Consider the following 72089-nt stretch of genomic DNA (forward strand, 5'->3'; position numbering starts at 1 on the left):
GAGCGAAGGTGGCATCTCTTCATCAAACAACAGCGTTGGAATCCAAGTAGGTGTTCTTGCCTACCTTTTAATTGCAATTAGGAACTTGCATAGTAGCATTGACTGATTGTTGCTAGACCCACTCTGGGCTAGTAGGGATCGCCTCTATCCGTAGCGGGGATTTGCCTCTCCAACGCTACTGTTACAAATAAAAGGCCCCACCTGTGTTTTTATCCTAAATTGTGATTTTTTCTTAGTTGCTACAAAATGGATTTCATCAGAATTAATCATTTCTCTGATGTACTCCAAGGAAAAAATCATGGGAAGGTATCTGGGTATCTTACAGGGTGGAAATTCACACCCATATACTCTTATTTCAGTGTAATTATGGTACAATTTCTTTTGGTATAATTCATTCATGGCTTCAATTGAAAAAGGGGTGGAGGCACTATTTTGAGGAATGTGCACCATCTGTTTAATGGACTGAGGGGTAATTGTAGATAAAATTTCACCTATGGGGACTATAATGGCTCTCTGATTTGATATATAGTTAGCTTTGCATTTGAGGATGAATTCTGGGAAATAGTGTGCTTGGGGAAACATGTAGAGGGGAAGATTTGATTCCCATAGGCTGATTTGATCACTCTGATTAAGATGACAATCTTTGAGTCAATTATGCAACTCAAAAAAATTGAATTCACACTTTGGTTTGAGATCTTATAGTCTCAGTCGACCAACGGAAGGTGATCCAGGTCAATGGGTGGAGTGATCATGGGATTCTTAGCACTGGTGGTAGTCTGACTTTTTGGGAGCCATATCCAGAAATGTGAGGAAGAAAAAGATAGTAGAATTTAGAGAATTGACTGGAAAAACCTGAAAACCAAAGGTTTCTTGTAATGAAGATGATGATTTGGCCATTGGTAGTTCTCTTCTCATATCCAGTCTCACAAATGGGTAAATTGGGAAGTTTAACACCTGCAGAGTTCAGAGACAGCGAAAGGGAAAAAAATGTGGGAAAATTTGGTGTTTTTATGGTTAGACTGTGTCCATTGAAGGCACGGGGACGGTTGGAGAGATTAACTGTAATTTAAGCAGGAGAATAAATGCTCAACGGTTAGAGGATAGGGCATAGATGTCATGGAGGGAGTGGTAGAATAGGTGCGGGCAAAGTTGGCGAGAATAAATGGTGGTGAGGTGGTTTTTCGGAGGGGGGAGGGGCTGTGAGAGGTTTTTGGTATGGTGGGGGGGTGCGAAAGAATGAGTGAGTGACACGGAGGCTTGAGGCCGGATGGGAAAATCGCCTTTTCAGACACTTCCCCCCCCCTTTCACCGATAAAGATAGACGGGGCAGGGGGGAAGGCCCTGGGAGCTGTTGATTTAGTTGTTAGGGACAATCCATGGTTGGATGGGGCGTGGGGTTTAACCAAATATGAAAAAAATACCTTTTTCGTTTGCGACTTTATAATATAAACTCCAGACATTGGATAAACTTATATTTCGGGCTAAGCATAGGATGACCCAAAATATCAATTTTGTTTAATGTTCACCTCTTTGATCTCCATTTTCCTCTAGACTAAGGTAATTTCACTAACCAAGGGTACATTTAGAGGGGCCAACCCTTGTTTTATTTTCTTTCTTTTGAAAATGGAAACTCATATAGTCTAACTGCAATCTACCCTTAGTAATTGATTGATCAAAATTAAAATGTTGGATCAATTTATTCACATAATCTACCTAACTATTTTTAGCTAAGATTACACAATTTGACTAATTTATTCTCTAACTTAATTAGCATAAATTGAAACTTTTTTATCATGATTACACTGTATGACCTAAACAATGACTCATGATTGTGGAATTTTAAACACGTTGCACACAACAATCAACTTATTCTAGAAAATAAAAACATTCATCTTGTAGTGGCATTTGAATTTGCATCACTTCCAATTCTATTTTTTATGGGGTTCTGTTCATCCTTTTTTTTTTTCTTTTCCTATTCTATTTTTTTGTATATACCCTCCTTTCATTCTAGATATATATATATATATATATATATATATATATATATATATATATATATATATATATATATATATATATATATATATATATATATATATATATATATATATATATATATATATATATATATATATATATATTTGGAAATCATTTGCAATATACAATATTATTTACAATTTGATATACTGAAAGAAAACATTCAATCATCATTTGATCCTATGAATCATAGGACCCTAACAGTGGCTCCAGCTGGGGATGGCACTCTCCTTGTGAGGTGTCAAGAACGGTAGACTAGTAGCCTTGAATCCTCCTCTTCAGTGTTTTACTGCATCTGATTTTTTTGTTGTTGTTGTAGTTATGGTGGCAAACATGACTAAAATCTCACGGCCTTCTCCACGGGCTTCAACTTTCTGACATGAGCTACCTCAAACATAATAGTACAAAGAAAATGGTATCTACAATGAATCTGATGAGAAGTGCTTCTACTCCTGAAAAACATAATGTTTTAACCTCCTACCATTAACAGGTCCACTAGGTAACTCTGTTCCATCCATGTCGTTCAGAAAAAATGCGTTATTTCCCCTGTAAGCATGGATTATGTAAGGTCCCATCCATAAATTGTCAAATTTTCCATGCTTTCCCTTTTCTTCTCTTCTTCCATCCCATTTCAAAACATGGTTGTGTATCTGAAAATAATTGACCTTAGTTCTTCTATCATATATCTTCTTAATACTTTCTTGGACCAATTCAGTCCTATTGTGAACTTCCTCTCTTGACTACTGCAGCTGAATTGTTTGATTTATTCTTCTTTGTAGTTCATTTGGTTCAAACTGCAATTCTTGCATCATTTTCAAAATAGGAATTCCCAATGAAGTTGGAAAAACAACATTCATCCCATAAACTAATTGGTATGGAGACTTGAAAATTGATTTCTTAGTAGTAAGTGTGTCTACCCATAATGCGTTTACTAGGTTATTGTGCCATGATTTCTTGTTACGCTGCAACAATTTTTGATAATATTAACTAGACTTTTGTTGGAAGACTCTGCTATTCCATTTCCCTAACAATAATAGGTTTTAGAATGTCCAAATGTTATTTGATATTTGTTGCAAAATCCACCATCCTCTTTGATTTCAATGCTACAACATTATCTGTAATGATTTTCCTAGGATATCCAAATCTTGAAATAATATTATTCTCTAGGAATTTAATGTTTACTGCATGAGAGGCTTGCCTTGTAGGTATAGCTTCAATCCATTTGGCAAAATAATTGGTGGTTGTAAGAATCCACTTATGTTGGTCAGAAGATGAAGGATGAATTTCTCCTATGAAATCCAAACCCCATTGCTGAAAATGAGTTTTAGCTGATATGGGCTTTAAGGGTAAAGGCAATAGTTTCCTTTTTCCTTCAAATATCTGTCATTTGTAACATGAGGTGACTTTCTTTTGGACATCAGCAAATAAGGTTGGCAAATAAAAATGTGCTCTTAGGATCTTTTTGGTAGTGGTCTTCCAGTATAGGTGTCCACCACAATGTCCTTCATGAAATTCATGCATCAATTTATTTGCCTCATCTTTCAACAAGCAATTTAGTAAAACTACACCAGTATCTTTCTAGTACAAATTATTGTCTAAAATACAAAATTTCATGGCTTTGAGTTTAATAAATCTAGATTTCATTTTGGTCAGACCAGGAGGAGATTGTAAATGATGTAGAACAAAAATAAGGTCTGCCTACCAGGGAGACGTAGAAAAAGCTTCTTCTACTTGTGGAGTCGCCTGCTCTTTTGATTCGTTGAGTATAGCTAGAAAATTTATATCCAAATCATGTAAATTATATTTAACCATCAATTTAGCTAACCTATGACCTTTAATGAGTTTGGTAGGTTTGATTTCAATGTCATATTCTAAGATAATGGCTATCCATTTACCTCTTTTCTCATCAAGATCATTTTGGGTTAGTATGTCTTTTACCACAACATTTGGAACAAAGGAAACTATATGTGAGTGGAGGATATAAACTCTTAAATATTTTATTGCTTTTACTAAAGAAAAATCTTGTTTTTCCATGATATTGTACTTTAGCGAAACATCTCTCAAGGCTTTACTAAACAAAGCAATAGGTTGTTCATGTCCTTCATTATTTTTCTGTAAGAGAACCACAACAATAGTATGCTCAGAAGGAAATGAGAAGATCATAAAATATTTTGTAAAATCAGGGCTAAGCAACACAGGAGCCTCGGTTAAGGCTTGTTTTACTTTATCAAATGATTGTTTAGCCTCGATGTTCCACTTTAGTTGTGTATATTTTCTCAACATGTTTGTTATATTCCTTAGAAGCTCTGCTAGATTAGGAATAAATATCCTTAGAAAACTAATTTTACCAATGAAAGATTGAACTTCCTTTAGATTTCCAAGGGGATTTATTTTTAATATAGCTTCAATTATGTTATGATCTATTTTGATTCCCTCCTTTGAAATGATATGTCCTAGTAGTTTTCCTTCTTTTAAACCAAACAATGTTTTCTTTGGGTTCAGGGAAATACCAAATCTCCTACATTTTTCGAAGACCCTCCTTAGGTGGAGTAAATGTTCCTCATTTGTTTTCGAAAAAACAGTGATATCATCAAGATATATGAATATAAATCGACCCATTTCATCCGAAAAGGTAAAATCCATTACTCTTTGGAAAGTGGCACCAACATTCATCAAACCAAAAGGCATCTTCACATACATGAAAGTGCCCCAAGGTGTAGTAAATGTTGTCTTTTGTTGGTCTTCATGATGTAATAGGACTTAATTGTAACTAGAAAAGCAATCTAAAAGAGAAATTATACTAGATCCAACCACCTTCTGCAAAATGTGATCCATCTTAGGAAAAGGGTGATTATCCTTCAAGAAGGCTTATTAAGATTTCGGAACTAAATTAGATACCCTTTTAGAATATCTCAATGGCACTATGATCTTGGAATCATACTTTGTTTTCACCTCTTTTTCAATAATAATAATAATAATAATAATTAATAATTGAAAGAGGGCTAGATTCATCTTATTTTTGAATATACCAAGAGCTTTAGGAATATGCCTTTTCAAAAATTTTACCGTAGATTTTGTGATTATAATTATTTGATTTAGAATTAAAATATATAAACAAAATATGGTAATCAAAACTGATGGAGTCATATGGTAGTGGCTTTTAGAACTTGGTATAGTGTAACTATAGTTTTAAATTCAATATTTTACACAGTCAAATATATGAGGTGTTCTTATAAATTTAGTATTTAGAAAAGTCAACTAATTAAATATAACCACATGATTAATTCACTATTTTCTAGACACACTTAAATTATTTATTTTTTCAATTATTCTAAATATAATGAAATTTAAAAAATAAAATGTAAATGATAAATTTGGGTGAAATAACTTGAGTATCAATTTTTATGAAGGTTTTGTTTTTATTATATACAATTTAATTTAAAATATAAATCATCCTAGATCCATACTAACCAACCACTGAGAGGGATCATATCCCTTTTCACTCTAAAATAGGTTTGTATCTCAAGAGATTGGATCCCTCTCAAGGCTAAGCTTGGTAGATTCCTGATGGATCTATGCCGGTATTTAGTTGATTGTTGAGTCTCCTCAACTCAAATAGAAGAGATGTTATAAAGTTATATTATGTAAATATTTTCACAAAAAAATAAAATAAATAAATAAAACCAATGTATATCCATCTTACTTCTCGATCTGGATTTACAACCTCCTACAAGGATCAAATATATTTTCACTCTAAAATAAGTTTGTATTTCTCAGAAACTGGTAGATCCTGAGTTAAAATGGATCTTGGCTATATATATATATATATATATATATATATATATATATATATATATATATATATAAACTATTAATTTTATGTTTATTTTATTTTTATGTAATTTGATCTAGTCAAAATGTTTAGATAATATGATATTATAATAATAATAAATTAAAACATTTCATGATGAAATTACATCAAAATAAATAAATAAATAAAATTATTAATAATTAATAATTAAAAGAGACTAGATTCATCTAGATTTAAAAATATATAAATAAAATATGGAAAATCAATCTTTAATTTAACTCATGCAAAACATTAAAATTGATGGACTCATATGAGTTTTGGGAACTTGATTTAGTTTACCTATAATTTTAAATTCAATATTTCACCGAGTCAAATTTAAATTTAGTATTCTGAAAAGTAAATTAATTAAATATAACCATATCTACATGATCAATTCACTATATCTTATACACCATTTAACTTTTATTTTAATGAATACCAATAACATCTTAAATCAATTAAATCAGAAAATAAACTAAATATTTTTCCAAAAAATATAACTTAAAAACTTCTCACATATCAATTCAACTCAACTTTCATTTTAAACAAATTCCAAAATAACGATCTAATAAATTCAACTTTCATTTTAAACAAATTCCAAAATAACGATCTAATAAATTCAATATTTTCGAGAGGCAAATAAATTTATTGTTTGTAAGAGTCAATTAATTAAATATAACAACGGATCAATTCACTATTTTCGAGACACAACTCATATCAATTCAAAACTCATCTTAACCAAAAACAATTAGCTGAAAAGTGAACTACGCGTAGATGCCCCTTCTGTTAAAGCACTTTTTGAATTAAAAAGTCGTGGTTTTAATTTTCGGCCCTTTTGTTAAAGCGCTTGCAGTTTTTGCATTAAAAAGTCGTGTTTTTTTTTAGATATTCTAGCGGTCAGGTTTTATACTTCAAATGGTTAAAATGTATTTAAGTTTTCTCTCATGGGTGAGATCATGGTAGTATTGGGAGGCCGTTTCTCACTTGTGAAAACAAGTGGTTATGATGGAAGGGATGGATTTTCTGTCTTTTTACATCTTATGCACGAGGAGAGGTACTGTCTTAATGTCAACCATTGGTGTGAGTAATTGTTCAATGTCTGTGTGTGGGGTGGCGGAGTGTTATTCTGCATTTGAATATGGTGTTGGGAGTTGTGGTAGCTATTGGGAAGGAGGAGGAAGCGCTCGAGGTTGACGCTCATTGGAAACAGAGTGTGGTTGCTCACTATGGAAATATACAGGGGTAGTGGGCTTGTTTGGTCCTTGCAGCTCGGAATCCTAGGTGCATAAGAAAATCTCCTCACGGTCTGGAGGTAACTTATTTTACCTCGTTCTTACAAGGTGGTGGAGCTTGTCGGTAAGGAAACCCTGTAACTAAAGGAGGAAATCCAAGTGCCCCTGTAATAGTGATTTTTAATGTGACACGACGGGTTTGCCTATGGTTTATGGCTGTTTATTTTGGTAGGTGGTGGTCGATTTTGTGCTCGTCTCGCCACGGAAATAACACCCCTATCTCTAGGTGGCACTCCATTATTAGTGATATTCTCGTATATGGAGGTGTCAAGATTATCTGGTGGGGGTGGTCCTTCATGGGTAGGAGCATTCTTGGTGAATTCGTGTTATTCTGGGTGGCGTTGCTTGGGTCTTCTGTCTGTAGGGAGTGTTCTTTCGGGTGGAAAGTTTGGTGTTTGGTCCCTATTAAGGGTGTGCCTTGGCAAGCGTGAAAGGGCTTCTCTTCCTCCCGTGCTGCCCTAGCTTCCTAAGAGGTGACACACGAGGCTTTGCTCATAGCGACGCCCAGTCGGGGTGGGAAAACCACTCGGAGTGCATGAAAAGGAAATGTAGGTGCGAGAGGAGACCGTGGAGGTGGCAAGCGGGGGGCGAGCAAAGGTGAAGGGTTGCACGACTGTGGGAAGACTTGAAGGAGCGACGACAGGGTGAAGAGTGGGCCGACAACACTCAAGGCTCAAGAGGGGAAAGGTCTCCTACAATGCTGCCTACAGAAATGTTGCGCTCTCATTGCCAGTTTAATGGATAGGGTGGATGTTGTAGAACATGTTCCACGCGAGGAGCATGTGGTGCGGATGGCCTCTCTGGAGAGGGTACATTACTTTCAAAGTCAACTTCCGGAAAGACTGGTTGTGGTCTGGCGGGGCAAACCAGCTCACGGAGAAAGTAGAAAAGCTGGAGACATGGATGACGCACTATGAAGGACATGTTTAGTGTCACTTCCGCCCTCCTCTGCCTCCTAGAATGGCCCAAGACAACCGTGCATCCATTATGTCAGACTAGTATGATTTATGGTGGTTTTTACATTTTCGGTTCTAGGACAACCTTGCATCCATTACGGAAGACTAGTATGATTTATGGTGGTTTTTATGTTTTCATTGTGTTTTGGTGACTCTAGCCCAAACGTCCATGGACGATTTCCTTAGTTACTTTTTTGTATTTTTGTCACCTAGTGGACTTTTTTAGTCAACAAACCGGGTCAGGGTGAGACTCTCTTTTGGAATAGACTCCATGTACTACTTTTTCGAACATTAATAGAATATTAACTTACAAAAAAACCGGGTGAGACTATCTCTTTTGGAATAGACTCCATGTACTACTTTTTGGAACATTAATAGAATATTAACTTACAAAAAAACTGGGTAAGACTATCTCTTTTGGAATAGACTTCATGTACTACTTTTTCGAACATTAATAGAATATTGACCTTAAAAAAAGCGTACCTAAGTTCCATGGTTAAAACATATCTAGTAATAGATAGGAAGTCGAAAAAATTCAAGAAAAACAAAAAACACTAGTTGAAAAAAATAGAGCTGTAAAAATAAACGCATTTCTTAATTAAAGAGAACCCGTAGATTTGTTATTGTTTTCTTGGCCACTTTAAACCTCTTGCAGCTCTTTTGTTCTGAGGAGTTCCGCAGTACTGTAATGTCAATTAAATCACAATTTTACTGTGATTGCCATTAAATCACAATTTTTCCAAAGGCATCATACCAGAATGAAAGGCATAATAATACTCTAAAAACGCAACCGGGAACTACAATTTGAATCGAGTAATGCATAATAGAAACAACGTGCAATACGGTGATGTCCAGTATATTAAGACACTACATATTGGGTCATAATAAATCAATTGTTTAGTTAATTACTGTTTTGAAAGTATACTTAAAAAAACCAAGCTCGACATGCAGAGATTAAAATAAAATTTACAGGGGCATATTTTTTTGGAAGAGGAGCAGTGAATTCATCCTTCCATATTTGAAATTTCAAAATACTCTCAAAATCTCCCATCTAAATTTTAATATAAAAAAACCCCAAAACGTTTAAAATCAATGGTATCCAGCCATCTGCTTCAGTATCATAAGTTTCTGTACAGACTTTCTTCATATGGTTCTTTTAGGGCGTCCGCGTCTAGAAATTTTGTCCGGCCTCCTGGCTTGCTGATCCTTAACTGTCTCTGGCTCATTTTCTACTGTCATTGTCTCTCCTATAGATTCTTGCACATCATCTTTTGGATCGTGGATCTCCTCCTCCATCTAAGGTCCACTTTCCATCTACCCATTCTTCAGCAGGATGTAAGTTGCATGCAGGATATGCTGAAAGAATTTTTGTGTGATGGGAGGAAACCAACCAAAGCTTGTGACCTTGATGTGAAATTTCTCTGACCATTGTATCTCTATCAATGATTTGAAGTGTCTCAACTGTCCCAACTGTCTCTTCTTGCTCATTTACAGGATTTAGCTTGGGCTTCTTCCTGTACATAATTTCAAATCTGTCATGTATTATATCTATGCTTGTGCAAGAACCTTTTTCCTCGTCCTTTTGTACTTTTGTCCTATGGGGCTAGAGTATGGAGAATGGAACTAGTATCCATCTGTTTCTCCATATCTATCAAGGTATTTTCCAACCATTCTCACTGGTTGACATATTTTTCAATGTCTACCCTAGACTCATGCATAAAAGGGCTCAATTTAAATTTGAGCCTTATTTTCCCTATGACTCCTAGAGGGTCATGTTGCTATTTAAAACTGCTACTAAACTTCATTTCCTGTAAACAATTCTCTGCTTCTTCTCTAGCCTCCCTATTATTATAGATAAAAGGACCAGGTTGGTTTTTTATCTTGAATTGTGTTTTCTTCCTAGCTGATAGGAAATTCACATCATTTGAGTTTATAATGTGTCTGATATATTCTAATGCAAATATCTTCATGGGAAGATATTTGGGCAACTTATAGAGAGTGAGATGGCATTCATATATTCTAATTTTAGTGTGGTCTTGGTATAGATACCAGTCTCCTATTCTACTATTTTTAGACAACTACAAAACAATCTTTATCTCATCATTAATCCTGGGTTGACTGCTACTGCTTAGCATATTTACAACTGGGTGAAGAAAGGAATCAATGAACTCTTTGTAGCTGAAAAACAGTGGAATACTTTTGGATTAAGGGTGTCCAATAGATGATTGATCTAGGATGGCCCTTAGTGTCCAATTTTTGGATGTTCACTGGAAACTTTTTTATTGGAAATATAAGAACATGTGGAACAATAGTAAAGAGTATTTGAATACTCTTTCATTTGGTAATCTGATCAATTGATCATGGATTCTGTGTGCCAAGAACTGGGCAAAATTGAAGACTATAGCTCGAGGCTTGCTTGGGTGGAAAATAGAGAGGAAAGAAAGTATAGGTTCATCTACATGCTCATCAGTGGTGTATCCTAGAATACAAGAGAGCATGGTTACAACCTGTCTGCCCCTCTCAGAGAAAATGGTGGCAAAGTATGGAGGACTGTCTATAGGAGTACGAGCCTCTTCTAGGATGAAAGTGTGAAAGATTTGAGACTTCTTGGGAAGGTCGAGCATCAAGTAGAGTTCAAGTAGGTTTTCAATGGAAAATGGGGTTTCATTTGGGTTTGGCTGGATTTGCAGCATTTGGTTTATTGACTCTCCAGTGATTGTAAAAAAAACCTACTGGTTAGGAGAGACTATGGATTTTTGGCTTGGGATATAACAGTTTTGACATAGGTGGATGATTTCACGGAACAGGTATACTTGTGGGAACAAGTATTTGGGCAAATTTTATTCCCATAGATGAATGTCATCATTTTGGTTCAGGAATTTGTCTTTACTCCAGCAGTGGAGTTTCAATAAATGGTTGAGGGAAATTGTGTCTTTAATTTGGAAATCTTTGTGAGCCAACGGGAGGTGGTCAATGTCCAGGTAAGGGGTTTTCAAGGGTTTCTCATTTAGAATGCTTTGGGAAGCCATAATTTGGTTTATTTTATTGAATTATTGTTTATTTGGCTTAAGGAGTAAGCTAAGGACTTCTGGAACAATGGAAAGGGTTAATATGGTCTGCAGAAAAGGGTTTCTTCAGATGCATAGTGGGTTTATTCAATTTGGCAAGGTTGTTTTAATTAATTCAATTGATTAACTTTTCATAAACACTGTGAAGAGCTTAAGTAGAGGATCGTTCTGGTTCTTTCAAGAATACCTGGAAAATGAAGATTTGGTGTGCAGTGAGGGTTCTTGGTAGCAATGGAGGTTTCTAAGGCTTCAATTGTCTGTGTGTTGCTTCCGTGTGGAGTATGTAGGGTCTTCAGGTTGTAAATGGGTAAAAAACGTTTGAGAAGAGTTCCCAGGAATTATAATTGGTTGACAGAGGTCTTTTACAACAAAATAAATGTGAAAAGATTGAAAAGGGGGATTTTTTGGTTTTTAACCAACGACGACGAACTTTTGGGCGCAAGATTAATGTATGAACAGTAGGCAGTTTTTTTTTTTATGCAGGGAGGCAGTTTTATGGCATATCACACCGCTTTTGAGTGAAGGGCGGTATTGTTTGAGAGCACGCGATATAACATGGGGTTGCCACGTAACAAAAGGGTGCTTGGAAAAACCATGAATCTCATGTGCTTTTTGGATTTTAACATTCGGATGATGGTAACGCACGATATGGATATGGGCCGTCGAATCTGGAGTGGTTGATTGGAGGACTATTGCGCGATAGAATTGCAAGGGCTGAGTTGGGGTGTGGTTGGCTGGGCTTGGGGATAAATAATGCGACGGGTTAAATATGTTCAAAGATTTAGTGAGGGTTGGGGAATTATAATGTGTGGGGTTAAATACATAAAGGGGGACTATAGGTTAGAAAATAACTTAGGATAAGGGGGTTTAGTGGGTTTTTAAGGGAAAAAGGGAAATTAATAAGGGGAAAATTATTTTTAAAGGGTAATGTGTAGTGAAAGGTGTGAAACAAATGGAAAAAGGGTTCAAATGAAAGGAAAGGGTTACTACAAGGGGAAATGAAGAGGGAAGGATCAAAATACAGGGAAAGGCTTTTTACAATGAAAATGTGTTAGAATAAGAAGAAATGAAAAGGAAGGGTCCTTTGGAATCAAGAAGGGGAAATTAGTGAATGAAAAGTAATGAAGGGGTAATGGAGGGAATTTAGAGATGTATGGGGTTTGGTGAAATGAGAGGATATTAGTGAATGAGCTTTAGTATTTAGGCCTAAAATCATATAGAAATTTTTAGGGTAAATACCCAAAGTAATACAAAATTTTTGTGAATGTCCTCTTTCCTGTGATAGTTCCTCCTACACATGAAACATAGGATTTCTATCATGGCTTCATTTATCCTTTTCCATATGTTCTCCTTAACATGGGCTAGGGTATTACCTATGGAAGTTTCCTTCTCCATTTCTTGCATTATTTGGGTAAGTGATCTGGAATGGGGGTTTAACAACTTGTTATGCTTACAAGAACCTCCCACTCAAAACTTGACAAATAAATGATCTAGCTATTTGCGGAATCAAATACTTGAAACAGGTGTATGTTGGTTGTTTTTAATTGTTTAAGTGTTTTAAGTCCATTTGTTTCTGCTAATATTAAACACATATAACAACCATATAATGCAGCGAATAACCATCAACACATAACAACAAATTTAATCAAGGAGTTCACCCGAATATCGTGGGCTACGTCTCCTTGAGCTTTTTCCATTTTCACTTGGATCTTTGGGATTATGGTAAAGTTTCTTTTACAAGTTCCACACTCAACTCCAAAGGTTACTGAACTGAACCAATGGGCTTAGACTACCATATATATCCCTGCCATGGATGTTATCACTTTGCAAACATATCTAAGCTCCCTTAGACTTGATTCCTTCAATTAGTGCTCTAAGCTACCCTAAGCTTCTTGATGGCACTAACTCCTTCAGAATTCTCTAACTATCACTTAAACATCTTCTACTATCTACAACATATATCAGACAACAACAATAGACTGATCATATACTCAAAATGAGCACTGCATCCCCAAACTGGGCCTTCCTCTTTTCTTGGCATTGGGTTGCCTGAAACCTCCCTGTAGCATCTCGGCCTTTAAAATTATCCAAATACTTCAACAAATCCCTGCAATGGATTCATAAGGCTCAGTAGATTCAGGAATGACTATCGGTTTGTTGAGAATGAGTACTAGTAACCCCTACAAAACCCTCCAACCCCTGATGGCCCTCAGCTCCAAAATCTTGCTAGATGAAAATTTCTATGAAGATGACTTTCTTAGCTTCTCTAGACTATTCCATTGGCTTAAGAAGGCTCCAATTAGCCTAGCTAGCCTTGTTTCACTCTCTCTGGTTGAAAACTGCTCCTGGAGTGCATTTAGTCCATATCCCCTGAGGATACTCCACCAATTTTGGTGAACTCCACTTAACTCCAGATAAACTTAGCATAACCCCTAACTTTAGCCGCTCCGCCATGCTGACCGTCGGAGGTAACTGTTAACATAACTGTAATTTTTGGGCTCGCATATGTGGCGGTCTAAACCCTGACGGTTAGGGAGAATCCTGCGTATATCTGGTGGTCGGGTAGCATGCAGCCTCATGTGACTGCGTTTCAAGAGAATGAGAGATGTGTTGGATTTGAGAATAGATCGACGGAAAAGGAATGGTGGAGATCAAAACCACATGTTAGCAGGAGGATGGAGCGGTCTTGAAAAGATGGTAAGCGGTATCTCACGCGCCCTAAAGGCTATAAACGATATTCCTAAAATTCACACGATTAACCTTAGTGGGTGACATGTAGCAAGGAAAAATAACTTTTCTCGTGCGCTCTCAACCTGATATCGGTCATGCAAGATTTCACGTGAGATTGCACAACAACTATTTGATTGGATGGGTCACATCGATGATAGAGATTGTCCGGGGTAGTTGGTGAGCGGATAACACGATATCTATTGGATCTAGAGAAGTGAAATCAATGACGCTGATTGCAGTGCTTGAAAAAAGGGAATATTATAAAGAATATTCCAAGGAATATTCTAAAGAATATTCCAAGGAATACACTTTTTTTTAATATTTCCAAAAATCAAATTATTCTGGGTCAAATGTCCAAAAATTGCAGTTTACTAGACTTTTCAAATTGTGATAAATCCTTCATATGGTGTCGGTTTTTCAAACAGTTCACGGCACCAGAATTAGGAAGACGAGATATATCCAGTCGCTCAAGTTCGACACTTTTTTGAACACTTTGAAATTTGAGCTATCATTAAGGTCTTGGATCAATATCTAATCAGTGAGCCTTTGGGATTTCTGTAGCAATATTAGGAGCAAATTTTCATATATGTTGTTATGTTCTTGTAGGACCTTTACATATTGGCACAACTTTTTGATTTCTTCTCCTTGTATTGACATATTTTCCATGGATTGGGCCAGTTTGATAGAATCATCTATAGTTGAAGTAGAGGGTGTTGTAGAGGTAGATGCTCCTGCTGTTGTAGCTAATGTGGAGATGCATGTTTGAAATATTGATGCAACAGACACTTCATCAAGAGGTACCAAAGCGAGCCAAGAATTATTATCTTTCTCCTTGATGAGTTTGTCCATTTATGCTTCCATTTCCTTTATCTGAGCATTCTACTCCGTGATGACCATGAGCATATTTTCTTCCCAAATTTCCAATTCTCCCATCTCCTTAGCTTGAGGATCTTCAGTAGGTGGCGGTTTTAATTGTTTTATAAGAGAAGCAATGTCACCATTTTTCTTTTTAATGATTTTTTCCACTTCCTTTATGTTGCTAGGATCATACCCTGCTTTAAATTCTCCACCACATTCTTAAATTGTTTAAAACATTGAAATGTCTCGTTCTTTTTCTGATAAACTGGCCCACGAGAATCTAGTGCAATCATCAGTAAAGAGTAGAAAATAATATGTGCCACCTAGTGACCTAGTTTGCATCGGTCTGCATATATCTGTATGCACAATCTCCAAAATATCTCTTTTCTTCCTATCATTATTCAAAGGAAACTCTTCCCTATGCATTTTCCCTAATGCACATCCATCACAATCTAAATAAACATTCTAAAAAGTAGACAGTCTATCAACCATACCTTTTCTTTTCAGCAGCATGAGATCTTGTAGGTTAAGATGATCAAATCTCTGATGCTAAAGATTCTCGTTTGTCAATATTATTGAAGCGAGAGTTTGGTGTGGCATGCTCTTGACATTCAAACTATACAGGCCTCCCACATGCACTCCTGATTCAACAGATTCCTTCTCGCTGTCCTTTATGACATAGTATGTTTTGAAGAATCCGACTTGCAGGTCCTGATCTGTCATCATTTAAACAGAGATCAACTTCTTCTTGATCCTAAGTACATTCATTACATTTTTAATATATCTAATATTACCATCAGGAAACATCACCAGAATATCACCGTACCCCTTAATATGATAACCTCTGTCACCACCTATATATATGTTAGCTGCACAAGTAGTTTCTTCAAAATTTTCAAACCAATGCCTAGTACCTATCATATGTGATGATGCACCTGAGTCTACGAACCATGTTTTGGCTTCATCCTCCTTAAGAGAAGAAAGAGCATAATCAATTATGAATAATCGAAGATCCTGACTATGACCTTCATCAGCAAAGTACCCAGTGTGCTTACTCTGTTTATATCTTCCCTCATCTGTCTGTCTCTTAAAACATAAATTATTTAAACGACCAATTTTCCTAGAGTAAAAAAATTTAAGGTAAGATTTGTTACCACTGTTACTTGGAGACATACCTATAAATGGTATTTTTTGAAAAAACACCACCGCATTTATGTCCCTATGGTTGTTTGCCTTTGTATGGCTTCTTCTTCGCCATCAAAGGAAGATCGGCACTCTGTGGTCTCAAATTCTATCGTCCCTCTTCTTCATGTATCATGATTCGTGTTAGCTCTTCAAATGTAGGGGATTTATCCCTTACAGACAAGCCTCTGATGAAAATCTTGTATTCATCCATCATCTAATTTAATGTTATTTTGACAAGATCGAAACTAAACACCTTCTTCCCGATGTCACCCAATCTATCCTTCAGGTCCTTGACCCGTGCAATGAATCCAACGACAGATTCATTCCCCTGCATCCTCATGGAAAACAACTTACCTTTGAGTGACAAAATGTAATTTGTGTTCTGCGTTTGGTAAGGTTCTTGAGTGTAGTCCATATCTCACTCGACGATTTATAGTGTCTGATATGTGGGATAATTTTTTCTTTAACAAACATCCTCTATAAGACTTTCACCTTATTCTCACTTTTATCAAATTCATGTACTAGTGTTGTCGTACCACCTGCCAAAATGGTCGGCTTGTGCTCATCACTGCTGATGATTGACCATGCGCTCGATACCTCAAGCAATGTCTATAGCTTGAATATCCAATTGGTATAATTGGTCCCATCAAGTTTGTTAGTCTCGTTGAGATAAGCTTCTATGAAATTGTTCATTTTTGACTGATCAGATTCCAAATCCCCTGATCTTCAGTCGATTCTAACCAAGTGAACAATTACAAGCTACAATAAAAAAAATAATAATCTCAACACATACTAGAACCTTTGAATTGATCACAGATTCACCACCAATCTACCACGATCTATGTGTCTGCAACTCAAATCTTCCATCGATCTGGCAATATCTCATGCACAAACCCATAAAAAACAAGTGACCGCTCCTTCATATTAAAAAAACGTGATTTTTGGGGGAGATGAACAAAATCACTCTAAGTGAAGGTCATATCATGTTGCTCTAGACCCCAAGATCCTTGATGATCGTCACTTATGTTAATCCCAAAACCGCAATGATCAGTTGAGACGTGCGAGAAAATAATTTTTTCTTGTGAGTATGGTGTGTCACTCCCGACCACCTAGAATATGAAATTATGAGCATTGAGGCTTCGATGCTGCCACTGGGGCACTGTAGCTATGAAGAGTCTGTAGCCACTAGTGCTCTAACGTAGCCAATAAGGCTCTGTAGGTAAATCAAGCTCACTAGATTTGAGCACAGATACCATGTTCGAAAACTGGATAGAAAAGAAATGAATTAAATTAACCAGCAGCTCATAGTTGAGCAAGTTGCACCTCTGGAGATTACACAAATTGGAGCGTACACACTCAATTAAATTAATCAAAGATGATTCATTAACTACATCACAAAGGAATAGGGAGGTGAGAACAAACTCCTACAACCTAGGAATGTTAGGTCCCTATAATACTAGTGATTACCCCACTACTATTGTAGTTGTATCCCTATTAATATTGTTGTGCCCCTATTGTCCCCATATTGTTATTATTGTGCCCCATAAAATCCCTCTATTGTTATTTTTGTGCCTTTATATTATTATTGTTAGGTCGGTTGGGTTATATTGTGACTCCTTAGACTCCTATATATAGAAAGGAGGTTTTTTTCATTTGAATCATCAAAGAATCATTCATTTGTGTAATGTAAAGGAGGTTGCCCCCTCGAAGAGGCTGAATTCTAAGGCGTTGATCTATCTTTTCTATCTTTTTGTGAGCTGATTTCATAACATTTGGTATTAGAGGTTTGGATTCTAGGGTTTCGCTGCTCCAAATAGGTCATCGTGGCATTTTTGATATAACCTTTTTCCTACGATGTTTCAGAAGCTAAAAAAAAACTCATTTTAGACGAGATCGTACTGAATCTCGGGTCCGAATTTCAGAGCTTTTCACGCTATATTTGCGGAGATATGATATGCAGAAGTTGGTATTTTTGCAGACTCCTGAATTACATTCCAAATAGGTGACCTGGGGAAAATCGTCATAACTTTCTCTTTGAGCTTCAGATTGAAATTTCATAAGAAGCTACAGAAAGAGATTGGACTGTAGTTTCTTGTATATATTTTTCAGAGCCAAAGGTCGAAACATGGACACATGGCACGTCGTACAAGTTCGCTCTACTGAACTAGTCTATAATCAGGTCACTGTGGGAGATTTGGCATCACTCTTCCTTGGAGAATCCAATTGGGATCAGACTAGTGGCATTGGAAAGAGGACACAGAGGGCTACTACATGTTGCAATTTTAGAACTGGATGTTTCGAAATTACAGAGATATATCAGAGGAAATATCGAGCTCCTACAAAGTGAAAAAAGGTGTGTAGAAATTTTTTAAATTTTTTCTTAAGCTTGGTTTGAAAAATCATTTTGAAGGAATTCAAAGGGCATAGTAGAGAATTATTATCTGTAACTGATGCCCCGAGGAAAGAAAATGAAAACACCTAGTAAGCAACCTGAAATATCTAGCATGACTCGTGAAGAAGAGGAAGAAATGCTACATGATATATCAAAATTACAAGACCAAGTGCAACAAATTTCACTGTCACAAAAGCTAACAGAAGCTAAAATAGATGGCGTGGAATCTAAGATAAAGGGTGTGGAAGCTAAGATGAATGGCGTGGAAGCTAAGATTGACGATTTGAAGATAGATTTGAAGACATATTTGACAAATTTTCTACAAGAAATACTTACTAATGGTGAAAGGGTAGTAAAGGAAACTCATGATGCAAACAAAAGAAATGTTAATCATGATTTCATAGATTCTAATGTTGGATCAAAGACCCACCATATTCCAAAAATCGATATGAGGAAGTTTGATGGCAAGGATCCCACAACATGGATATTACAGATGGAGTAATTTTTCAATCTCAATAATGTGCAAAACACACAAAAGATACGTATTGCAACTTTATATTTGGAACCAAATAAGTTTGTATGGTATCAATGGCTTTGCTCTCGTAAACAAACTATCACTTGGGCAATTTTTACGGAAGAATTGACAGCACATTATGAGGATACAAAAAGCAACACTTTTTTTAGCCAATTGATAAGTCTCAAACAAAAGGGTTCAATAATGGAGCACATTGAGGAGTTCCAAAAATTGAACATAAGGGTAAAAAATATTCCAGAGAAGCATAGGATTGATGTGTTCATAGGGACTTTAAGGGATAATATCCAACATGACGTTCGCCTTTGGAAACTTGATTCATTAGAGAAGGCATTCAGGTTAGCAAGAAAAATGGAAAGAAAAATTATGGCAACCAGGAAGTATACCACTCACAACTATAAAGATGGAAGTATTGTTGCCCCTAGTCTTCCACAACCTATAAGGTTGACACCACAACAATTGGAAGAAAAAAGAGCAAAAGGGATTTGTTACAGTGGTGATAGAAAATACACTAAAGGTCATAAGTGTGCTGAGAAGAAATTATTCTACATAGATTGTGAAGAGGAAGAAGAAAAGGAGGAAGAAAGGTCAAAAGAAGAGGATATACTCCAGGAACAAAGCCTAGATAAAGAAGAAATGAATCTGACCATATCTTGTAATGCATTGGCTGGAATTACCACTCCTCAAACCATCAAGATAGAAGGACAAATCAAGAAGAAAAAGGTAATAGTGTTGATTGATTCAGGAAGCACCCACAATTTTATTCATTGTAAGGTAGCAAAAGAATTGAATTGCTTCCTATATCCAACACCAGAGTGTCAAGTGATGGTTGTAAATGGAGGAACAATAAATTGCTCTGGAAAGTGCCATAATATCAAGCTATCCATGGGAGAATATGTATTGACTAACCCAATGCTTTCCATTCCATTGGAAGGTGTTGATGTTGTACTAGGAGTCCAATGGCTACAATCCTTGGGTACAATAGCTTTTAATTTTCAAGAACTTTGCATGAAATTTTATGCGGAAGGAAAGGAAGTTGAATTAAGGGGTATTGCAGGGAAACTGGGAAAGATAATTAGCTCTAACGGTATGACAAAGCTTCTAAAAAGGGAACAAAGAGGTGTAATTGCACAATTATGTTTGCTAGATGTTTCCACATCGAAATCATCTATTTCTCCAGATATCCAAAAAGTCTTGGAAAATCTTTCCAAGGTATTTGAGACTCCCAAAGGTCTCCCACCTATTCGTGATCATGATCATCCTATTCATGTGATTCCAGGAAGTGTTCCTCCAAACATCAGGCCGTACAAATATCCCTATGCCCAAAGGAGTGAAATTGAACGTATGGTTGCAGAAATGCTAGAGGCTGGTATAATTCAACCTAGTCAAAGTTCTTTTTCTGCTCCAGTAGTATTGGTGAACAAGACGGATGGATCATGGCGCACGTGTCCAGATTATAGGGAGCTCAACAAGCTCACTATTAAAGATAAGTTTCCCATTTCTGTCATTGATGAATTGCATGGATCAATTTACTTCACCAAGTTGGATCTTCGTTCAGGATATCATCAAATCAGAATGAAGACTGAAGACATTCTGAAAACATCATTTAGAACTCATGAGGGTCATTATGAATTTTTGGTCATGCCTTTTGGCCTTACCAATGCACCCTCTACATTTCAAGGTTTGATGAATTCCATTTTCAAACCCTTCCTTAGAAAATTTGTGTTAGTATTTTTTGATGATATCCTAATCTACAACAAGTCTTGGAAGGATCATGTTGAACATGTTGACAGGGTGCTACAACTATTGGAGGAGAAACAATTATATGCAAAAAGATCCAAATGTTTCTTTGGAGTACAAGAGGTGGAATATCTAGGTCATATTGTATCTCATGAAGGAGTTAAAGTAGACCCTAGAAAAATTAAAGCCATTAAGGAATGGAAAATTCCCACATCCATAAAGCATCTGCAAGGATTTCTCGGGTTGACAGGGTATTATCGCAAGTTTGTTAAGAATTATGGAAGAATAGCAACATCTATAACAACATTATTGAAGAAAGATGCATTGTCATGGACTCCAGAAGCCACAAAGGCATTTGAACATCTTAAAGAGGCAATGTGCCAAGCACCGGTCTTAGCTACATCAGACTTCACAAAAACCTTTGTTGTGGAATGTGATGCTTCGAGAAATGGAATTGGTGCTATTTTAATGCAAGATGAAAGACCCATTTATTTTGAAAGTCATCCAATCAAGGGAAAGTTTTTACACAAAGCTATTTATGAGAAGGAAATGTTAGCAATACTACATGCACTTAAGAAAGGGCGACCCTACCTAATGGGAAGACACTTCAAGGTAAAAATGGATCATGATAGCCTTAAATACTTTTTAGAACAAAGATTATCCTCTGAAGAGAAACAAAATTGGGTCACAAAGATGTTGGGTTATGACTTTGAAATCATCCACAAAAAAGGGAAGCAAAATGTGGTGGCAGATGCACTCTCAAGAAAGGATGAGGATGTGGAAGCATTGTTGTGTGCCATTTCTATTATCCAACCAGATTGGATAAACGAAGCAAGGGAGGAATGGAATAATGATGAAGAAGTGTGGGAACTTATTTGAAAGTTACAACAAGATTCCAATACATTTGATACCTTTAGCTGGCAAAATTATTCGTTATGGTACAAAGATCGCTTATATCTCTGTAAGAATTCCAAACTCAAGCAAAATATTCTTATGGAATTGCACACTTCTCCCTTAGGAGGGTACTCAGGATTTTTAAAAACTTACCACAAGATTAAGAAGGAATTTTTTTGGGATGGCCTTAAATCAAATATTCAAAAGTTTGTGGCAGAATTTTTGGTTTGCCAACAAAATAAATTTGAAACAATTAAGACCTCGGGTCTATTACAACCTTTATCCATTCCAAACCAACGTTGGGAGGAGGTTTCAATGGATTTTATCACAGGTTTACCCAAGTCTGAGGGAAAGAGTGTCATCATGGTGGTAGTTTATAGACTTACCAAGTATGCACACTTTTGTGCATTATCACATCCATTTAAAGCCAGTACAGTTTCTACTGCATTTATGGAAATAATTCAAAAGCTACATGGAAACCCAAAGATTATTGTAAGTGACAGGGATCCCATTTTCACTGGAAATTTTTGGACAGAATTATTTTCTTATCTTGGTACTCAGTTAGCTCATAGCTCATCTTATCATCCTCAATCTGATGGGAAAACTGAGATAGTAAACAAATGTTTGGAAGGATATTTTCATTGCTTTGTATTTGATAAACAAACACAATGGGCCAAATAGTTGCCTCTGGCTGAATGGTGGTATAACACTTCCTTCCATACAGCAACAAAAATGACCCCATTTATGGCACTTTATGGATATCAGCCGTGACCATCCATCACATCATATTTAAGAGAAAATTCTAAGGTTCAAGTAGTGGAACATCACATCGAGCATCAACAACAAGTCTTCCAACTCTTAAAGGATAACCTCGTGTTGGCATAGAATAGAATGAAACAACAGGCAGATCAACATCACAGTGAAAGAAGTTTTGATGTAGGTGATTGGGTATTCCTACAGCTACAACCATATAAACAAATGTCCCTCAAGCAAGCTAGGAAGGATAATAAATTATCACTAAAGTATTAGGGTCCGTACATTGTGTTGCAAAAGATTGGTACTATGGCATACAAATTGGAGCTTCCTACAGCTTCTCGAGTGCACCCAGTTTTCCATGTTTCATGTTTAAAGAAGGTCATAGGCGACAAGCTCCCAGTTCAAACAATATTGTTAGAACTTGACGACGAAGGAAAAATTATATTGGAACCAGAAGCAGTCATAGAAACAAGAACTCGATAGCTATGAAATCGATCAATTTTGGAGTATCTCATCAAGTGGAATAACTTATCCACTGAATATTCCCATGCGAGGATGAAAATTTTATGCAGAAGCATCTAGAACTACTCAAGCGTTGAGGACAACACTTTTTTGAAGGAGAGGGGCATGTTAGGTCCCCATAATACTAGTGATTACCCCATTACTATTGTAGGTATCCCTTATTAATATTGTTGTGCCCCTATTGTCCCCATATTGTTATTACTCTGCCCCATAGAATCCCTCTATTGTTATTTTTGTGCCTTTATATTATTATTGTTAGGTCGGCTGGGTTATATTGTGACTCCTTAGACTCCTATATATAGAAAATAGGTTTTGTCATTTGAATCATCAAAGAATCGTTCATTTGTGTAATGTAAAGGAGGTTTCCCCCTCGAAGAGGCTGAATTCTAAGGCGTTGATCTATCTTTTCTATCTTTTTGTGAGCTGGTTTCATAACAAGGAACTAATCCTAACTTAATGAGTTACGTTACAACCTTGTAACTATTTCTTCATTAATAAAATAAAATATTAATTATTTTCAACTCTCCCCCTTAATGGAGAAAAGATTATCTTGAAGTCCTAACATCCCCCAAACAATTCAAACTTCACTTTCCCAAAAGCTTTTGTAAAAATATCAGCCACATTGTCACATGTTTTACAATATTCAATAAAAATTTCTTTTGACTGGACTTTTTCTCTTACAAAGTGAAACTGAGTATCTATGTGTTTCATATTCTTATGAAACACTGGGTTGTTCATCAACTTAATGGAACTCTAGTAGTCACAATTGATGACGGTTTCTTCTTTCTGCTCTTCTCCTGCATCATGGAGAAGCCTCCTCAACTAGATAGCTTCACATGTCGCTACACATACTACTTGGTACTCAGCTTCAGCTGAAGATAAAGACACAATGCTCAGTTTTTTACTGCTCCTTGCTATGACCGTGGATTCAACACTAAATTTCATAACCCATGATAGATCGTTGATCATCCAAGTTACCTTCCCAATCAGAGTCTGAAAAACCTAATAAAGTAACATCAGATGTATTAGTGTATAAAATACCATAATCACAAGTACCATGAAGATACCTCAATACACTTTTTGCCACTACCCAATGACTTTCAAAAGGTTTAGACATAAATTGTCTCAACACACTAACAGAGTATGCTAAGTCTGGTCTAGTTGTAGTCAAATATATTAGAATACCAACTAGCTGCCTACACAAAGTAGCATCCACCTCCTTAGAGCCATCGTCTCTACACAATTTCAGGTTCTGTTGCAAAGATACTGACGTTGTCTTACACTGTTCCATTCTGAACTTTTTGAGCAATCCTCTAACATATTTCCCTTGAGTAAGTAAAGTCTGCCCAGAGTCTCTCCACACTTCCAGACCTAGACAGTAATGTAAAATTTTGAGGTCTTCCCTTGTTCATCATACATGATATATAGATTTTGGTCATCCTTACTCTGAAAACCATGCTATAAGAAAAATGAATCAATCTTCTCGTATCAAGATCTGGGTGCCTGTTTTAAACCATAAATTGCCTTTTTCAATCTACAAACTAAATGCTCCAGCCCTTGTTTAACAAACCCTTCAGGATGCATTAAATAAACCTCTTCCTTTAACTCACCATTTAAAAATGTAAACTTAACATTTAACTGGTGTAGCTTCCATTAATGTTTTGTAGATACAACAATTAACATTCTAATAGTATTCAATTTGGCTACAGGAGAAAAGGTTTCTTCATAGTCAATTCCCTCTTACTGTGAATAACCCTTTGCTACAAGTCTAGCTTTAAACGTTTATATACTCCCACCCACATTAAATTTAGGTTTGTAAAGGCACTTGCAACCTATGGGTATTTTTCCTTCAGGAAATTCAATTAGTTCCCAAGTATTATTTCTAATAATATATTCAAATTCTTCATTCATTCCAACCCTCCACTCATGTTATTGACAAGCATCTTTATAATTTGTGGGTTCTATAACATTTAAAATGTTTGGCATTAAAGCATATTCTTTCAATCTGGCTGGTAGTTGATTCTACCTACCTAATCTTCTTGGTAAGGGACTCACCTAAAATCTGTCTATTTTAGACCTTAGTGGGCTTGACTTACTGATTACATCACCTACTTCTTCCTCTTTCTGTTGTTGTTGTTGTTGTTGATTGTCCTCACTGCTTTCTTCCATCAACAATGGAATGTGCCATTCTTCAAGGTTGTTCTCCTTATTTCCTTCCTCAGTTTTCTCATGAAATAACACATCTCGACTCGCAAAAACTTTATGAGTCAAAGGATTAAACAACTTCTAAGCTTTAAACTCAGTGTAGTATCCTACAAAGATGCATTTTGTTGCCTTAGGATCTAACTTCTTCCTATCATCCTTGGGAATATGTTTTGACCCAAAAACCCTTAAATGATTCATTGTAGGCTTATATCCATAAAACGCTTCAAAAGGAGTTTTAAAGTTGAGACATTTAGTTGGACTCCTATTTTTCAAGTATACTGTATTGTTGATGGCTTCAGCCCAAAAAACATTGGATACACCCTTACCTTGAACCATACTTCGTGCGCACTCCACAAGGGTTATGTTCTTTCATTCAAAAGCTCCATTATGCTATGGAGTGTGAGGTACTGTGAATTGTTGAATAACCCCATGATTCTTGCAAAATTTCATGAATTCTCCCAACTTCTATTCTCCCCCTTAAACACAACGGAGAATCTTAATGAATTTCTCTATCTTCTTCTCCACCATATTTTTAATTTCTTTAAAACATTGAAATTTCTAGTGCAATCATCAGTAAAGAGTAGAAAATAATATGTGCTACCTAGCGACCTAGTTTGCATCGGTACACATATATCTGTATGCACAAGCTCCAAAATATCTCTTTTCTTCCTATCATCATTCAAATGAAACTCTTCCCTATGCATTTTCCCTAATGCATATCCATCACAATCTAAATAAACATTCTAAAAAGCAGATAGTCTATCAACCATATTTTTTCTTTTCAGTAGCATGACATCTTGTAGGTTAAGATGATCGAATCTCTGGTGCCAAATATTCTCGACTGTCAATATTATTGAAGCCAGAGCTTGGTGTGGCATGCTCTTGACGTTCAACCTATACAGGCCTACCACATGCACTCCTGATTCAACTCGTTTCTCTTTGTCCTTTATGACACAGTATGTTTTGAAGAATTCGACTTGCACGTCTTGATCTGTCATAATTTAAACATATATCAAGTTCTTCTGGATCCTGAGTACATACTTCACATTTTTAATATATCTGATATTACCATCAGGCAAAATCACCAGAATATCACCGTACCCCTTAATCTGATAACCTCTGTCACCACCTATATATATGTTAGCTGCACAAGTAGTATCTTGAAAATTTTCGAACCAATGCCTATTACCTATCATATGTGATGACATGCGTGAGTCTATGAACCATGTTTTGGCCTCATCCTCCTCAAGAGAAGAAAGAGCATAATCAGTTATGAGTAATCGAAGATCCTGACTGTGACCTTCGTCAGCAAAGTACCCAGTGTGCTTACTTTGTTTATATCTTCCCTCATCTGTTTGTCTCTTAAAACAAAAATTATCTAAATGACCGGTATTCCCACTGAAAACAAAAATAAAAAAAAAAATGTCAGATTTGTTATCACTGTTACTTGGACACATACCTCTAAATGGTATTTTTTGAAAAACGCCACTACCTTTTTGTCCCTCTGGTTGTTCCTTTTGTATGGCTTCTTCTTCGCCATCAAAGCAAGATCAACACTCTGTGGTCTCAAATTCTGTCACCCCCCTTCTTCTTGTATCATGATTCTCTTCAAATGCAAGGGATTTATCCCATGCAGACAAGCCTGTAATGAACATCTTATATTCATCCATCACCCAGTTCAATGTAATTGTGACAAGATTAAACTTAAACACTTTCTCCCTAATGTCACCCAATCTATCCTTCATGTCCTTGACCCGTGCAATGAATCCAATGATAGATTCATTCTCCTCCATCCTCATGGAAAACAACTTGCCTTTGAGTGACAAGACGCAATTGGTGTTCTACGTTTGGTAAAGGTTCTTGAGTGTAGTCCATATCTCACTAAATGATTTATAGTCTCTGATATGTGGGATAATTTTGTCTTTAACAAACATCTTCAATAAGACTTTCACCTTATTCTCATTTTTATCCCAATCATGTACTAGTGTTGTCGTACCACTTGCCGAAATGGTCGGCGTGTTCTCATCACCACTGATGATCGACCATGCAACATCTGTATCTTGAATATCCGATTGGTATAATTGGCCCCATCGAGTTTGTTAGTCTCGTTGAGATAAGCTTCAGTGAAATTGTTCATTTTTTACTGATTGGATTCCAAATCCCCTGATCTTCAGTTAATTCTAACCAAGTGATCAATGACAAGCTATAGTAAAAAGAAATAATCTCAACACATACCAGAACCTTTGAATTGATCATAGATCTGCCACCAATCTACCACGATCTCTGTGTCTGCAACTCAGATCCGCCACCGATCTGGCAAGATCTCGTGCACAAAACCATAAAAAACAAGTGACTGCTCCTGCATATTAAAAAAACGTGATTTTTGGGGGCGATGAACAAAATCGCTCTAAGTGATGGTCGTATCATCTCTCTCTAGACCCTAAGGTCCGTGATGGTCATCGCTTATGTTAATCCAAAAACCGTAATGATCAGTTGAGACATGTGAGAAAAGAAACTTTTCCTATGAGTATGGTGTGTACTCCCGACCACCTAGAATCCAAAATTATGAGCATTGAGGCTCCGATGTTGCCACTCGTGCACTGTAGCCATGAAGAGTTTGTAGCCAATATGGCTCTAACGTAGCTAGTAAGGCTATGTATGTAAATCAGGCTCACCAAATCTGAGCTCAAATACCATGTTAGAAAACTGGACAGAAAAGAAATGAATTAAATTAACCAGCAACTCATAGTTGAGAAAGTTTCACCTTTGGAGACTGCACAAATTGGAGCGTACACACTCAATTCAATTAATCAAAGATTGTTCAATACATACATCACAAAGGAATAAGGAGGTGACAACAAACTCCTACAACCTAGGAACTAATCCTAACTTAAGGAGTTACGTTACAACCATGTAACTATTTATCCATTAATAAAATATAATATTAATTATTTTCAACTCTCTCCCTTAATGGAGAAAGGATTATCTTGAAGTCCTAACATCCCCCTAAACAATTCAAACTTCACTTTCCGAAGAGGATTTGTAAAAATATCAGCCACATTGTCACATGTTTTAGAATATTCAATAAAAAATTATTTCGAGTGGACTTTTTCTCTTACAAAGTGAAACTGAGTATCTATGTGTTTCATATTCTTATGAAACACTCGGTTGTTCGTCAGCTTAATGGAACTCTAGTAGTGACAGTTGATGACAGTTGCTTCTTTCTGCTCTTCTCCTGCATCATGGAGAAGCCTCCTCAACTAGATAGCTTCACATGTTGTTGTGCATACTGCTTGGTACTCGACTTTAGCTGAAGATAAAGACAGAGTTCTCTGCTTTTTACTGCTCCATGCTATGACCCTAGATTCAACACTAAATTGCATAACCCATGATAGATCGTCGATTAACCAAGTCACCTTCCCAATCAGAGTCTGAAAAGCCTAATAAAGTAACATCATATGTATCAGTGTATAAAATACCATAATCACAAGTACCATGAAGATACCTCAGTACACTTTTTGCGCTACCCAATGACTTTCAAGAGGTTTAGACATAAATTGGCTCAACACACTAACAAAGTATGCTAAGTCTGGTCTAGTTGTAGTCAAATATATCAAAATAACAACTAGCTGCCTATACAAAGTAGCATCCACCTCCTCAGAGCCACCGTCTCTATACAATTTCAAGTTCTGCTGCAAAGATACTGATGTTGTCTTACACTATTCCATTATGAACTTTTTGAGCAGTCCTCTAACATACTTCCCTTGAGTAAGGAAAGTTTTCCCAGAGTCTCTCCACACTTCCAGACCTAGACAGTAATGTAAACTTCTGAGGTCTTTCATTCAAAAACTTGTGACATATGAAATTTGATTTCTTTGATTAATGCATCTGCATTACGTGTTATAATCATATCATCCACATATAAGGAAATCAAAATTATATGCCCCTATTCATCATACATGATAAATAGATTTGGGTCATTCTTACTCTGAAAACCATGCTATAAGAAAAATGAATCAATATTCTTGTACTAAGACCCGGGTGCCTATTTTAAACCATAAAGGGCCTTTTTGAATCTACAAACTAAATGCTCCTGCCCTTGTTTAACAAACCCTTTAGGATGCATTAAATAAATCTCTTCCTTTAACTCACCATTTAAAAATGCAGACTTAACATCTAACTCGTGTAACTTTGATCCAGGTGGATATTGGTGGCCACCTGCCAAGTCCACCTAGACCCCCACCATTGTCTTTCTCAGCATTTTCAGTTTCCTTAATTGTAGCACAACTTACTATTTTTAGCAGTTTTTCGGGTCCTGAACTTCTGGAGCCGTTTTGAGGTCCTAAACGACGTTTTTTTGGGAATCTGGGGCAAGTTCCCTCCCAAAGTGGTAGTACTCGGATAGATCTTTCTAACGAGCTATCGTACGCGTCAAACGGAGATCGTATGCCAAAGTTACGACCCCGGGAAATTGATGTACCAATTTACCGAAACGGGGCCCACAATTTGGCGTTTCATCTTCTAGGGTTAGGTTTTGGGATGTGAAGGGTTTTCCATTGTTTCTCAACAATAAATAGGCCTTCGAGCCTCATTGTAATACAATTTTTAGACAGTTCAGAGGCATGCAACCATCACATCTCTTCTCAGAGATAAGCTACCATCGCCCTAGCTGGTTTATTTCCATTTCTGGTTATAAGCATATTTCAGTATTTTTCCATTAATGAAATGAAGTATTATTTCCGCTGCATCTTTGTGTATATGGTTATCTCTGTAATTTGTTGCGTTCCTGTTTAAATCTGGATCAGTGGTATCAGAGCGGTCTGCTTTTTCTCTATTTTTCTTTGCATGTCCCCAACAAGGTCGGGATATAAGGAGTTAGGGCTTGAACTGGTTGAACCTTTGCAAGACCAGCCTCGCAAATCACGACGGCCTCCCATGGCGGACGAGAAGAAAGACGAGGGGGCAGGAGATCCCATCAAAATCTTGCTCGAAGAAGCCCTCGAGCGACAACGAAACGCGATGATGGACAGCTTTGCCTAGATCCTCCAGCGGCTACCCAGAAGCAACGCATCGGCTTCCAGCAGCTACTCTGGAAACGCCACACCCTTTAAGGTACAAGTTAATTTTGAAATCCCCATATTCGAGGGTCAGATAGACGCAGATGTCGTAGACAAATGGTTAAATCTGCTAGAGGGTTATTTTTCTGTTCATGAATTTTCGAGTCGGGAAAAGATTGTTTTTGCTCTTCTCAAAGCAGCCCCCCACGTCAAGGACTGGTGGGAAACCTACTGCGAGCAGAAGGATGAAAGTACTGGCTCACTATTTTCAGCCGCACCCACCTGGGATTCGTTCCGGGATGCCATCAAGGAGCAGTACTACCCTGTCGGAAGCTATGAGGATGAATACATAAAGTGGACCACGCTGTGGCAGGGAAGGGACCAAGACGTGCCGGAGTTCACCAATCTTTTCCATACCCTTCGCACAAAGTTGGGTATCAAGGATTCGGAGCAACATTTGATACTCAAATACCGTGGCTGCCTGCACAAGTACATCCAGGAAGAAATACAATTCCTAAACATCCCCTCGCTCGGCGCAGCATACCGATATGCCGTCAAGGTCGAGCAGAAGTTTAAATAAAAGAAGCGAGACTTTGGATCTGCGAATCCAAAGCAGGGGAAAGGTGCCCCAAACCATAGAACAAAGGACAAAGCCAAGGCGGGACAACCCAAGACAACCAGCCGAAGCTGCAAGCAAAGAACAACGCCGCGAAGCCGAGAAAGGACACTGGAAAATGGTGCGAGTTCCATAAGAGCTCCACTCACAACACAAGTGAGTGTCGCGCCAAGCAGTCACTGGTGGCTGAGCTAAAGGTTTCAGAATCAGATGCATGTTCCGACTCTGAGTCAGAACCCGATAAGGGGTATGAAAAAGGGAAGCAGATCATTGATGCGGATCCCAACGCCACTGTTGCTACCGCAAAGATCCAGAAAAATGAACCCGAAGATCCAGAGGAGGAGGAGCGTCTCTTCCACTCCCAGATGTGGGTAAAGGGCTCCCCAATACAGTTCATTGTTGATAGCGGGAGTCAAAAGAACCTCATTTCGGCAGAGGTTGTGAAGCGGTTGGGCTTACCGACCACAGCACATCCACAACCATACACCATTGGGTGGCTTCACCAAGGACGAGATCTTCGCGTGAGCCAGCAGTGTCGCCTTCCATACAACATCAAGCCCTTCACGGATGAGGTATTGTGTGACATTGCTCCCCTTGAAGTTTGTGATGTATTTTACTAGGACAACCATACTTGTGGAAGCGACATGCTATGTATGAATCAAGGCCCCGTGCTGTTATTATTACATTAGGAAATAAGTTGTTCAGGATACCAGAGGTAGCACCACCTGCCGCCATCTCTTTGATTACTGCAAAACAATGCAGTAAGATCATTTCCAAAACTAGGAAATTTGTTTTCTAGATGATACGCCCTCAAGGAAAGAAGAAGACAGTGGCCGCGGTCTCCAAACGGGGTCCCTCGGCACGACAACTACAGATGGACAAGGTTGTGGAAGAGTACGAGGACATCTTCACCTCCCCGGCAGGGGTTCCTCTGCACTGTCAAGTCAAGCACTCCATCGATATGACCCCAGGTGCGCCGCTACCCAATGGACCAATTTATCGGTGCTCCGTTCTGGAGAACAATGAAATCAAGAGGCAGATTCAGGAGCTCCTGCAGAAAGGTCACATCCGTCCGAGTTCATCGCCCTGTGGGAGCCCGATCGTGTTGGTACAGAAGAAGGATGGGATGTGGAGACTCTGTATTGACTATCGGGCGTTGAACAAGATCACTGTCCGTAATAGGTACCCGATCCCGCGGATTGATGACCTCCTAGACCAACTAAAGGGGGCGAAATATTTCAGCAAGATCGATCTGAAGTCAGGATATCACCAGGTACCAATCGAACCCTCCGATGTGTGGAAGACTGCCTTCAAATCTAAGGAGGGCCTCTTCGAATGGTTGGTCATGCCTTTCGAATTGACGAATGCTCCTGCAACCTTTATGAGGCTAATGGATGACATCTTGCGGCCATTCACCAACTCCTTTGTAGTATTATACTTGGATGACATTCTGATCTTCAGCCAGAGTTGGGAAGAGCACCTCCACCACATCCGACAGGTTCTCCAAACACTGCGGCAACACAAGCTATGTGCCAATTTGGAGAAATGCACTTTTGGCATGACCCAGGTTCAGTATCTGGGATACATCATTGATGAACAGGGGGTGCATGTCGATCCAGCCAAGATCCAAGTCATTCGGGATTGGCCCCCTCCAACCACTCTAACAGAGCTCTGCAGCTTTCTAGGTCTTGCCAACTTCTACCGTAGGTTTGTGTTGGGGTTTTCTCATATTTCTTGGCCCTTGAGTCAAGTCACCAAGGGCGGGGCGAAAGCAAAATTCTTTTGGTCTGAATCTCAACAGAAGGCATTCAGGGAGTTGAAGGATCGCCTCTGCACGGCACCAGTGCTCGCGTTACTAGATTTACAACAACCATTTGAGGTCGAGACAGATGCCTCTGACTATGCTATTGGGGCAGTCCTTACTCAACATGGACATCCAGTGGCATATCACAGTGAAACACTTTCAGACACAGTCCGGAAGTACCCCACTTATGATAAAGAGATGTATTCCATTATACAGGCCTGCCGACAATGGAAGCATTACATTTTGGGGAAGGAAACGGTCATCCACATAGACCACCGACCTCTGCAGTTAATACAGACCCAAGGGAAATTGCAGAATGATCGCCATCAGAAGTGATCTACATACCTGCAACAGTTTCACTTGAATATCAAGTATAAAAAGGGCAACACCAATAATGTTGCAGATTGCCTCAGTCGGCCACCGATCATGGCGCTAACCACCGTGCTCAACTCTTGTGGGCACGAGACTTCTGATTGGCCACTTCTCTACAAAAGCGACCCAGAATTCGGCCACACATACCAGACACTCTTGGAGGGTCGGCATGTTGCAGATTTTCACCTCCAGGACGCCCTATTATGCCACCTCGGTCACCTTTGTGTTCCTTCAAGCGAGCGTGCCAAGATGATTTGGGAAGCACACTACAGTCGGGCTGCTGGGCATTTCGGGGTCGAGAAAACAGTGGCAGTACTGCAAAATTATTTCTATTGGCCGAATCTTCGATAGGATGTTGGGAAGTACATCTGATCATGTACTGCCTGTGCCATTGCCAAACCGACCATTAAGAAGCACTGCCTCTATACCCCGTTGCCTACCCCTAGTCGACCTTGGGAATCCATCTCCATGGATTATATGTCAGGCCATCCTTCCACTAAGCATGGAAATGACTGTGTTTTTGTGGTCGTCGACAGGTTCTCGAAGATGGCCATTATGATGGCCTGCAAGAAGAACATCACAGCAAAAGCCACTGCTAAACTCTTCTTTGAACGAGTGTGGGTGCACTTTGGGATCCCACAGTCTATCATCTCAGATCGGGACAGTCGGTTTCTCAGCACATTTTGGTCCAGTCTCTGGTCAATGCTGAACACCAAACTCACGAAGTCCACAGCCTTCCATCCTCAAACTGATGGCCAGACAGAGGTTGTCAACAGGATGATTGTGCACATTCTGCGCATGTATAACTCAAAGCATCCACGCACATGGGACGAGAGCCTCCCCTATGTTCAGCACAACTACAACCGAGCTCTTCACAGCTCCACTGGCCATAGCCCCTTTCAGGTGGGTTTGGGATTCCAGCCACTATGCCCCATTGATGTGGCCATGCCCCTTGCAACTACTCACATGAATTCAGCTCATGTCCAGTCCGAAACAGATAAGGCCACCAGCTTCATTAAGCGCATCCAACATATTCGCCAGCAGGTCCATGACATTCTTGAGAAATCAAATGCCAAGTACAAGCAGCGACATGATCAACACCGGGTGCCACACAAGTTTCAGGTGGGCGACAAAGTCTGGTTGCATTTGCAAAAGGAACGCCTTACGGGAGCCTATCGGAAATTGAGACCACTCCGATATGGTCCTTACACCATTACTAAGGCTATGGGAGACAATGCATTTGAGCTCAGCATTCCCCCATTCCTTGGCCTGCACCCAGTGTTCAATGTGGACCGCCTTCGGCCATACTTTCCACCATTGCTAGACACATTCGACATTGCAGAACAGCTCAAACCCACAGAATTAAATCCAGATTGCATGGAACAAGCTGCAACTGATCGGATCATGGACACACAGATCAAGAACACTCGCCAACAGAATATCCAACTGTATCGAGTTGTCAAAGCAGGCCAACTCCTTCAGCAGGGCAAGTGGCTCACCAGGGAACAAGTTCAGCAGAAGTTTCCTCATCTCATGGAGGAGCTCAACGCAATGGGGACCATTGCTTCCTAAGGGGGGAGGAATGATCCAGGTGGATATTGGTGGCCACCTGCCAAGTCCACCTGGACCCCCACCATTGTCTTTCTCAGCATTTTCAGTTTCCTTAATTGTAGCACAACTTACTATTTTTAGCAGTTTTTCGGGTCCTGAACTTTCGGAGCCGTTTTGAGGTCCTAAACGACGTTTTTTTGGGAATCTGGGGCAACATGGGTCCATGGACCCTTGTTGCCTCCCAAAGTGGTAGTACTCGGATAGATATTTCTAACGAGCTATCGTACGCGTCAAACGGAGATCGTATGCCAAAGTTACGACCCCGGGAAATTGATGTACCAATTTACCCAAACGGGGCCCACAATTTGGCGTTTCATCTTCTAGGGTTAGGTTTCGGGATGTGAAGGGTTTTCCATTGTTTCTCAACAATAAATAGGCCTTCGAGCCTCATTGTAATACAGTTTTTAGACAGTTCAGAGGCATGTAGCCATCACATCTCTTCTCAGAGATAAGCTACCATCGCCCTAGCTGGTTTATTTCCATTTCTGGTTGTAAGCATATTTCAGTATTTTTCCATTAATGAAATGAAGTATTATTTCCGCTGCATCTTTGTGTATATGGTTATCTCTGTAATTTGTTGCGTTCTTGTTTAAATCTGGATCAAACTTCCACTGATGTTTTGTAGCTACAACAATTAACATTATTCTAATAGTATTCAGTTTGGCTACAGGAGAAAAGGTTTCTTCATAGTCAATTCCCTCTTTCTGTGAATAACCCTTTGCTACGAGTCTAGCTTTAAACGTTTCTATACTCCCATTCACATTAAATTTAGGTTTGTAAAGCCACTTGCAACCTATGGGTATTTTTTCTTCAGGAAATTCAACTAGTTCCCAAGTATTAATATATTCAAATTCTTCATTCATTGCAGCCCTCCACTCATGATATTGACTATATTCTTTATAATTTGTGGGCTCTATAACATTTAAAATGTTTGGCATTAAAGCATATTCTTTCAATCTGGATAGAAGTTGAGTCTACCTACCTAATTTTCTCGGTAAGGGACTTACCTCAAATCTGTCTATTTCAGACCTTAGTGGACTTGACTTACTAATTACATCACCTCCTTCTTCCTCTTTCTGTTGTTGTTGTTGTTGATTGTCCTCACTGCTTTCTTCCATCAACAATGGAATGTGCCATTCTTCAAGGTTGTTCTCCTTATTTCCTTCCTTAGCTTTCTCATGAAATAACACATCTCGACTCGTAAAAACTTTACGAGTCAAAGGATTAAACAACTTATAAGCTTTAAATAGAGTGTAGTATCCTACAAAGATGCATTTCATTGCCTTAGGATCTAACTTCTTCCTATAGTCCTTGGGAATATGGGAAAAGGATTTTGACCCAAAAACCCTTAAAAGATTCACTGCAGGCTTATATCCATAAAACCCTTCAAAAGGAGTTTTAAAGTTGAGACGTTTAGTTGGACTCCTATTTTTCAAGTATACTGCAGTGTTGATGGCTTCGGCCCAAAAAATATTGGATAGACCCTTAACTTGAAGCATACTTCATGTGCACTCCCCAAGGGTTATGTTATTTCATTTAGAAGCTCCATTATGCTACGGAGTGTGAGGTACTATGAACTGTTTAATAACCCCATGATTCCTGCAAAATTTCATGAATTCTCTCAACTTGTATTCTCCCCCCTGATCACAACGGAGAATCTTAATGAATTCCCCTGTCTTCTTCTCCACCATATTCTTAAATTCTTTAAAACATTGAAATGCCTCATTCTTTTTCTGATAAACTGGCCCACGAGAATCTACTGCAATCATCAGTAAAGAGTAGAAAATAATATGTGCCACCTAGCGACCTAGTCTACATCGGTCCGCATATATCTGTATGCACAAGCTCCAAAATATCTCTTTTCTTCCTATCATAATTCAGAGGAAACTCTTCCCCAAGCATTTTCCCTAATGCACATCCATCACAATCTAAATAAACATTCTAGAAAGTAGACAGTCTATCAACCATACTTTTTCTTTTCAACAGCATGAGATCTTGTAGGTTAAGATGATCGAATCTCTGATGCCAAAGATTCTCGTTTGTCAATATTATTGAAGCGAGAGCTTGGTGTGGCATGCTCTTGACATTCAACCTATACAGGCCTCCCACATGCACTCCTATTCAATTGGTTCCTTCTTGCTGTCCTTTATGACACAATATGTTTTGAAGAATTCGACTTGCACATCATGATCTGTCATCATTTAAATAGAGATCATGTTCTTCTTGATCCTGAGTACATACATCACATTTTTAATATATCTGATATTACCATCAGGCAACATCACCAGAATATCACCGTACCCATTAATATGAAAACCTTTGTCACCACCTATATATATGTTAGCTCCAGAAGTAGTTTCTTCAAAATTTTCGAACCAATGCCTATTACCTACCATATGTGATGACGCGCCTAAGACTACGAACCATGTTTTGGCCTCATCCTCCTCAAGAGAAGAGAGCGCATAATGAGCTATGAATAATTGAAGATCGTGACTGTGACCTTCATCGGCAAAGTGCCTAGTGTGCTTACACTGTTTATTTCTTCCCTCATATGTCTATCTCTTAACACAAAAATTATCTAAATGACCGGTTTTCCCACAGTAAAAAAAATTAATGTCAGATTTGTTACCACTGTTACTTGGAGACATACCTCTAAATGGTATTTTTTGAAAAATGCCACTGCCTTTTTTCCTTGTGGTTGTTTCCCTTTGTATGGCTTCTTCTTCGCCATCAAAGCAAGATCAACACTCTGTGGTCTCAAATTCTGTCACCCCTCTTCTTCCTGTATCATGATTCTTGTTAGCTCTTCAAATGCAGGGGATTTCTCCCTTGCAGACAAGCCTGTGATGAACATCTTTTATTCATTCGTCATCGAGTTCAATAGATTGGGTGACATTCTCCCGGATGTCACCCAATCTATACTTTAGGTCCTTGACCCGTGCAATGAATCCAACGACAGATTCATTCTCCTCCATCCTCATGGAAAACAACTTACCTTTGAGTGACAAGACGTAATTGGTGTTCTACGTTTGGTAAAGGTTCTTGAGTGTAGTCCATATCTCACTTGACGATTTACAATATCTCATATGTGGGATAATTTTATGTTTAACAAACATCTTCAATGAGACTTTCACCTTATTCTTCCTTTTTTCCCAATCATGTACTAGTGTTGTCGTACCACTTGCCAAAATGGTCGGCTTGTGCTCATCACCACTGATGATCCACCATGTGCTTGATCCATCAAGCAACGTCTATAGCTTGAATATCGAATTGGTATAATTGGTCCCATCGAGTTTGTTAGTCTCATTGAGATAAGTTTCTGTGAAATTGTTCATTTTTAGTGATCGAATTCCAAATCCCCTCATTTTAAGTCGATTCTAACCAAGTGAACAATTACAAGCTACAGTAAAAAAAATAATCTCAGCACATACCAGAACCTTTGAATTGATCATAGATATGCCACCAATCTACCATGATCTTTGCGTCTGCAACTCAGATCAGCCACCAATCTGGAAAGATCTCATGTACAAAACCATAAAAAACAAGTGACTGCTCCTTCATATTAAAAAAACGTGATTTTTGGGGGGTGATGAACAAAATTGCTCTAAGTGATGGTCATATCATCTCGCTCTAGACCCCAAGATCTGTGATGATCATCGCTTATGTTACTCCAAAAACTGCAATGATAAGTTGAGACGTGTGAAAAAATAATTTTTTCTTGTGAGTATTGTGTGTCACTCTGGACCACCTAGAATCCAAAATTATGAGCATTGAGGCTCCCATGTTGAGACTGAGTCACTGTAGCCATGAAGAGTCTGTATCCACTAGGGCTCTAATGTAGCCAATAAGGCTCTGTAGGTAAATCATGCTCACCAAATCTGAGCTCAGATACCGTGTTAGAAAACTGGAAAGAAAAGAAATGAATTAAATTAACCAGGAGCTCACAGTTGAGCAAGTTGCAAGTTGCACATCTGGACACTGCACAAACTGTACACACTCAATTAAATTAATCAAAGATGATTCAATAAATACATCACAAATGAATAAGGGAGGTGAGAACAAACTCCTACAACCTAGGAAATAATCCTAACTCAAAGAGTTATCTTACAACCATGTCACCATTTCTCCAATACAATATAATATTAATTATTTTCAACTTTGCCTGAATGGCCAAAAGTGGCAAAAAGTTTTCTAAGAATATTGCACCAGCAGTGTTTGAATCATTGATGAACAATCAAAACCTTGAAATTTGACACCTAAATTTACAAATATCCCTACTGGATTTTATGAAAATCTTACCAAAATGACAATAATGCATAATAGAAACAGTAATTAGTGTGAATTACTAGTAATGCATAATAGAAACAGTGTGAATTACTGTAATGTGCTGTACATTTAGGCGCTGCATATAGGTTCATAATACATTAATGAAAAACTATGTAATAGAGATTTGGATATATTGAACCTACGCTGTTATTTAATTACTATTTGGAAAGCATACTAAAAACAAGAAGAAACAAGCTCCACGTGCAGAGATTAAAATAAAACATATAGAGGGGTATTTTTTTTGTTCTGGAACAGGGAGGGGTGAATTGGTCCCTTTCAGGTCTTAAATTTCAAAATATTCTCTCAAAATCTGCAATCTAAATTTTAATATAAATAAAAGAAACGACCCAGACATTTAAAATCAGTGGTATACGTTCCGGCCTTCTGCTTTAGCTGTGCGATGGATATGCAGGCATCATATAGAAGTTTCTGTACCGACTTTCTTCGTATAGAAGTTCTTTTAGGGCACCTCTACCTGCATTCCCTTCTGCAATGCCCTTGTATGGGCATAACTTCCCTAAAATACTGCTGATCCATATCAAGTAAATTGTAGGCAGCCCACGTTTCCTCTTTTTCTCTAAAATAGAGTAAATTCTTTCTTTCTCCAAAAGTTGAACCTACTCAGAGTGCCAAAGAGAGGGGAAATACATGGCTGTCTAGTGCATACAAATACAATATATATATAGAGCCACCGGGAGCCGAAAGATACTAAGAGGCTTGGATCTCTCTTGCATAACAATACAACTGTTGCAAAATGACAAATGGTTTACAGTTTTTAATTAAATTTTATTTTTTCAACATAGTATTAATATTATATTTAATTATTTTAAAGGAAATGGTGTATTGTTTATGAAAATTTTATATTTTAATTAAAATATTGATAAATTACACAATTATGGTTAGACTCTCAATTTATTGGGGAAGAGATTTTATAATGTTATGGAAATAGCTCTCTCCAATCTAGTGGAAGAGATCTTTTCATGTCTAACTGTCATGTTATGTTATTGTTATGTTACCTAAACATGTTTACTAGGTCAAATTACATAAAAAAAAAATTTAAAAATAAATAAATTAAAATAGAGACCACTCAGAGAGATCAAATCCATTTTCACTCTAAAATAGGTTTGTATATCAAGAAATTCGATCCCTCTCAAGGCTTGGTAGATTCATGATGGATCTATGCTGGTATTTTGTTGATGATTGAATCTCTTCAACTCAAATAAAAGAGATGTTATAAGGTTATATTATGTAAATATTTTCACAAAACTAAAAATAAAAATAAAATAAAAGCAACCTATATCCATCTTGCCTCTCCATCTACAACCTAAGACAAGGATCAAGTATATTTTCATTCTAAAATATACAGAGTTAAAATAGATCTTGACTATATATATATATATAAACTATTAGTTTTATGTTTATTTTATTTTTATATAATTTGATCTAGTCAAAATCTCAAAATGTTGAGATGATGATAATAATAATAATAATAATAATAATAATAATAATAAATTAAAACATTTGATTGATAAAATTACATTAAAATAAATAAATAATATTATTAATTATTAATAATTAAAAGAGGCTAGATATCTGGATTTAACAATATATAAATAAAATATGGCAAATCAATCTTTAGTTTGATTGGTGAAAAACATCAAAATTGATAGACTCATATGGTAGTGGTTTTGGGAGCTTGATTTAGTTTATCTATCATTTTAAATTCAATATTTCACAAATATAAATTTAGTATTCTGAAAAAACAAAATAATTAAATATAACAACTACATTTACATGATCAATTCACTATTTCTCTTACACAATTTAACTTTTACTTCAATAAACCCAATAACATTCTAAACAAATTAAATAAAAAATAAAATGGAGATTTAAAAAAAATAAAACTTAAAAACTTTTTATATCAATTCAACTCAACTTTCATTTTAAACCAATTCCAAAAAAATCAAATTTCAAAATATTCTCAAAATTTGCTATCTAAATTTTAATATAAAAGAAAAAACCAAGACGTGTAAATCAATGGTATCCCGCCATCCGCTATCTAAATTTAAAAAAAAAAAAAACCAAAACGTGTAAATCAATGGTATCCCGCCATCTGCTTCAGCATCATAAGTTTCTTCATATGGTTCTTTTAGGGCGTTCACGTCTAGAAATTCTGTCCGACCGACTCTCTGGGCCATTTTCTACGGTCATTGCCTCTCCTTTAGATTCTTGCACATCATCTTTTGGATCGTGGATCTCCTCCTCCATAAGGGTCCTCTTCAGTTGAGAAGAGCTCAGCACAGGATTTGATTTGGACTCGTTGGCAGCGGAGGGTGATTCTTTGTTGTCCACAACTTGGATTCTTTCATTTGTAAAGCAAACCTGTGATACATCACACAGGTTGTTGGATTTCTCAACTTCATCCTCGCTTAGAATCCTAATCACTTGCTTGATGTTTAGGTTCTCCGGCATAATCTAGTTCAATATTCCTTAGATCTGTGTACAGTACAAAAGACTGAGAAACCCTTCGTGCCATCTATTCATTCAGATAGATTTGAAATAAAACATAAAATGAAATCATTCACATAGATTTGAAATAAGACATAAAATGAAAACAGAGCAAGAGAGATTTAGAAATCTAACTGGAGGCACTAAGGTCCACTTTCCATCTACCCATTCTTCAGTAGGACTTAAGTTGAGTGCAGGATATGTTGATAGAATTTTTGTGTGAGGGAAGGAAACCAACCAAAGTTTGTGACCTTCATGTGAAATTTCTCTCACTATAAAACCAGGCCACCAACAATCTATCTCCTAGGCCTCCACTACTACATTTTTTAAGCATTCAGGAGGGAACAGCCTAAGGGGTGGAGCGGGTCTCACATCTGTTGGAAGAATCATCCCACCTCTATGGAATCTGTAATTTCCACCCTGGGTGTAAGGACCTACAGTCCTTGAACGTGCTCCCGTCTTGAAGTGCGATGACAAACGAAGAAGTGCGAGCTCAAAACTACAACGCGACGGAGTTATAATGCAAAGTGTGTAGGAGGAGAGCGAGTTGTTTTATAGCGTGGGGAGCATGAACACTCAACCCACGACCGACCAACAAATGTAGCAAGGCTGACTTGACTTGTGGGCGTTTGGATGATGGCCGACGAGATGTTTAGAAGTGTTTGCGATGAAGTTTGAGGGCGTGGGCAGGTCGGCTGGGTAGCCACGACCTTGCCTTGCCACTCGTATATATTGGTGATGCACAGAGCTCATTTGGACATCGCATCATCGCTCAACGAACTCGCTCATGAAGAAGAAGGCGCAGATCTAGTGCGTGGATGCAGCAAGAGGTAAAGGCGCAGAACTTGGGTGATGCGCCCATTCTTGGGCAAGGCCGCATGGAGGTAGCGCGTATCTTGGTGTTGGGTGAGGGCACGGGTAGAGGTCACCCACTAGTTGGAGAAGGGCATGCACGGGTGTGGCGGCCAGTTGTGCGAAGGAGCGCCCGACGATTGAACGAAGGCGTGGGCGCCCGGTTTGTGTGACGACTTGGCACGGGTTCTTGGGTGACTCGGGTGAGCGCCCACTCGTCGTGCAAGTGTGCACGGTGAGACATTTGGTGAAGCCGGTTGTGCGAAGAGGGTGTCTTGGTGACTTGGTGGAGTCACCCGCCCGTCATGCACGAAGACAAGGTTCAGTTGTGAAGTGCGGAAGGCAGCTCATGTGAGGGCGTGCCAACCCGCCTTGGGCAAGGAAATCTTGGTTGTGACAAGATTGTAAAATTGGTGTTTCCAAGTATACTTGTAAAGCTTTGTAATATTGAAAGACTGTATAATATATTATTGGGCACACTCATTGTTCAGGGAGTTTCCCCTCCCTTTATACTGTGCAATTGCGTTCTTCATTTATAATCGCTGATGATAATGAATGTGTATGGGTGTTCATTGGTATAAAGGAAACATTAATAATACTTGTTTGCAAAGCACAAACTAAGTATGACATATGGTTAGGCGTAGTCCACGAACATAAGTATTCGTGAAAAGAAAGTGTTTGGTGGTTCCGCACCTTGCCTAGCACGGTTGAAAGACTATTGAGGCTCTGACGTTGTGACAGGTGGTTTCAGAGCTACTCTGAAGACTTGGAGGAGTCTTGTAGGAAGCTGGGTGACACAGGTGTACATACACTTGACATTTGGTAACAGTGAAGCAAGTAATTGCAGGTGAAGGAAGCTATTTCACATATAAGTGGAACAAGGGCTGGTTCAGGTTGCTGGCATCTTGGTGAAGCTGTTGGATGATCGAAATTAGATCACAAAGAAGAAGGAAGTTGTTAGCAATGGCAGCTGAATCTCAGGCTGGGTCTAGTCACGGTGCAAAGGATGCTAGTATGGCATTCATTGAAAAAGTGTTGGAGAAGATGGAGGACTTAGAAGCTTTCTGGACTAAGAGGATGGACTTGATCGAGCGAGATCAAGAGGCCAATTCGAAAATGAAGGAAGAGCTTGATGAACTCTGGACTCAACACGAGTACACTGATCTTATGTGTACACAACTTGAAGTAAGGGTCAAGGAGGTTGAAGAGGCAAGAGACGAAGGTCTTGCAGAGATCGTGGACTTGCGAAAATCTCTTGATGAAGCCAGAGATGAGATCGCGGTGTTGAAGAAGGCTGGGAGGCATAACTCAAGTGGAGGAGTGCCTCATGTGAAAGTCAAGGAACCCGAATCTTACGATGGTACAAGGAGTGCAAAGACTCTTGGCAACTTTCTATGGGACATGGAGTAATACTTGGAACACTTGGGTCTATCTGATGATGAGACAAAGGTGAGGGTAGCTGCTCAGTTCTTAAGAAAGGATGCTAAGATGTGGTGGCGAAGGAGGATGGATCAGATTGCCAATGGCAGTGCTGGTGACATTACTTCGTGGGACGAGATGAAGAAAACTTTGCAGATCCATTTCAGTCGTCAGGATGAAATGTGGGAAGCAAGAATGAAGATTAAGTTCATAAAGCAGACAGGGAACTTTCATACATATCAGCGGGAGTTTGCAAGTGCAGTTCTAGAACTTCCTAACATGGCGGAGAGGGACAAGGAGTTCAATTTCATTATTGGGTTGAAGCCTTGGGCACGTAATGAAGTGAAGAGGCAGAAGATTAAAACACTTGAGGAAGCTTTTCCTGCTGTGGACAGGTTGGTGGAGCATTATGATGCGACTTCTGATGACAGAAAGAAGAAGTCCGATAAGCGAAAGAGAAGAAGAAGGATGATGCTTCGAAATTGGATGATAAGTCGAAGAGGAAGAAAGTCTTGAAGTGTTGGATATGTGCTGAACCACATACAGTGAAGAATTGTCCTTCTAGATCGAAAGTGGTTGCTATTGCATAGTCTAATGCGAAAAATGAAGAAGCTTCTGTGGGGATGAGGCAGATACTTGGAGTTGCTGCTGCTACAGAGGTGATCTCTCGGAGGGATCCTGAGAGGAACAGTTTGGAGTATGTTCGGATGAAGGTTGGGGGTGCTGATATACTCACTATGGTGGATAGTGGGGCTACTCACAACTTCATGAGTGAAGATACTGCGAGAAGGATTGGGCTGAAATTTGTACCAGTGAAGGCATTGATGAAGGTAGTCAATTCTCCTCCTGATAGTGTTCTTGGTGTAGCTGAAAAGGTGGACACAACACTAGGTGAGTGGACAGGGAAGGTCGACTTCACTATAGTGCGAATTGATGACTATGAAGCTGTGCTGGGAATGGAATTCTTGAAACAATTTGATGCTATGATTGTTCCACATTTGAAGACGCTGTACATTTACGATGGAAGGGAGGATGTACCCATTGGTGTTCCAACCATTGGAGTGACAAGACCTGATTGTAAGTTGGCAGTGATGCAAATGGAGGATGAGAAGCGAATGGAAGACATGAGTAAGCGGTTGTCTACGGTTGAGACAAAGCTTGCCGAACAGTCATTGATGGTCAAGACACTTTCTAATAGTATCTTGGATTTGTCAAGAAGGCTAGAAGTGGTCGACGACGATGATGATGATGATGAAGCATATGTGAGGACGAATGTCCGGGAGGAGGATTGGGTCACTTATCTACAGAGGATGGAGATAGAAAATCCTGACAAATGGATTGAGATGATTAGTGAGGGTGAGCCTTTAGGCTCTACTCCCTCCACATCTTCTTAGATGGAAAGGATGGGGCTCATTGTTAGCTGCTCATGGGAGTGAGTCCTTGAAACAGGTTGAGTAGGTATGGCAGATGGTGCAGGGATGGCTTGGCATCAAGCATCATGACATGTTGCAGATGGGATGGAGTTTCCATGGACCTAAGCATGGGTGAGATTCTTGGTGAGTCCGGGATGTGGCAGAATCCGAGATAGACTGGTGAAGGCATAAGGATGGACATTCTTATGATTTGAGCGTGAAATTTGGACTGATCACTCGACTAGTTCAAGTCATGAGGGCTAGCAGTGTACCAGAGAGATGCTGGCATCAGGCAGACAAGGAGGATAGTTCACAGGTTGGGACGACACATGATGGAGATGGTATTTCTACATATGTTGCAGGGATGTTTGCGGTATGTGGAGGAGTTGACATCATGGACCAAGGATAAGCCAGATATTGATGTTGATCTTGGTGGATAGGATGGTATGTTGTCGAGGATGACAATGACTTCAGGTGGAGGAGGATGTAAGGACCTGCAGTCCTTGAATGCGCTCCTCGCTTGAAGTGCGATGACAAATGAAGAAGTGCGAGCTCAGAACTACAACGCGACGGAGTTATGTTATAATGCGAAGTGCGTAGGAGGAGAGCGAGCTGTTTTATAGCGTGGGGAGCATGAACGCTCAACCCACGGCTGACCAACAAATGTAGCAAGGCCGACTTGACTTGTGGGCGTTTGGATGATGGCCGACGAGATGTTTAGAAGTCTTTTCAATGAAGTTTGAGGGCGTGGGTAGGTCGGCTGTGTAGCCACGACCTTGCCTTGCCACTTGTATATATTGGTGATGCACAATGCTCATTTGGACATCGCATCATTGCTTAACGAACTCGCTCATGAAGAAGAAGGTGCAAATCTAGTGCGTGGACGCAGCAAGAGGTAAAGGCGCAAAACTTGGGTGATGCACACGTTCTTGGGTAAGGCCGCACGGAGTTAGCGCGTATCTTGGTGTTGGGTGAGGGCACGGGTAGAGGTCGCCCGCCAGTTGGAGAAGGGCGTACACGGGTGTGGCGAGCGGTTGTGTGAAGGAGCACCCAACGGTTGAACGAAGGCATGGGTGCCCGGTTTGTGCGACGACTTGGCACGGGTTCTTCGGTGACTTGGGTGAGCGCCCGCCCGTTGTGTAAGTGCGCACGGTAAGACATTTGGTGAAGCTGGTTGTGCGAAGAGGGTGTCTTGGTGACTTAGTGGAGTCACCTGCCCATTGTGCAGGAAGACAAGGTTCGATTGTGAAGTGCGGAAGACAGCTCGTGTGAGGGCGCGCCCGCCCGCCTTGGGCAAGGAAATCTTGGTTGCAACAAGATTGTAAAATTGGCTAAGTATGAAACTTGGTGTTTCCAAGTATGCTTGTAAAGCTTTGTAATATTGAAAGACTGTATAATATATTATTGGGCAGACTCATTGTTTAGGGAGTTGCCCCTCCCTTTATACTGTGCAATTGTGTTCTTCATTTATAATTGCTAATGATAATGAATGTGTATGGGTGTTCATTGGTATAAAGGAAACATTAATACTACTTGGTTGCGAAACACAAACTAAGTAGGAAATATGGTTAGGCGTAGTCCACGAACATAAGTATTGGTGAAAAGAAAGTGTTAGGTGGTGCAGCACCTCGCCTAGCATGGTTGAAAGACTACCGAGGCTCCGGCGTCGTGACACTGGGGATCCTAGTTATTGATTTGCAACATTTACCAACACCTGCAGGTTTTGGTGTAACGGAAAACCTCCACATGGTATGAGAGCTTGGACCTAGGTTCGATTCCCCCGAGTTGCGTTTGAGGGTGGGTGTTGGAAGAATCACTGCAGCTCTATAGAATTTGTAATTTCCACCCTGGGTGTAAGGACCTGTGGTTCTAACTTGTCCACCGATGCGATGTGCGAAGGTTGGTTAAAACAAAGAGCACACGAGTTGGTAAGATGACCGAGCGAACACTTGGAGTGCGTGTGTGAAAGTGAGGAGTGAGTCACATAATTATAAGGGATGAGCTGGGGGTTTGTTCATAAAAGCAGACGATGGAAGGTTGATAGTTTGGGCGTTGCGTGGATAGGCCGACCAGATGAATTAGCTAAACGACAAGTCAGCTAGATAAGAAAATGCAGGTCAGCCTTCAATGGCATGACCACCCATGGAGCGTATACATAGCGAGCGCGGATGGGGAGAGAACTAATCCTGTTCAAGCCCTCACTGAATATAATAGTCTAAGAAGAGCGCCAGATGAAACTGTTCAAAACTTTTCTAATAGGTTTAATAAAGTATATAATTCCATTCCAGCACATTTGAAACCTCCTGGAGCTTTGGCACAATTAAGATATGCTGAGTCCTTTGACTCAGATTTCTCTCTTTTACTCAGAGAAAGAGAGTCTGCTACTCTGGCTGAAATGCAAAATGATGCAATCAAGGTAGATGTGAATATGCTTGCTGCTAAGAAGTCGAAGATGGCAAAGACTAAGATAAAGGAAGAAGAGAAGCCTTCTACCTCTGCTCAAGAAGATAAATTTGAAACCATGATGAAAACCATGGAGAAATTGATGGACCAATTAGCACTTGGGAATATTGCTGCTCCCAAAGCACAACAAGAGCCTCGGTTTAGGAACCCTCAATTTAGAAGGCCTCAAAATCAGCAAAGGCCAAGAGACAATAGAAATCAGCAGGCAGATCCTCCAGTGAGAACTCCTTTCCAACAAAACATGGTGGATGAAGAGGAAGAACCTGAAGTACTTGAGGAATCTATTCATTGTTTTGGTGAAGAAGATTCAGAAATTTGCAGACACCTCTACATCAGAGCTAATGATGGCCAGAGGTCGCTCACGAGAGAGACACTCCGGGGGAAAGCATAGCGACTCTCGTTCGAAGTCCAAAGGAAAGAAGCCAAAGGTGAAGTGCTGGCATTGTGGCAAGGCTGGACATCTGAAAAAGGATTGTTGGAAGCGAAAGCAGGCTGCTAAAGAAGGCTCTTCGACAGAAAAGAAGGAAGCCAACACCACGGATACAGGTTCAGTATCAGGTTCAGGTATGAGTGATGAGGTATTGTCAGTTAATATTTCAAAACATGATCAACATTGGTTGTTAGATTCCGGGGCATCTAACCACATGTGTATACATAGAGATTGGTTTAAAACATATAGATCAATTGATGATGGTGTTGTGTACATGGGTAATGATGTAACATGTAATATTGTTGGATTGGAAGCATACAACTAAAAATGTTTGATGGCACAACCAAAATATTAACTGATGTGAGGCATATACCAGATTTAAGAAAAAATTTGATTTCATTAGGAGCACTTGATTCAAATGGATATAAAACTGTAATTCAAGGTGGAGTTATGAAAATCTATAAAGGTATCTTACTAGTGATGAAAGCTAAGAAAGTAGGAAATCTATTCCAGTTAGAAGGTAGAACTGGGTCAGATCATGTGTCTGTGTCTGAACATGACAGTAGTTCCATTCACTTATGGCATCAAAGATTGGGGCATATGAGTGAAAGAGGATTGAAAATATTGGCTGACCGAAAGTTACTTCCTAATCTAAGATCTGGAAAATTGGATTTCTGTAAACATTGTCTGTTTGGTAAACAAAGTAAACAAAAGTTTAAAACAGGCAAACATACTAGTAAAGGGATACTTGATTATATCCATTCAGATGTTTGGGGTCCAGCCCCTACAGCGTCATATGGTGGTTCGTCTTATTTTGTATCATTCATTGATGACTTTTCTTGGAAAGTTTGGGTCTACATGTTGAAAAAGAAGTCTAATGTTTTTACAGTTTTCAAGCAGTTTAGAGCATTGGTAGAAAACAACACTGGTAGAACTATAAAATGTTTAAGAACTGACAATGGTGGTGAGTTTTCCTCCAAGGACTTTGATAGCTATTGCAAGGATGCAGGGATCGAAAGACATAAAACCACGGTTTATACTCCTCAGCAGAATGGAGTTGCTGAACGCATGAATAGGACTCTTCTAGAGAGAGCAAGGTGTATGCTGAGTAACGCCGGGTTGCCGAAGGAGTTGTGGACGGAAGCAGTGGCAACTGCTTGTTATGTGATAAACCGATCTCCATCAACGACAATAGACTGCAAGGTTCCGCAAGAGGTATGGACAGGACACCCTTGTGACTATTCTAAACTCAGAGTGTTTGGTTGTGATGCATATGCTCTAGTGCCTAAACATCAATGAACTAAATTAGATCCAAAGTCTAAAAGGTATATCTTTGTTGGGTATGGTGATGGAACGAAGGGATATAGATTGTGGGATCCTACTACCCGCAAAATCATCATCAACAGAGATGTAAAGTTTAATGAATCCTCTCTTGTACAGTTAGATGTAGATAGAAGATTGAAACAGGATGATGTATCTGATTTCCAACATATTCAGTTTGACAACATTTCTAATGATAGTCATAACGACCATAGTTCAGATTCTAGTCATGAACATGTTTCAGAATCAGATTATGGACAGGGTTCAGATGGAGGACATGAACAGGTCTCAGATGGCGATCATGAAGAAATTCCTACAGTTGATAGACAACCAATTGTGGAAGCACCAGAAACATTCTTAAGGAGGTCTACAAGGATCAAACGATGTCCGAGAAGGTATGATGATCATGTTACTTCAGTTGCTTTGATCGCTAATGATGATGAACCTTTGTGTTATCAGGAAGCTGTAGAAGGTTCAAATAGTGACAAATGGAAAGCAGCCATGAAGGAAGAAATGATGGCCTTAGGTAAGAATGGTACGTGGGATCTGGTTGAACTTCCCAAAGGCAGGAAAACTGTGGGATGCAAGTGGGTGTTCAAGCTGAAACGGGGTGTGAATGATACGGAAGATAGGTACAAAGCTCAGCTGGTTGCAAAAGGGTTTTCTCAGAAAGCTGGCATAGACTTTCATGAGATATTTTCACCAGTGGTTAAAATTGTTTCAATTAGAATTGTGTTAGCATTAGTGGCTTTGTTTGATTTGGAGTTGCAGCAGTTAGATGTTAAGACTGCATTTCTACATGGTGATTTAGATGAGGAAATATATATGGAACAACCGGAAGGGTTTGTTCAGCATCGCAATGCGAAATTTGTCTGCAGGCTCAAGAAGTCATTATATGGCCTGAAGCAGTTGCCTCGACAGTGGTATAAGAAGTTTGATTCTTTCATGTTGAGTTAGAAATATGTAAGAAGTGAATATGATCATTGTGTTTATTTTAAGCAGTTAAATAATGGCATGTTCATTATCTTAGTGTTATATGTTGATGATATGCTTTTAGCAAGCAAAAGCATTGAAGAAATCAACAGGTTGAAGACTCAGATGGCAAGGACGTTTGATATGAAAGATCTAGGAGCGGCAAGACAGATTTGGGCATGGAGATTTTCAGAGACAGGGGCAATGGTAAGCTGTGGCTATCACAACAGAAGTATGTTGAGAAAATAATTTTGAGGTTTGGTATGAACAATGTGAAGCCTGTGTCGATCCCTTTAGCTTCCCATTTTAAGCTTTCTTCGAGTTTATGTCCTAATACAGATGAAGAAAAGGATTATATGTCTCAAATTCCTTGTGCCAATGTAGTAGGATGTTTGATGTATGCGATGGTGTGTACGTGACTAGATATTTCTCATGCAGTTGGGGTTGTCAGCAGGTACATGGCAAATCCGGGTAAAGAGCACTGGTCAGCAGTAAAATGGGTGCTTCGGTACTTGAGAGGCACAAGTAGTTATTGTATTTCTTACAATAAGAGTAGTGAATTTGTTTGCGGATATGTTGATTCCGATTTTGCAGGTGATTTGGATAAGAGAAGATCAACTTCAGGGTACGTTTTTACTCTTGCAGGTGGAGCTATAAGCTGGATGTCAAAGCTACAGAACATTGTTGCTTTATCCATTACTGAAGCAGAATACATTGCTGCTTCTCATGCTTGCAAAGAGGCGATTTGGTTGAAAGGTTTGCTTGGTGAGTTTGGTAGGTTACAGGATAACATCAGGTTACTTTGTGACAGTCAAAGTGCAATACATTTGGCTAAGAATCCAGCCTATCATAGTAATTCAAAGCATATTCCAATCAAATATCATTTTGTAAGACAGGTTATCACTGAAAGGGGAGTTTCTCTTGAAAAGGTGCATACAAAGGAGAACTGTGCAGACATGTTCACGAAACTAGTTTTGTTGGAGAAGCTACGCTGGTGTTTGGCTTCTCTTGGCTTGCAGAAAAGATAAAATAATAATAACAGGGCATCAGGCGAATTGTTGTCAAGGTGGAGATTGTTGAGATTTTCTGTTTGGGATGAGATAGGAAAAATCTCAGCTAATGACAACAATAGGGATTCAGTTCCTAGATTAGCTCCAGGTTGTTGGGAGGGAGTTAATGCCTCCTATATTTGATGTGAGGGAGTTATGAGGTTGTTAGATTCTCTATGCTATATAACAGGCAACCATTCGGATGGTTTGCTGAGAGTGTGAGATTTTTGTGAAGCTTTCATGATGTAATCTCCTGATTTAATTAATAAACTCCTGATGCCTATGTTTGGTGGACGTAGCCCAGATTGGTTGGGTGAACCACGTTAAAAGTTGTGTCTTATGTGCTTGATTGTTTCTGTGTTTATTTAATTTGGCTGTGCACCTGATCCAACATGAATAAGGTAAAACTTGAATTATTATTTAATGATGCAATAATTTATTTGGTTAGATTTCATTGCTAGAAATTCTTTTACAAATTGTCATTGTAAGTAACAACACCAATATATTTTAGGTTTTTAATAGATACTTGTTTGTGTTTTGTATATAACAACACCAATGTATTTTAGGTTTTTAATAGATCCTTGCTTGTGTTTTGTATAAAATTGAACTAGTGAAATTAATTTAATTGTTAATTGATCATTGCTTGTTTCTTTAGAGATTATTGAACTAGATAAATTTATTACCCATCACTTTTCTTTTGTAGATATCAACAAGGGATTTGGTTACATGAATAAAGGACAAAGTTTGCAAATATCAACAAAGCATATTATTACATGAGTAAAGGAGAGGATATGAGAAGTGTAATTAAAGTCACTGAGTAAATGAAAAAGGAATTTGATTACACCATTAAAGGGGAGGGTTTGAGCATTGCAATTAAAGTTTATGAGTAAAAAGAAGGAAGTAAAATGGATTTTGAGTATGTTTGGCACATTAGATGTTAATGGTTCTCTATAGTATATATTTTTGATTTCATAAATAAGGATTAGGATTTTAAGTATATAAGGTCAATAGTTAAATTTTGAATGACCAATTTTGGTGGAATATATCAAATTTTTTTGGTGGAATATAACTTTGTGGATTTTGGTTGAATAGCCTAAATGTTGATGACTTTTACCAAATATTTTAATTTTCTATTTTTATTCATTACACTTAATCCAATGTAATATATACAAATTATTAAATTTTGAATTTTTTTAAATGTAAAATATGAATTTTGGTGGAATATCTTAGATATCAATATTCATAAATTATTTATTTTTTGAATTATTTTAAATGTAATGAAATTTAAAAAATAAAATATAAATGATAAATTTGGGTGAAATTACTTGAGTATTAATTTTTATGAAGGTTTTGTTTTTATTTTATATAATTTAATTTAAAATATAAATCATCCTAGATCTAGGCCTATCAACCACTCAAAGAGATCAAATCCCTTTTCACTCTAAAATAGGTTTGTATATCAAGAGATTCGATCCCTCTCAAGGCTTGGTAGATTCATGATGGATCTATGCTGGTATTTTGTTGATGATTGAATCTCTTCAACTCAAATAAAAGAGATGTTATAAGGTTATATTATGTAAATATTTTCACAAAACTAAAAATAAAAATAAAAGAAAAGCAACCTATATCCATCTTGCCTCTCCATCTACAACCTAAGACAAGGATCAAGTATATTTTCATTCTAAAATATACAGAGTTAAAATAGATCTTGACTATATATATATATATATATATATATATATAAACTATTAGTTTTATGTTTATTTTATTTTTATATAATTTGATCTAGTCAAAATCTCAAAATGTTGAGATGATATGATATAATAATAATAATAATAATAAATTAAAACATTTGATTGATAAAATTACATCAAAATAAATAAATAATATTATTAATTATTAATAATTAAAAGAGACTAGATATCTGGATTTAACAATATATAAATAAAATATGGCAAATCAATCTTTAGTTTGATTGGTAAAAAACATCAAAATTGATAGACTCACATGGTAGTGGTTTTGGGAGCTTGATTTAGTTTATCTATGATTTTAAATTCAATATTTCACTGAATCAAATATAAATTTAGTATTATGAAAAACAAAATAATTAAATATAACAACTACATTTACATGATCAATTCACTATTTCTCTTACACAATTTAACTTTTACTTCAATAAACCCAATAACATTCTAAACAAATTAAATAAAAAATAAAGTAGAGATTTAAAAAAAAAAAAAAAAAACTTTAAAACTTTTTATATCAATTCAACTCAACTTTCATTTTAAACCAATTCCAAAAAAAATCAAATTTCAAAATATTCTCAAAATTTGCTATCTAAATTTTAATATAAATTTTAATATAAAGGAAAAAACCAAAACGTGTAAATCAATGTTATCCCGCCATCCGCTATCTAAATTTTAAAATAAAGAAAAAAACCAAAACGTGTAAATCAATGGTATCCCACGTGTAAATCAATGGTATCCCGCCATCTGCTTCAGCATCATAAGTTTCTTCATATGGTTCTTTTAGGGCGTTCACGTCTAGAAATTTTGTCCGACCTCCTGGCGTCTTGAACCGCGCCGTTAACTGTCTCTAGGCCATTTTCTACGGTCATTGCCTCTCCTTTAGATTCTTTCACATCATCTTTTGGATCGTGGATCTCCTCCTCCATAAGGGTCCAGTTGAGAAGAGCTCAGCACAGGATTTGATTTGGACTCGTTGGCAGCGAAGGGTGATTCTTTGTTGTCCACAACTTGGATTCTTTCATTTGTAAAGCAAACCTGTGATACATCACACAGGTTGTTGGATTTCTCAACTTCATCCTCGCTTAGAATCCTAATCACTTGCTTGATGTTTAGGTTCTCCTGCATAATCTAGTTCAATATTCCTTAGATATGTGTACAGTACAAAAGACTGAGAAACCCTTCTGTGCCATCTATTCATTCAGATAGATTTGAAATAAAACATAAAATGAAATCATTCACATAGATTTGAAATAAGACATAAAATGAAAACAGAGCCAGAGAGATTTAGAAATCTAACTGGAGGCACTAAGGTCCACTTTCCATCTACCCATTCTTCAGTAGGACTTAAGTTGAGTGCAGGATATGTTGATAGAATTTTTCTTTGAGGGAAGGAAACCGACCAAAGTTTGTGACCTTCATGTGAAATTTCTCTCACTATAAAACCAGGCCACCAACAATCTATCTCCCAGGCCTCCACTGCTACATTTTTTAAGCATTCAGGAGGGAACAGCCTAAGGGGTGGAGCGGGTCTCACATCTATTGGAAGAATCATCGCACCTCTATGGAATCCGTAATTTCCACCCTGGGTGTAAGGACCTACAGTCCTTGAACGTGCTCCCGTCTTGAAGTGCGATGAAAAACGAAGAAGTGCGAGCTCAAAACTACAACGCGACAGAGTTATAATGCAAAGTGTGTAGGAGGAGAGCGATCTGTTTTATAGCGTGGGGAGCATGAACGCTCAACCCACGGTGGACCAACAAATGTAGCAAGGCCGACTTGACTTGTGGGCGTTTGGATGATGGCTGACAAGATGTTTAGAAGTGTTTGCGATGCAGTTTGAGGGTGTGGGCAGGTCGGCTGGGTAGCCACGTCCTTGCCTTGCCACTCGTATATATTGGTGATGCGCAGAGCTCATTTGGACATCGCATCATCGCTCAACAAACTCGCTCATGAAGAAGAAGGCGCAGATCTAGTGCGTGGATGCAACAAGAGGTAAAGGTGCAGAACGTGGGTCATGCGCCTATTCTTGGGCAAGGCCGCATGGAGGTAGCGCGTATCTTGGTGTTGGGTGAGGGCGAGGGTAGAGGTCACCCGCTAGTTGGAGAAGGGCATGCATGGGTGTGGCGGCCAGTTATGCGAAGGAGCGCCTGACGATTGAACGAAGGTGTGAGCACCCGGTTTGTGCGACGACTTGGCACGGGTTCTTGGGTGACTCGGGTGAGCGTCCACTCGTCGTGCAAGTGCGCACGGTAAGACATTTGGTGAAGCCGGTTGCGCGAAGAGGGTGTCTTGGTGACTTGGTGGAGTCACCCGCCCGTCATGCACGAAGACAAGGTTCAGTTGTGAAGTACGGAAGGCAGCTCATGTGAGGGCGCGCTAGCCCGCCTTGGGCAAGGAAATCTTGGTTGTGACAAGATTGTAAAATTGGTGTTTCCAAGTATACTTGTAAAGCTTTGTAATATTGAAAGACTGTATAATATATTATTGGGCAGACTCATTGTTCAGGGAGTTTCCCCTCCCTTTATACTGTGCAATTGCGTTCTTCATTTATAATCGCTGATGATAATGAATATGTATGGGTGTTCATTGGTATAAAGGAAAAATTAATAATACTTGTTTGCAAAGCACAAACTAAGTATGACATATGGTTAGGCGTAGTCCACGAACATAAGTATTGGTGAAAATAAAGTGTTCGGTGGTGCCGCACCTTGCCTAGCACGGTTAAAAGACTATCGAGGCTCTGACGTTGTGACAGGTGGTTTCAGAGCTACTCTGAAGACTTGGAGGAGTCTTGTAGGAAGCTGGGTGACACAGGTGTACATACACTTCACATTTGGTAACAGTGAAGCAAGTACTTGCAGGTGAAGGAAGTTGTTTCACATATAAGTGGAACAAGGGCTGGTTCAGGTTGCAGGCATCTTGGTGAAGTTGTTGGATGATTGAAATTAGATCACAAAGAAGAAGGAAGCTGTTAGCAATGGAAGCTAAATCTCAGGCTGGGTCTAGTCACGGTGCAAAGGATGCTACTATGGCATTCATTGAAAAAGTGTTGGAGAAGATGGAGGACTTAGAAGCTTTCTGGACTAAGAAGATGGACTTGATCGAGAGAGATCAAGAGGCCAATTCGAAGATGAAGGAAGAGCTTGATGAACTCCGGACTCAACACGAGTACACTGATCTTATGTGTACACAACTTGAAGTAAGGGTCAAGGAGGTTGAAGAGGCAAGAGACCAAGGTCTTGCAGAGATCGTGGACTTGCGAAAATCTCTTGATGAAGCCAGAGATGAGATCGCGGTGTTGAAGAAGGCCGTGAGGCATAACTCAGGTGGAGGAGTGCCTCATGTGAAAGTCAAGGAACCAGAATCTTACGATGGTACAAGGAGTGCAAAGACTCTTGGCAACTTTCTATGGGACATGGAGTAATACTTGGAACACTTAGGTCTATCTGATGATGAGACAAAGGTGAAGGTAGCTGCTCAGTTCTTAAGAAAGGATGCTAAGATGTGGTGGCGAAGGAGGATGGATCAGATTGCCAATGGCAGTGCTGGTGACATTACTTCGTGGGACGAGATGAAGAAAACTTTGCAGATCCATTTCAGTCGTCAGGATGAAACGTGGGAAGCAAGGATGAAGATTAAGTTCATAAAGGAGACAGGGAACCTTCATACATATCAGCGGGAGTTTGCAAGTGCAGTTATGGAACTTCCTAACATGGCGGAGAGGGACAAGGTGTTCAATTTCATTATTGGGTTGAAGCCTTGGGCACGTAATGAAGTGAAGAGGCAGAAGATTAAAAAACTTGAGGAAGCTTTTCCTGCTGTGGACAGGTTGGTGGAGCATTATGATGTGACTTCTGATGATAGAAAGAAGAAGTCCGATAAGCGAAAGAGAAGAAGAAGGATGATGCTTCGAAATCGGATGATAAGTCGAAGAGGAAGAAAGCCTTGAAGTGTTGGACATGTGCTGAACCACATACAGTGAAGAATTGTCCTTCTAGATCGAAACTGGCTGCTATTGCATAATCTAATGCGAAAAATGAAGAAGCTTATGTGGGGATGAGGCAGATACTTGGAGCTGCTGCTGCTACAGAGGTGATCTCTCAGAGGGATCCTGAGAGGAACAGTTTGGAGTATGTTCGGATGAAGGTTGGGGGTGCAAATATACTCACTATGGTGGATAGTGGGGCTACTTACAACTTCATGAGTGAAGATACTGCGAGAAGGATTGGGCTGAAATTTGTACCAGTGAAGGCATTGATGGAGGCAGTCAATTCTCCTCCTGATAGTGTTCTTGGTGTAGCTGAAAAGGTGGACACAACACTAGGTGAGTGGACAGGGAAGGTCGACTTCACTATAGTGCGAATTGATGACTATGAAGCTGTGCTGGGAATGGAATTCTTGAAACAATTCGATGCTATGATTGTTCCACATTTGAAGAAGCTGTACATTTACGATGGAAGGGAGGATGTACCCATTGGTGTTCCAACCATTGGAGTGACAAGACCTGATTGTAAGTTGGCAGTGATGCAAATGGAGGATGAGAAGCGAATGGAAGACATGAGTAAGCGGTTGTCTACGGTTGAGACAAAGCTTGCCGAACAGTCATTGATGGTGAAGACACTTTCTGATAGTATCTTGGATTTGTTAAGAAGGCTAGAAGTGGTCGACGACGACGACGATGATGATGAAGCATATGTGAGGACGAATGTCCGGGAGGAGGATTGGGTCACTTATCTACAGAGGATGGAGATAGAAAATCCCGACAAATGGATTGAGATGATTAGTGAGGGTAAGCCTTCAGGCTCTACTCCCTCCACATCTTCTTAGATGGAAATGATGGGGCTCATTGTTAGCTGCTCATGGCAGTGAGTCCTTGAAACAGGTTGAGCAGGTATGGCAGATGGTGCAGGGATGGCTTGGCATCAAGCATCATGACATGTTGCAGATGGGATGGAGTTTCCATGGACCTAAGCATGGGTGAGATTCTTGGTGAGTCCGGGATGTGGCAGAATCCGAGATAGACTAGTGAAGGCATAAGGATGGACATTCTTATGATTTGAGCACGACAGTTGGACTGATCACTCGACTAGTTCAAGTCATGAGGGCTGGCAGTGTACCAGAGAGATGCTGGCATCAGGCAGACAAGGAGGATAGTTCACAGGTTGGGACGACACATGATGGAGATGGTAGTTTTACATATGTTGCAGGGATGTTTGCGGTATGTGGAGGAGTTGACATCATGGACCAAGGATAAGACAGATATTGATGTTGATCTTGGTGGATAGGATGGTATGTTGTCGAGGACGACAATGACTTCAGGTGGAGGAGGATGTAAGGACCTGCAGTCCTTGAATGCGCTCCTCGCTTGAAGTGCGATGACAAATGAAGAAGTGCGAGCTCAGAACTACAACATGACGGAGTTATAATGCGAAGTGCGTATGAGGAGAGCGAGCTGTTTTATAGCGTGGGGAGCATGAACGCTCAACCCACGGCTGACCAGCAAATGTAGCAAGGCCGACTTGACTTGTGGGCGTTTGGATGATGGCCGACGAGATCTTTAGAAGTGTTTGCAATGAAGTTTGAGGGCATGGGCAGGTCAGCGGGGTACCCACGACCTTGCCTTACCACTCGTATATATTGGTGATGCGCAATGCTCATTTGGACATCGCATCATTGCTTAACGAACTCGCTCATGAAGAAGAAGGCACAGATCTAGTGTGTGGACGCAGCAAGAGGTAAAGGCGCAAAGCTTGGGTGATGCACTCATTCTTGGGTAAGGCCACACGGAGTTAGCGCTTATCTTGGTGTTGGGTGAGGGCACGGGTAGAGGTCGCTCGCCAGTTGGAGAAGGGCGTGCACGGGTGTGGCGGGCGGTTGTGCGAAGGAGCGCCCAACGGTTGAACGAAGGCGTGGGTGCCCGGTTTGTGCGACGACTTGGCATGGGTTCTTGGGTGACTTGGGTGAGCGCCCGCCCGTTGTGTAAGTGCGCACGGTAAGACATTTGGTGAAGCTGGTTCTGCGAAGAGGGTGTCTTGGTGACTTGGTGGAGTCACCCGCCCATTGTGCAGGAAGACAAGGTTCGATTGTGAAGTGCGGAAGGCAGCTCGTGTGAGGGCGCGCCCGCCCGCCTTGGGCAAGGAAATCTTGGTTGCAACAAGATTGTAAAATTGGCTAAGTATGAAACTTGGTGTTTCCAAGTATGCTTGTAAAGCTTTGTAATATTGAAAGACTGTATAATATATTATTGGGCAGACTCATTGTTTAGGGAGTTGCCCCTCCCTTTATACTGTGCAATTGTGTTCTTCATTTATACTTGCTAATGATAATGAATGTGTATGGGTGTTCATTGGTATAAAGGAAACATTAATACTACTTGGTTGCGAAACACAAACTAAGTAGGACATATGGTTAGGCGTAGTCCACGAACATAAGTATTGGTGAAAAGAAAGTGTTCGGTGGTGCAACACCTCGCTTAGCATGGTTGAAAGACTACCGAGGCTCCGGCGTCGTGACACTGGGGATCCTAGTTACTGATTTGCAACATTTACCAACACCTGCAGGTTTTGGTGTAACGACAAACCTCCACATGGTATGAGAGCTTGGACCTAGGTTCGATTCCCCCGAGTTGCGTTTGAGGGTGGGTGTTGGAAGAATCACTGCAACTCTATAGAATTTATAATTTCCACCCTGGGTGTAAGGACCTGCGGTTCTAACTTGTCCACCGGTGCGATGTGCGAAGGTTGGTTAAAACAAAGAGCAAACAAGTTGGTAAGATGATCGAGCGAACACTTGGAGTGCGTGTGTGAAAGTGAGGAGTGAGTCACATACTTATAAGGGATGAGCTGGGGGTTCGTTCATAAAAGCAAACGATGGAAGGTTGATAGTTTGGGCGTTGGGTGGATAGGCCGACCAGATGAATTAGCTAAACGACAAGTCAGCTGGATAAGAAAATGCAGGTCAGCCATCAATGGCACGACCACCCATGGAGCGTATACATAGCGAGCGTGGATGGGGAGAGAAGCATCGAATTAGTTTGAACACATTCATCACGGATACAAAGAGAAAGTGCGAAGTAGAAGGTGAAGCCGCAACGAAGAAGAGGCGCAGCTCTATGCGCCCAACCTTGGGCGAGGCCGCACAGGAACATCGCACGAAGATTGTATCAGGTGAAGGTGTGGGCGAGGAGTGCCCATCGTTCGGACGAGGAGTGCGGGTGGTGACTCGGGTGAGTCGCTTGCCCGACATGCAAACATAATGCAGTGGAGACTTCAGTGAGACCGCCGCCGATTGAAACATAATGAGGGTGTCTCGGGTGACTCGGGTAGGTCGCCCGCCCGTCGTGCACGAAGAAACAAGGTTCAGTTGAGGAGTGTGGTTGAGAGCTCGTGTGAGGGCGCGGTCGCCACGCTTGGGCAAAGAACTTTGGTTGTCACACAAAGGTGTGACAAGTTGTAAATTTGGCTAAGTATGAAACTTGGTGTTTCCAAGTATACTTGTAAAGCTTTGTAATATTGGAAAGTTGATTAATATAATATATTCGGGCAGACTCATTGTTCAGAGAGTGCCCCTCCCTTTATACTTTGCAATTGTGTTATTCATTTATAATGCTGATGATAATGAATATGGATGGGTGTTCATTGGTATAAAGGAAACATAATAATTATTTGGTTGAGAAACACAAACTAAGTAGGACAAGTGGTTAGGGGTAGTCCATGAACATAAATATTGGTGAAAAGAAAGTGTTCGATGGTACCGCACCTTGCCAAGTACAGTTGAAAGACTATGGTAAGCTTGGGAGCGTGACACTAGGGATCCTAGTTACTGGGTTGTAAGTTTACCAATACCTACAAGTTTTGGTGTAATAGCAAACCTCCACATGAATCACATGAAAAAATTTAAGAAAAACAGAAAACACTCCTTGAAAAAAATAGAAATACAGCTGTAAACACGATCAAACTCATTCTTAAATAAAGAGAACCTGTAGATTTGTTATCGTTGTCTTGGCCACTTTAAAGCTCTTGCAGTTCTTTTGTTCTGAGGAGTTCCGGATTACTGTGTATTGTCAGTCCAGCCATTAAATCACAATTTTACCAAAAGCATCATACCAGAAACAAAGGCATGATAATACTCGAAATACGCAACCGGGAACTACAATTTGAATCGAGTAATGCATAATACAAACAACGTGCAATACGGTAATGTCCTGTATATTAAGACACTGCATATTGGTTCTTCTCCTGCATAATGTAGTTTAATATTCCTTAAATCTGAGTACATTACAAAAGACTGAGAAACCCTTCTGTGCCATCTATTCATTCAGATAGATTCGAAATAAAACATAAAATGAAATCATTCAGATAGATTTGAAATAAAACATAAAATGAAAAGAGAGAAAGAGCGATTTAAAAATCTAACAGGAGGCACTAAGGTCCACTTTCCAGCTACCCATTCTTCAGCAGGACGTAAGTTGCATGCAGGATATGCTGATAGAATTTTTGTGTGAGGGAAGGAAACCAACGCAAGTTTGTGACCTTCATGTGAAATTTCTCACTATAAAACCAGGCCACCAGCAATCTGTCTCCCAGGCCTCCACTGCTAACTCCATTTTTTAAGCATTCAGGAGGGAACAGCCTAGGGGGTGGAGCGGGTCTCACATCACCCACATATACCTCCACAAATAGATTTCCATCATTTTTTATAAAACTCGTCACCTTTGTTAATGACTTGATATTGTCATTATCAGTTAGAGATTTCTTCAGATTTATCTTGCAAATTCCTGTTGTAATATCTAGAAGAACCCCCTGCACCCAAGCCCCTCTATATTTCTTATTAGAGGAAGCCCCTAATTGCATCCCTGAAAAAAGCACCTCTACTTGCATTCCCTTCTGCAATGCCATTGTATTGGCAAATAACTTCCCTCAAGTACTGATAATCGTAAAGAAAATCAACTAAATTGGACACCCCGCGCTTCCTCTCTTTCTCCAAAATAGAGTAAATTCTCTCTTTCTCCAAACGTTGAACCTACTCTGAGTGCCAAAGAAATGGAATTTACATGGATGTACGGTGCATACAAATATAGAGCAAGCGCGAGCCGAAAGATACGAGGAGACTTAGATGTCTCTTGCATTACAATGCCACTGTTAGAAAATGATAAATGAAGAGACTTGAATATGCGTCGTGAGGGTTATGTTCTATTAATATAGAATGCAATATTTTAATAAAAGTGATTCGTCTGAAATTTTTAATTAAATTATATTATTATCACTATCTTCGTCCTCTCCCTTCACTTTTTATATTTGATCTCATTATATTGTATTTAAGAAAGTATTTAAATTAAAAAAATAGTTATACTTGCATTTCCTTATGTGATGTTATTCTATTAGCAGAACTTCTCTAAAAGGCTGATTATCTTAAATAATATCAAGTAAATTGTTGGCACTACACATTTTTTTCTTTTTCCAAAATTTATTAAATTTTCTTTCCCAAAAGTTGAACTTACTCGAGTATTAAAGAAATGGAAAATGATAATGATGATTAACGTCCACTAATACCAATGCAGTATCTAATTGATACCAATGCAGTTTATAGGACCTCCATAAAAGAAACAGAATCTAATTGTGAGCTAACGCGACCCGAAAGATAGGAATCAGTTAGAAATAATGTTTCCAATGAATCTTGTGAATTAAAAAAAAAAAAAGACATTGAAATGAACCTTCTTTAAAAACTATAGGCCTCCATTCACCCATTGAATTTTTTTTTTTATGATTTTTCATTAATTAAAAAGTATGTATAAGGATGTCAAAATCCATGTGGCCTTGCCCACTAACAAGACACAAGTTACCATAATGAGTCATCACAAGTGATAGAGGCAAGAGTATCTCGCCCCATCCTTGGAGGAGGAGGCGGGCAAGTTCCTCGCCCCGTCCTTGGAGAAGGAGGTGGGTGATAAAGACAGTGGACATGGATTATTTGGCCCCTTCCTTGGAGGAGGAGGAGGTGGCCCCATCCTTGGAGGAGGACGTGGGTGATAGAGACACTCGACATGTTGCTCAAAGTAAGCAAGACAAGATTCCATCTTCTCAATTTTTTCATTCATAATATTTTGACCACGCCACCCCGCACAAGACAATTCATTCATGTGGCATTGAAAGTATTGAAGTTTCTCTAGCTTGGCCATAATTTCCTCATGTTCTTCTCTCAGGACCCTGTCTTGAGATTCTAAAGTGTCCTAGATGGACTCTTCTTTTCTTTGGACCCTGTCTTGAGATTTCAAAGTGTCCAAGATGGAATGTACATTCCAAACTGTCCAAGATGGACTATTCTTCTCTCCAGACCCTGTCTTGAGATTGCAAAGTGTCCAAGACAGAATTTTCTTCTGTCCTACTCTGTCTTGAGATTCCAAAGTGTCCAAGATGGACTGGATCATCTCTGGATGCACGAGAGATCTCGTGCACCAAATGATATTTTTATAGATGATATAATAAAATAATAATAAAAAAAAATTAAAACATTTTGATTAGATGAAATCACATAAAAAAAATAACAATAATAATTATTAATAATCATCTTTTTTTGCAATATATCAAGAGCTTTATCTCTAGAGGTACAAATTTTCAAAAATTTAAAAATAGATTTTGGGATTATAATTACTTGATCTGGAATTAAAATATATAAATAAAAAATGGCAAATAAATCTTTAATTTGATTTGAGGAAAACATCAAAATTGATGGAGTCATATGCTGTACCCATGCTAAATAAATAAAACCATTTTTTATACTTATCTCAAAGGTATGGTAAAAAAATATAAATATAAATAAACTAGAGGTATGGTAAATAAATAAAACCTTTTTTTATTTTTAAGTATGGGGGATTTACGCAGTGCATTATATTAGATATCATTTTTGGGATTCAACTGCGTTAAGTAAGTCATTCAAAGTATGACCATTTCCATGAGTTAGTCCATAAACCTCACTCAACAAAGAGGTTTTATTTAAGTGAAGCCTATGGGCCAAATACCATTTTAATACCATGGGTCAAATACCTTTTTTATAAAAGAGGTATGGTAAATTAATAAAAATATAAATAAAGGTATGGTAAATAAATAAAACATTTTTTTATATTTACTCCATAATTCAATTTATATTTATGAACACTGGAAAATAAGGTTTTATTTAGGTGAAGCTTATGGGCCAATTTATTTTTTTTCTAAGTAGGATTAATCTATTAATATAATACAAAAAAAAGTAGTTACAGAGAGGTCTGGCCTCCAAAGTACTGAGCATCCACTATCACAACATAACTCGGTTTAGTTGTGGCTGCCTCAACAGAGGGGAAACTACTCTAGGACATCAAAAATACCCACATATGGGTTGACAGTTTTGACCAAAAAGAAAAATGACAGTTCAGACATTGCATTGAATTAAGCATAAAACATGAATTTAACCAGAAATTTCGAGTGAGCATTAGAATCATCGACCTGGCAGAAAAGGTGCCACCTGGGAGCCACGTGTCAGGGCTAGAGGTTGTTTGGGGCTAGTTCCTCTTCAATCCTACATGCATATTTGTACTAGTCATCCTCTTCAGCTCACGTGTCCACTCCCTGAGTTGGATGGCCTGTTTCAACATTTCTCGTGCCCGCATGTAGGCCAGACGTGTCGCCTCATCGGCTGCCAGAAGCCTGTGTGTCGCCAAGCATGCTCCCTACAGCTTGTTGATTGCCAGCCGATGCTTTTCCACGCAAGGTGGCTTTATCAATGTTGGGTTGCATTTCACCTGGGCTGAAAACTCCTCTGTTGCTTGGAGCTGCCCTGTTCAGCTAATCGTTGTGAGCACCCTAAGGTGCCGACTGGTCCAGTTCTTCAGTGAAAGTAATTGTGACAGTAGCGGTGATGACGGGCCGGTTCAGAGTGCTATGAAAACGAAATTGAGTGGTATGGGGTGCTGGATGCGGTGGGAGGGGGAAATTTTCCATGTGAACTACAACGTCCCGCCGTTCAGTTCTTTGAAGAAGGGTTCTTCCTCTTCCACTCCTGGTATCTGGATATCGGCCAGGGAAAGAGCCGAGAGGATTGGGGTTGTCTGCAGAAGAAGCAGGGGAAGTTGAGGCAGAGCTGGGAGTTGCTGGAGGGCAGACACTTCCAGCACGCATGCCACCCCTCCTGCTTCTCATTCTATGACGAACCATGGCGGAATTGAAGTCACGATTATCAGTCGGGGAGGTAGTGGAGTAATTGTGCAGAGGATGGACTGGGGAGGGCTGAGCTAGAGCTAGGTTGCAGAGCCTAGTTTGTGAAAAATGAAATACATTACCCAGGTCAATGTAGCTTAGCAGCGAGTAACGGAAGCCTGTGACAGTGCGATAGCATGGCTTAGAGGCTTGCAGGGGGCAGACACAGTGGAGCAAGGGGGGAGGGATACCATAATACTCTGCAGACTCCATTGCTATGAAGGAGGTGGAGCAGTCTCGGCCTTGGGGTGCATTTAATGGCTCCTGCAAGGTGCCTTGAATGTGCCTCATGCGGGCTTGGGGAAGGACGTAGGCGGCCATGTGGCCAGCCCATCCGCTGCACGTCCATCCTGTCAACTTAACTAACCAGATAATCACTTGCATATGGGTGTGTTTCTTCTTCTTGTACCATTTCATTTTGCACCAAGTCATTGTATTCCTGTAATTGAAGAGTAGTGGTGATAACATTGAGTGTTCTTGCATGTATAATTCTGCCACTGTCTACTCCAGTATTAGCTAACAGATCAGCTACTTTGTTGCCATCCCTTCGAATGTGTTTAAGGGTGACTGCCCTGTGGGTTGAGAGCCATTGCTCAATATGTTTTGAGCATTCGGCCAATCTCCAGCGACTGCCAACTTTGTGTGGTGGAGTCCCTTGTAGAATCTGATTAACCATGTTGATGAGGATCTGAGAGTCCCCTTCAATTATAAGTGGAAAAAAGCCATGGAGTTGAGCAAGGAGAAGCCCCTGCCATAACCCTTCTAATTCAGCCGAATTATTGGTATCCCAACCAATTGAGCCTGTGTAGGTTAGAAGAGGAATGCGTTTGTGATCTCTGAAGACTCCTCCATATCCTGCTTTTCCTGGATTACCTTTAGACGCTCCATCAAAGTTAAGTTGTAGCATAAGTTGGGGCGGAGGAATCCATCGATCTGGTGTTTTCCCTTGTGTTGAAGTTTTGCTCTGATTTGCTGGCAACTGATTCCACTGAAGATTCGAGTTGGCCCATATAGATTGTTCCAGAGGAATGGAGGGAAAGTCTTCTTCATACTATGTTTGAAGCATTAAAGTTTCTCGGAGGTTTTGACATATGTTATTCCATATAACTTCGAAAGGGGAGGATTGGTACCTGAAGATGCGACAATTCCTTTCTTTCCATACAGTCCACATGAGAAGGCCCGGGATAAGTTTCCATAAGGAGTTTAACAATTTGCTTTTGTATGGATTACATGCCCAGGTGCGAACAATTTTGGTGATATCCTCTTTAATGCGTCAATCTTTTTGGCTTTTGAAGCTGACTTTTTCCCAGAGTCTATTTGCTAGAGAGCAAGAGTTTATGAGATGCTCAGTGGTTTCTTCCACTTGTTTGCAATTGGGAACTTATCATTTTGTTGGATTGATTTTTCATTTTGACACTAAAAGTGCTTATGAACCTTGGTTGGTTTAGTACCATTCTTTCTAGGATGCTGCTTCTTTTCCACATGAGAAGGCCCCTAAAAACTTCTTTTCCAAAGGTTGTCCAAAGGGAGGATTTTTTTTTGGCATAGCAAGCATAGAAAGGTGGATATTTTTTGCCATATGGTGGGGGCCCATACTTTGTTCCAGAGTGTGTCTTTAAATGTATGGTTTCTTATAATTATATTGTAGGCCTCTTGTGAAGTGAAGGTTCCTCTCACCTCATATCCCCATCTAATGATATCCTTCTTATCAGAATAGTGAATTTTCCTATTTGAGAGCTCTGTTTCCAGATTTTCCTTGATGAGTTGTGTGCCCTGTCTGATGATGTGGTCCAATGTTGTCCATTGCCTGTATTCTTGAGTTTCAGTGGGCCTCCAATGTTGGTTGACCGTGACCATAATTTGCCCTTCCCATTCGTGTATTTGATGGGGATTGATTAGATCCTACAATTTAGGTCTTTTGCTGCCACGAATCTTCCTAGAACTCTGCATTACTACCATTCCTAACTTCCCAGAAGCTGTGTTGTTGAATTCAATCTTTATGCTGTTTAACTGCATTCCAGATTAGGGAACCTGGACCAACCTCTGTGAGTTGGATTAAGTCGTCAACTGGTCGATTGTTGGCATATTTTGCAGTCCAGAGAAGAGCCCATGGAGTATGGGGTTCCGAGATCCATTTCCACACGCTCCCATTACTGCGTTACTGTGTTGAGGATCACAAAGCCCAATACCTCCTGAGTTTTTTTGCAGGAAAACTGTATCCCATTTTACCAATGCCCATTTCCGCTTTGGTCCCGAGTTTCCCCACAGAAAGGTTCTTTGAAGATGTTTGATTTCCTTGAGTACCCACTTTGGTGCTGCCAGAACTGAAAATAGATAGAGCGGCATGGATTGCAGCACCACTTTGATTAAGACTAGTCGGCTTGCCATGTTTAGAGTTCTATAAGTCCAGGAAGAGAGATGAGCTTCCATTTTTTCCAAGAGCAATTTCCAAGATGAGTGTTTTAATGCAGAGTCCATCATAGGAGCACCCAAGTATTTGGATGGGAGAACGACTATCGTAAAACCTAGGATCCTAGCAATTGAGGTTTGGGTTAAGGTAGGGGTATGAAAGAAAAAAATTTGGGATTTAGCCTTGTTGATGCAAGCTCCTGAGGCATTCAAGAAATCATTCAAAATGGAATTTAATTTAAGGGCTTCCTGTAATGAGGGATGGCCAAAAATCATATTATCATCCATGAACTGTTGGTGTGTGAAAGCAACAGCGCTTGGAAAGGAGAGATCTCTTAATTGTTGGGAGTGAAGAGCTACTTTGATACTTCTGCCAAGGCCTTCTGCCATAATGACGAACAAAAAGGGGGAGAGGGGATCACATTGTCGAATACCTCTAGTGGGGTGAAAGGGAGTGGAAGGTATCCCATTGATCAAAATGGAGAAGAAGGTAGATGTTATCAGATTCATGACCCATCGAACCCAAGGAGGGGAGAAGCCAAAGATGAACAACATTTTTTGAATATATTTCCAGCTTAAGCTATCAAATTCTTTAGAGAGATCGATTTTTAGGAGCATACCTGCTTTTTTGGTCTGCTTTAAGGAGTGAGTGATCTCGTGAGTGAGAATGATTCCATCAGTGATTTGCCTTCCCTCCACATAGTCGGATTGCTCTGCTGATATGAGTAGTGGAAGCAGAGGTTTTAGTCGCGAAGCAATAACTTTGGAGACGATTTGTAAATGACATTACATAATGCTATAGGTTCGAATTTTTCCGGAGTCTGAGAATGTTCTTCCTTGGGGATGAGAGCAATGAAGGTTGCGTTCAGAGAGGGGAGCATCCATCTATTAGTCCTGGATTCCTCAACGAATTGTCAGACCTCTTCTTTGATTAGATCCCAGAAGTTGTGGAAGAAATTGGACGTGAAGCATTTGGGTCGGGCGCTTTTCCTACCTTAAGTTGTCTCACGGTGCTCTCTACTTCCTGTAAGGATATTGGCCTGAGGAGAAGCTGATTGTGTTCCTCTATTATGATCTTTGGGATATTCTTGGTGATTTTCTCTATAGTCAGAAATCGGTCTATTTGAGATTCCTGGTGTACCTGCTGAAAATGAGTTAGAAGTTCCTGTTCTACATCCTCATTATTTTCCAGCTGCTCCCCTTGCTGATTCTGGATGTAAGTGATATTGTTATGCATTCTTCATTGAATGGTAGTGCGATGAAATAATTTTGTGTTTCTTTCATCATCTTTAATCCATCTGACTCTTTATTTTTTTTTCCAAATTATTTCTTCTTGCTTTTCTATTTCTGATTTTTGTATTTGTAAGCTCTTTTCCTCCTCTAAGAGGACTTTAGATCTTCCTTTCGTGATAATTCTTTGCTGTAGTTTTTTCATCTCTTGGTCTAGAGTACTTTGTGCTTGGAAGATTTTGCCAAAGGTAAGCTGATTCTAGTGTTTGATGTTGCACTTGAGATTTTTGAGCTTTTGCTGGAATTGATACATTTTGGTACCACCCAAGGGTGTGAAATTTTTCCACACTGCAATAATCAAGTTGTGAAAGTCTGGATGAGTTAGCCAGAAAGCTTCGAATCGAAAAGGATTTCGAGTAGTGTTTCCTGGCCTTTGCCATTGAAGCACGATCAGCCAGTGATTTGAGCCTGAGAGGGGTAATATTAAGGTTGAGAAGTCTCCTCCAAGATGGATTGCATTGTCAGATAGCAAGAAGCGATCTAGTCGGGAAGATATTTGGTGTACACTTGCACTTTTGTTGTTCCATGTGTAGATTCCGTTGTCAAATGCCATATCTATGAGCCAGTTGTCTTGGATGAAGTTTTTGAAATGTATGCTTTCATTATCGAGTCTGGCCCTACTCCCTTTTTTTCTTCCAACTTTGTTATCATGTTAAAGTCTCCTCCTGTGATCTAGAGTGGATTAGTTCTTTCAGAATTGATCAAGGCTAAGGTATTCAATATATCTATCTTCTGCATTTCTTCCTAGGGGAAGTAGATGTTAGTTATGTGATCATGTACATTTGTACCTATAATATGGAAGGTTTCTTGAATAAAATGCTTACTCGCGTGAATATTAGTAAGTTTGATAGCTCGTTCATCCCAGACTATTGCTAGTCCTCCTGATGCTCCTGAGGCATCCACTGCAACTGCTTTACTGCCTGGCTATGCTTTTCGAAGGGTGTGATCCAATGTTGTAGAGTTACATTTGGTTTCCTGCATGAAGAAGATTTGAGGTTTCTCCTGCTGTAGCATGTTTTTTATCAGTCTATATTTCCCGAGGCTGTTAAGCCCTCTGATATTCCATGAAATGAGCTTCATTAGGTACCGTTGGGTAGGGGATTGTAGTACTTTGTAAGTTTGGAATATCTTCCTTATTCCAGTAGCATTTCCCCAATACAGATGGTTCTTTGAAGATCTGTTTTCCTTCCTCTTTTTTTGTTGTCTTTAGAAATGTTTTTACCATCCCATTGACTTCCAGGCTAGATGCCTTGTGATCTTTGCTGCTGTGCTCTAGAGAGGATGACTTCTAGATTTTCCAGCTACCTTTCTAGGATCTTGTCGTATTCTTTTTTCTTGTAGGCTTGTTCTAATCCCAGTATATCCAGGTCTCCAATATCGAAGCTCTCTAGCTCCTCTTCCATGTGTTGGGCTTCACTTCGTTCTACTGCTGCATTTGTTACAGTCATGATTTCCTGTTGCATGCTGTCAACATCCATGCCCTGAGAATTCCAATTCTGGGATTTACTGGGTGAGGTGGATTTGAGATCTGTGGAGTGCATAGATTTTTGGGGCTTCTTTGAGCTCGAGGGAGTGGATTGAGGAGGCATCTTGGGAATTTCTGCTGAGTGGTCAGGGGTTTTAGATTTATTTAGCTCCTGCTGATTCAAGGCCTCAAAGCTATTACTGGTGGATGGCTTGGATGCATTGGCCACAGGTTTTTTGAGGTTTGAAGAGGGTTTTTTGTGATTCTTTTTGTGGCTGGAAACTTTGGTAAACCCATCTGAGTCAGGTTTATCTAGTGTGGGAGGGTTTGAGGTATTCATATTTGAAGGGAAGTCATGAAATAAATGGCCAAGGGCATGTAATTTTCTATATCTGAATGGAACGTGCTCGTAATCTATTGACTGGATCCATTTGAAATCGTCATGATATAGACTTACCGCGTCCAGGAGAGCTTTCCTGAGATGCATGTAGACACATATTTGAGCGTGGAGGTATATCGCCTAAGCTTCGTCTCCTCCATGATTTTGATAAATTCTCCCAAGCCATTCCCGATATCTTGCAGCAAGTCTTCATCCCAGTACTCCAAAGGGAGGGAGTAAAGGCGAGCCCAGACAGGTGCCCAACTTAAATATTCTTTGTCTGGATTGAATCATTCAATCCAGTCTCTCAGATATAGTCCTGTTGCATTGAAAAAATATGGTCCTCCATCAAGAACTTTGTTCCGGTATTCTAAACAGTTGAAAATCGCCATAAAGAAGCCTTTAGGCCCCAATTGCACGGTAATGTGTCCTTTTGGTTTCCACTTGGCTACTATCTAGCCATGCAAAGCCTTCTCTGTGGGCCAAAAGCCTATGAAATTTTCAATCAAGGCGTGATCCTTCATGTACTGGATTTGAGAGTTAATCCGGTGACCTGGGAGTTCAATCTTAGGTCGTTCGGCCGCCACAGGCTTGCAAGTTGCCGACGTCACTTTGGGAGCTTCATTGATGTTCGTGTTTTCTGGCAGGGTTTCAGAGTCAGTTCTTGCATCTTCCTGGTTTTCCTTCCTGACATCCTCTGTATGCATCGAACTGTGTTTAGCATCATTGGGGGGAGGCGCCATATCCTCCCCCTGGGGGGATTCCATCTCAAGCGTACTATAACTTATTGTATGGTATTAGTCTTAATACTAGAGATCGATGGCAAATTACTGTGGTCTCTGCAGGTCTTCTGTTTGCAGATCTATCTCAAACCCTAGTCACCCATGGTCGCTTCCCCTCCTGGTCTTAGGAATACCCATATGGGCCAAATTATTATTAATACCAACAAATTTTTTTTTATTAACCCTAATATTAATATTAATAAAAAAAAAATGGCACATGATATGGACCTATGGTATTGAGAGCCAATAGTATTGACCCACGGTAAATAAATAAAAATATAAATAAACTAAAGGTATGGTAAATAAATATTTTCTTTTTTATATTTAATCCATAAACCTCTTTATATTTACAGCTTGGTGTAAAGAAACCCTGGTGATACATCAGCAGAGGGATAAGCCCAGTATTTTCTTTGGTCTTATACTCAGCAGAAGGTGATGCCTTGGTGATCACTGCTTGAAATAGATCATAGAAAGAAAATAGAACAAAAGAGATTTAGAAATCTAACCGGAGCCACTAAGGTCCACTTTCCATCTACCCATTCTTCAGAAGGACGTAAGTTG

Source organism: Pinus tabuliformis, chromosome 6, assembly GCF_031772625.1.
Source record: "Pinus tabuliformis cultivar Carrire ecotype Pingquan chromosome 6, CPIR1, whole genome shotgun sequence".
Lineage (NCBI taxonomy): Eukaryota > Viridiplantae > Streptophyta > Pinopsida > Pinales > Pinaceae > Pinus > Pinus tabuliformis.